The 72,089-nt window shown below is 43.9% G+C and overlaps 1 protein-coding gene and 1 long non-coding RNA gene across 4 annotated transcripts; one reads left to right on the top strand and one right to left on the bottom strand.

Moving 5' to 3' along the window:
- Positions 1-23,226: 23,226 nt before the first annotated feature.
- On the bottom strand, positions 23,227-38,400 carry TMEM19 (transmembrane protein 19). 2 transcript variants are annotated; one of them, XM_032959917.2, is made up of 7 exons: positions 38,236-38,400; positions 34,038-34,184; positions 33,135-33,245; positions 30,562-30,699; positions 28,807-29,061; positions 27,751-27,963; positions 23,227-26,586 (listed from the first exon to the last, which is right to left on the bottom strand). In XM_032959917.2, the coding sequence occupies exons 1-7, from the start codon at positions 38,294-38,296 to the stop codon at positions 26,423-26,425; spliced, it is 1,089 nt and encodes a 362-aa protein (XP_032815808.1). In that variant the 5' UTR covers positions 38,297-38,400; the 3' UTR covers positions 23,227-26,422. The 2 variants fall into 2 exon arrangements, with proteins under 2 accessions (XP_032815808.1, XP_032815809.1); XM_032959918.2 differs by having other exon boundaries at positions 38,279-38,381.
- A 22,779-nt stretch (positions 38,401-61,179) lies between these two features.
- Positions 61,180-71,056, top strand: LOC116945457 (uncharacterized). Of its 2 annotated transcripts, XR_004403331.2 has the most exons (4): positions 61,180-61,586; positions 64,101-64,189; positions 64,548-64,615; positions 65,382-71,056. It is a non-coding gene; the product is annotated as an uncharacterized LOC116945457 (long non-coding RNA). The 2 variants fall into 2 exon arrangements; XR_012945204.1 differs by having other exon boundaries at positions 64,548-71,056.
- Positions 71,057-72,089: the final 1,033 nt, after the last annotated feature.

Below are 72,089 nucleotides of genomic sequence, written 5' to 3' on the forward strand. Positions count from 1 at the left end.
GGAATCGACGAATGAAATGCACCTCACAAATGTAAATTGTTATTATGAGAAGGGAGTTCAGCATCATTGAATTGACTCTTAACATATCGGCGTGGATGCTTACGTGTGTTGAACTTCTTTTGCACTGTACATAGCCAACCGTGCCAATCCGGAGGCGCTTGTGCTGACTCGTCGTTATATTTCACAGGAAACGTTCACTACGTTTTGCATTTCAACGTGGGGGGTGTTGAAGCGGTGGCGCAGTGGCGAGCACACTGCAATGTTGAGAGCCCCAGGTCACCTGGGTTTAACTCCAGTGGCGAGCAAAATATCTGAAATGGTCTTGGGGGAAAACGCCCCGTTCGGCAACCCGCACTGACCAGCGCAATGAAGTATGGTCACACAACCCCTATGTCTGAAAGAGCATGGGGAGGCCTTCATCCAGCAGTGGAATGACAAAAGGGCTGTGCATTGTTACTGTCATTATTCATCTCAAGGGTGGCGAGTTGTGGTTTTTGCGACGCACCACGCGTTTATCAAAACAACTGCGTAGGGTTTTCGGCGCGTGTGCTGCGAAAGATCTCTTTGATGTGCGTTTGCATTATACTGCACGATGTCTTACATTTCACTCCGCGTCCTGCAAGCTGCTTCAGCGACTGAAGATCTCAATGATTCCTAAAGGCCCCCAGCGCGTGCACGGAAAAGTCGAACGCCCGTGACAAACGACGCACGGGCACGACTGGGAAACGCATCAGAGGGCTGCTGATGTTTTTTTGGCAAATGTATGGATGTGCGTTGCACGTCTCTCGCATCGCCGTACGTGGAGCCCTACAGGGCTAATCGTAGGTGCGGGTGGAAGGGACAACAAACAGAAGACAAAAGACACTTCTGATTAACGTGGATGCAAGATGCACCGTGGGCTTCGAACACAATTTCTGCACCTCTTTAGCGAATCGCCACATTGAGCACCGCTTTATGAACAGCCAATCAGTTGTTTTACCTTGCAGCGAGCATGGTCCCAGCCACGGTAATGTGGAATGTCCACAACTGGCTGAGGGCCGTCACTCGAAGCGAGAGGGCGCCGCATCGTTGTTCGTATGCGCGGAGACAACTTTGACTTTCGGCTTTGAGATCTCCACCTCAGCACCGGACCCTAATCCTCATTGTTTTCTGGCTCCTTAATCCACGAACATCCCCCACCCCGCAGTCACATGCCTGGTTTCAAAGAGCACACAGAAGTGTGATCTGCGTGCATAAGAAGCTCTCGGCGTTATTAACACCTTTTTTTTTCGTCGCAAAACCACCAGATCCTGAAGAACTGCGTTGTGGTCACATTGTGTCAAGTCACAATGAACAAATTGTGACCAGGCAGACAAGACAGCAGCGGTGAGACAAAGTGGCGACTGTATACCGGTTTCGTCCTTGTTGGGACTCATCAGTGCAATAGTCGCCAATGCTCACCGCTGCCAAGTCTGCTTCTGGGGACTTCACAGACGTCGAGACCCCACGTCTACACGATGGTGACCCATGAGCATTGCCTCATGGCAACACTAATACAATTCTGTAAATGACAAGAACGCCCATCATAACATTAGCGCAGGAAATGTGAAGCAAACCCTTTTATGCGGAGAGCTTTTCGTACAAACTTTTGCGTGTGTTGCTGAAACTTTTAGTTTTTTATTTGGGACTGCTCTGGCGTTTCTTTTTGCCATGGGTTTCCTCGTCATCTACAGACGTGATGCAGGATGCCGCTGTATGCGCACAGAGAAAGATGGTTCAATTGCGAAACACCCACTTTCCTAATTAGCTGTGAAAAGTTAATCCCCGTCCGTTTTGGAGAAAATGATTTACTTGCAGCGCTAAGCCGTGTTGGGGCTTGTAAGTAACTCGGGCAATCGTGCGACGCCACCTGACATTCGGGGACGTGGAAACGACTAAAGATGACACGTGACTGATGACTGAATCTTATGTAGCAGTGGAGATGTAATGGAGATGGGTTAAAATTAAAACCACGAAAAACGTAGATTCACGAAGACGAATGGTTCCTTGCGATGAGGCAGAACCGTGACTCACTTTATAAAAGGCCAAAGCAGCTGAAGCAATAGATGGTAACAAACATGTGAAACTGGAAATTAACCCTTTGGTACGAGAGACATATCGGATGTAAACCAATATACCAAACAATTATTAGCCACAGCCCACGTGCTCGCGGAATAAATATACAACTGCAGGCAAAGGACGTCAGTCATGTTTAATATTTGTTGAATTGCTAGGAAAACAGGGTTTCCACATTAAGACCGCATGATTGTATTTGCGCAGATTTGTTGAGTTGGAGAATGTTCAGTTTCTTGAAAAACCCACTCACGCCCATGCACTGCCCTTCTTAAGTGCTAATTAGGCGTAGAAGGTTTATCTGATTTCCCAGCATACTCTATATGATTAGAGCGAGGCATGGATCAATGCAAAGCAGCTTGTAACACAGCCATGCACTGCGAGCGTTTGACCGTCTTCCACAACGCACATGCAATTTCGGTTCGTGTGCGTTGCACGTCACCACCAACCTCGTTGCATCCAATTTCTCCATCAGAAGAAATAATATAATCAGTGGAAAATCTGGCCACGGTAATAACACATTTGGTTTGCTGAGATTTCACCCATTCTGGATAATGGGTCAAAAAACAAACCAGGATTTGCAAGATGTTCATCACATACCAGCATCGCTCTTGGAAATGTATGCTTACCTTGCTTCATTATTCTGCTACTTTTATAAGGATATACTTTTATGATAATTTAACCGATCATACTGCCTTTTAAAATGTGTAATCACACAGAGGCAGAATTGTATAATGTTTCACATTTCTAATCCGAAGGCATTACATTTTCACATTATCAGCCAAAGCCTCACTTTTTATTTAACATGTAAATCAACATGCAAATATATACTGAGTAAAAAAAATGCTTGACATAAAAACATACAATACTTTTGTAATGCTCATATATGGAATATTCCACAATGCAGGACCCTCCTGAAAATGACTCTTGCGACGTAGTGCGGTTTTCCTGGGTAAATGAGGGTAAATGAAGTGCATTTTACGAAGAGTTGAATCGCTAAAATACAAGGGCGACACAGCTGCACGTTGTTTAAACATGCAATGACGAGATCTCGCGGCTGCAGTTGCTTGTGAAGTGTTTAAGGAGTGTTGTTAGATTAAAAAAAAAATCCACATTTCCACGCATCATGCAGCTTTCAACTTTACAATCAGCTGTGTCTTAGAGCCGACACCCTAGACTTGCTTGATATTGATGATGATAAAAATATATATATAAACCGCCTGCAACGAACCGATGCATCACAAACAATAATTGGAAACCATCAACGGCGCTTGATCATCGTTGTACAATTCATTTCATTTTATCTCCATCCGTCTTATATAAACCCTTTTTTAGTTCCTGAGAATTTCAGCATCGTAGGATTAAGATGGCTAAATGTCAAGGCAATTGAATCGGCCCTTGGTAATTCCATGCAGCGTTTGACATTTAATAGGTTTAGCCCTCAAATGTGGAAAAATCGTTTATCCCTGGGCAGTAAGACAGACCTCAAGCAAAGCTCGTCCATAAAAAAAGCTTAGTGCGGTAAGCAATTTAAGTTTGGGGCAATAATGTCAACATGGATTAAAGGGCACTGTGCCGTTATTGCTATCACAACGCTCGGTGTCAATTGCATTTATTTATTTATTTCCCCTTTCCAAAAAATCCCAATTGTGCGATTGCCTCCACGTTAAGAGATGCGGAATCCATTCGGAAATCTACGTGTGTCAGAGAAGAGCCTGCAGAAGCCATTTTTCCACAGGATTCTGAAACAGTCCTTGACGTCACTTTATCTTAAACACAGAAGGGGGCACACTGTCTACACGCTCTACTATGACATTGTTTTCTCACAGCTGGGCTTTAGTCAAATTAATTGAATAAAGCAAAATGTGCATATTTTGTATAGTTATTGGTGATTGCGCTGAGACCATCAATTCGTTACACTTGAGAACGCAGGCAAATCACGGGCAGCTGCGACGATTAAACCTCAGGCGCACAATGATGCCAAATCACGCTGATCGCTGAGCCACGGAGCCACCTTGAGTCAATGAAGGATGGCGTCCTGCACTCAGAACCTGATGACCTAAATTTGATTCCCGGCCAGGGCTAACATCAGTGGCGAATTATATCTGATCCGGAACTGGGCCCTCCACGAACCTGGACTGATGGGCATGGTGAAGCATGGTCAAACCCCCATGACAGACAAGTGGGGGGGGAGGGGGGCAGCCCTTCATCGAGCAGTTAAATGACACAGGGCTATAAAACATAACTTTTAATTCACCACGGCTGTGGACCGAGCTGAACCGCGCTCGGAAGCAGCACGGGAGATGTGCATCGTAGTACACGTCCCATAAATAGAAAAACACATCGAAGAATCGGAAAACTGCAACTTGCGGTGAAGCCCCAAACCGTCAAACGCATCATCGACAAGTCGCGCCATCAGCCACGTGCACACCCTGGCGGCACCGCTGCAGTGTCTATTGCCGCCTTGGATTGGTTGAATGCCCTTAACGTTCAACTGTGACATCATCGATACAAACTGTTGCTCCCCCCCCCCCAACCCCGTGCCATGCGAAAGAAGTGAGGTACAGCGTGGGTTTTATGAACTTTGCCAATATCAGGATAGAGAGCTCTCCAAAATATGGCGGTGCACTGGCTATTACCATACTGGACATGAGAGACAAAAATGCTCCAAATATGTAGAGGGCAATCTCTTTTGTTGGTTCTGAGCTGGTGGTGGAAATTCCACATTGCCACGATAGGTAACAGTCTCTCCACAGACACAGCTACACTCTTGACTTTCCACCGCAAAAAATCCGTGCTACCACACAGAGACGATGATGATGGTTTTATAGTCAACAGTGACTTGGGAGTTTACATCACAGTCTTGTGCTCGTGAGCTCAGTGCTCTAGCAAATGCACGCCGCTGCCTGGGAACACACATTTAATGTAAGCATAAAGCACGTGGCCCTTTCATGCCGCTGACCCTTCTGAGAGCCCCTTGCATTATGGCGCGTAGTGAGATTGGCTCACCCGTGCCCTTTGCAACGAGAGAGGCAGAGAGACCAAAGTGGACTCCACCGAGCCAAAAGCTTTTTAGCAGAAGCCTAGACAATAACATCGATGTAGGCGCACTCGAACGCACGCGGCAAGATGTACACTCGGATTCATGAAGAGAAAATCTGGCGGACATAATTAAAGGCCAGCTGTGACTAAAAAAATATATATAAGTCTTGAGCAAATGTTAATGAACTAAAGTGTGCGCGGTTCCCCCCCTGTTATTATGGTACGACCACTTCACTCCGCGACGCCATTTGTATATTATACCAATACGCAGTTGTGGGATTCACCGACTGTCTAGCAGCGTTGGCGTCACACTACAGGGTAACTTAGCACGGGCCAAAATCAATTTAGAACCTGCCTTATGCACCAAAATATCAACCTCCAGGCCAAACATTTTAGGAACTCAATTGAATTAAAAATATTGTTTAAAAAATGTATTGTAAGTACAGCCTCAACTATATGCCAAATTTTACTATTCTAGCCAATCTAGAATATCTTTTAAATTACTATCAGTCAGTCATGACCATCTATATACACGAGATACACAAGCTACATTTAGATGTCCTCTACGAGACATGTGATCCCAAAGTTAATGTGTCCCCCGTGCTCAAAAGGAGTGTGGAATGGTGGCTTCCTTCTATTGGCAGTCGTGAGCCATTAGCGAAATGTCAAATTTTGTCTTTTGCCATCCATCTATCCATGATCACCACTCAAAGCTCCACACAGGTAGTATTCAATAACCTGTCGCTGTACAGCCATCTCCAGGCCACCTCCCAACCTTCACCTGGCCTGGGTCTACCCCTAGGTTGACTTGACCAAAAAACTATATATGTTTAATGCAGCATGGTTAACAACATGAGTGCTGGGGAAGCAACGGTAACGGTGCATGGTGCTGGCCAGACGACCGCTTTGACGAACCAGCCTTAATAGGTGCTCGCTAACCATAACAGTCAACAGTGCTATCCGATTTACGCCGCCTTTGGCCTTATTGATTCAAATAGGCATTGCCTGATGCTGAGTTCTGTTTGCAGCCCTGAGCCACATTCCTATAGCGGCGGCCAATTTACACGTTGGACAAATGCAATCACTGAAAGCAAAGTGGTACCTATTTTATTAACCTCGGGGGAATGATAGGCAGAGTCAACCCCCCACAGATTCACCTACTTAAACGTGCAAAGAGTTCATTGATAACACGCACTCGGAATTGCGCTCAACCCAAATAGGAAAATATATTTAATCCACGTTGTTTGTGATTTCATGAAAAAAAAACTAACTCAGTTAACCCTGGCGCAGGTTTCCGCAACTGTAGAGCTCTCGGACGTGTTTTTGGGTTGTACCGCACGTTATTCGGCACGATGTCCGACGTTTCGCCTCTTCGGCAAATGAACGAGATTTGTTCCACCGCAGCTGAAGTTCCTGAAGAAGCTCCCAGCACGTGCAGTGAAACGTCGGACATCACGCGGAACAATGAAGGGTACAACCCGAAAGCACAGAACAAATTCAGTTTGTTCATCTTTTAGTTAAATGACTGAGAAATAATCAACATTGACACATTTTGTCCCGATAACTTTGAAGACAATCTTTATCATCGGTTTGTGATTCAAAATCACCGAAAGCAACAAAATTTCCTGCCGCAGGATCATTTTGTTCTCAAGGCTGGGTTTCGACTCTACGGATGGCTTCGGCAGAGAGTTATCAACCCGCTCTGTTTTCCGTCACTGACGATATGCAGCTAATCCAGTGAGCTATGATGATGACGCAGTGAAGGGCACACGTGTGTTTAGTGTGACTCGAAGTCTTATATTACTCAACGTGAAATCATTATCACGAATTGTAATTATTTGACTTCCAAGTCGACCGAAGCAATCTTAGTTCAATTTCCTGCCGCATATTTCCCCCGGCCACACCGCCCCCGCCCCTTCCAAGATTGCATTTCAACTGCGAGAATGGCTTCCTCTGAGTCATAACCCGCTCTGTTTTCTGTCACTGACGATGCGCAGCAATCCAACGCATTAGGGTGATACAATCCGGCGACCCGAGAGACACAAGGAGGGACGATGTGGATCGATGTTTGTGGAGAGCCGAGCAGGTGACGGAAAACGAAAGCATTCGTAATGCGCGCAGTGTGACCCTGTGAATCCTGTAGGACCGACGAATGTTGGACATAGGTCGAGCCGCCGTAGGAAACGTAATGGCATTTAACTGCTAAGCAACCAATCGTGGGAACAGATGCAGTGAGTCCCTGATGTTACACATTGGGAAAAAATATCATTTGGGAAGTCAACCGCTCTAAACGATTAACATTTTACAGAAATATCAATCGACATAAATAGCTTATTTAACTTTTATATCTCTTGCATTCTTATGCTACCGTAAGCCACACAGTTACACATTTTACATTCAAGAACTTCATGGGCATTTGCCTGCATCCTCTAAGGGTGCATCTAACACTGCCGCTGGCTTGCAGTGAGCACTGCAGACGGTGGTTTTGCTTCTGCCCGTTTGTGGACCACTCCCTGAGACCTCGGCATCACTGAAATAAAACAAAGTATCTGCACCTGCTGCCGCTGTGCAGATGTTGGTGGTGGTGGTGCCATGCAGGGGAGCGGTGGCGCAGCGGTTAGCGGCACTGCGTCTACGAACCCCTGCGGCCCCAGTTCAATTCCCCTTCTCGTGGGTCAATAACCGGTGACGATTATCTGAAACCGGTCCTGGGCCTCCCCTAGGTCGACTCAGCCTCAAATGAGTACCTGGTGCGGTGTGTAGTAAACATGGCCACGAGGTCGGACGTGCTGCCGGCCACCTTAACAAAGTTCTGTTAAGGCTATATGTGGTGGTGGTAGGGAGGGGGGGGGGACTTAGTCTTGGCTGTGTAGCCAAGACTCTTTGGATCGTGCTGCGTGCTGTCTGACACGAGTGCCCGACATGTGGCCCCACGCTCTGGCACCGTTCGGTACCTCGTCTCAACACGTAAAGCAAAACGCTTTGCGACTCCTCTTGTTTCATCACGATTTTTTAAAGTTAACCCTTCTTAAGTCCTCACTGCATATATATATATTTTTTGCAGCCTCGATGAGCGATAGTTATTTCCAAGAGATTGTTCTGCGCCGCAATGACCTTTGAGAATTCTCTACTGCACACAATTAATCATTACCACGGTATGTACGTTGAACTTCTTTCGCGCCTTGGGTTGCCAACCGTGCTAATCGGAGGTGCAGGGGAAGGACAACAAACCTAACACGAAAAGCTGCACTGAAGAAATGGGTTTTGAACCTTGATTTAAAAGTGTATAGCTCCAGTGGCTTCCTCATATCCGAATGATAAGTGCAGTCCTTTGCCTATCCACCGCTGGATGAGGCCCTTGCCACCGCCCCACCCCAGGTTATTTATCCACACTTCATCCACCTCGGTCAGTGCGGGTTGAATGTGTGGAGCAGTGACATGGCAGTATTTGAATACAGCACAACAGGAGACTTACCTACGCTGCCCTCTGGCATTCACCACGCAGCCCCGCAGACTGAAACCCATAGCCTGTCACGCACGGTGGTCACTCATCCGTGGGCTCTTCAGACTCAATCCTCCTGAGCTGACGAGATCCGAGGGGACTGGGCGCATTCGGGGTGATATTTACCCGAGGCTCATCAATACGTCAACTCGACGAGCTCTTATGTGGTGCGCGTAAGACACGGATGAGAGAAAAGTCATCAGGCTCTGTAGCCCCAATTGCAAATGTTCACCTTTACCAGCGGCTGTGAATGCATTATTTTTCATTCTGCTACTGTCACATTAATCAGTAAACAATTTATGCATATTCTTGGTTCTTTCGGTAAAGTCACGTAGAAGGGAAACGATAAAATAATAAAAAAATATTAAGTTTTCACACCTGATGATGATTGCTTGTGTTGCAGTCGAAACGTCGTGAGAATTGTATTGTTTTATATTTTTATTATTTTATTGTTTCCCTTCTACGTGGTGACTTTACCGAAAGTACCAAGAATATGAATCCCCGCAGTCACGAAAAGCTTTAAATCAAAATGTATGCATAAACAAATAAAACGCATGCAGCAAAGCCATTTACCATCCCCGCATTTTAAAAACCTATTTTCAATATGCTGGAACACAAAATGTCAAATCATAAAATGGAATCCAAGGAGCACATATTGGTTTCGTATTTATAGACAAAAAAAAAATAGAAACTTTAATATTGTAATACCTGAGCGGCATTTATCAGCCCTGGCCCTCAGTGTCGTCTTTGAGAAACTGCAAAGCGCAATGTCTAACTCAGATTTTAATTACAGATTGACAGCAAACGGAAGGGGACAATATCCTGCAACTCAGCCTTGTCTGGGGCCATCATCTCAAAAAAAATGAATGCCGGTCTAAATGAAAACCACGGCCGTAAAACATTAAAGCTCTCGAGCGCCTTTCGCACAAGACTGATGCGTGTTTTCTTGACGTCATCCCGTGACGTCAGAGATGGTAGGAAACCCGATCAATTTGATATGCTGGCAAGAATAATGAACTTTTAATAGACCCTTAAGTAAAAAAAAAATTCTGGAAAAACGGGGTATCAAAGCATTATAGGTGATGTTTAAATGTTAATCTCCCCGTTTTCTATCCTCTGGTCAACGTTGATGACATGGCCGAGTGGTAGCGCGTTGATACTTGTCACAGAGGTTTGTGGTTCAAGCCCGTCGGACTGTTCCGGTTAATACTGTGACAGAATTATCCGTAAATGCAATGCCATCTGATCCACGGAGGACGATAGGAGATCCCGTGAAATTATTCGCGTGTGTCGGCTTCGCGCTCCAAATTTGCCAAATCATAAAAAAAATGTTGACTCGAAAAATGATTAACTGGGTAAAAACAAACTAACAATATCATATATATGAATACCAAATGTACTAAATTATTGCTTTCATGATTGTGTTCCCAGTTTGCTGGTTTGCAATGTGCACGCTGGTAGCCAGGCTGGTAGTAATTTCCATGCCAAATTCCAACCGCCCCCCTTCAAAACTTATTTAGCAATGACAATATAACATCGTCATATTCGTGTTTAACAGCAATGTCCGATGAGCAGTAGGCTACATAGAGTACGAAAGAAGTTCAACGTATGTCAAAGAATAAGCTCAAATGAAATATACTCCTGAGATGCCTTTCTTAAAAAAATGTACGAACACGGCTTTATTTTTACGTGACTGTGACTCAACTAATGTGTTTGAGTCGTCGCTCTTTGCTTCCTGCAGAGACGTGTGTTACGTGACATTGTGGGTGAAGGCATTGTTCCGTTGTTGCCTTTTCTTCATCCAGGTTTCATGTTACATAAGCTTAGCTTTGCACAGAAAGTTCCAATGCTCTCACGTAAACCCATGTTCTAAAGATCCATATAGCTGTCAAAAAGTCCTTATTACAGATGGACCCTTGATATTGAACAAAAATTCAAGACACGGGTCAATAAACACTGCCTTACAAGGAATTATACAACAGGCGACGTTTCCCGCAATTACCCGTCTCCATGCCACAGTGGCGAAATGTTAGCTACCTCGTGTTGTATACAGGAGGTCGTGGGTTCGATCTCGACCCTGACGCCTTCTGTTTGCGTGTTCTCTCTGTGGTCGCGTGGATTTTTCTCCCGGTCCGTCGGTTTTTTTCATCCACATTTAGAATCAACAAGCGTTTTGTGTATTTGGCTGTTATACATTTCCACGCGATAAGCCATTTCGTTGAGTCATCATTTGTGGCCAGGTCGCTTCTGAAAAAGAGCGATGTAAGCTCAGTGGGCCTATCCTGGTAAAATAAAGTAAATAGTTTTTAGCTATTGACAAATGTGCGTGTGCACCCACTGCCAACGCAGCAGCAACATCACCAAATAATGTTTGATATGGAACGGGTGTGTTTAGACTACAACATGAAAGAGATGCTTTGGAAAAGCAACAGATGAAATAAATGACACATACACGTTGCTCGGAAATAATGTCTATTTTTTTTCAATCAACATCTCATGAATCTTAGAAACGCATATAGCAGTAACATTCAGAACAAAGATGGAACAGGTTTTAAATAAGAAATATTAACAAGTTAAATTATATTTTCTGTCTCATAATGTACACAATTACATGCCATAATGCAATTTAAGCGGAACCCACTACATGCTGGCAAGCAGGTAAATGACATTAATAGAATGAGTTAAACATTATAAAACAATGTCTGCATCACTCTAAATAAAGATCTTGACTTAAAGCTTTCGTGACTGCAGGAATTCATACTCTTTGGGTCTTTCGGTAAAGTCACAAACATGTTTATTGTGTCCCCCTTTCATGGTTAGCGCAGTGGTTAGCGGTCACGCAGTGGTTAGCGCACTGTGCTACGAACGCGGCCACCTGAGTTTGATACCCAGCCAAAGCTAAGCAGCACGGCAAAGTAGTCAAAGAGCCCCTACAGCCAACACAGTGTGGAGAAGCCTTGATCCATCAGTAGATTGACAAAGGGCTGGAAAAAAAATACGCTAATGTAAAAAAACACAGTTGTACAGTCTGAATCTTGAACTTTTGATATTTGCAGCAATTTCCAAATATACATGACTTTACCGGTAGCCATTATAATGGTTTTCTTTCGTTTGGATACAAACATAAAATAAACTGCCTATTGCTGCAGGATCCTGCAGACCTTTCCATCAGCAGCAATACCGGGGGGAGGGATTTGCACGCTTCATGCGGAATGAACACGGTGCTTTTCACCTCCAGCCAAAGCAAGGGAAGACCCTGGTCCATGACCACAATTTGCCACTAATGGAAATGTGGCTTCACGTGGTTTTTCAAGGGAGCCGCTGGGATATGCACTGCTATTCTTGGAAAATATTACATCCATCTTCCTAAGGTAGTTTAGTATTTTTCACTAAAACTCAAAGACCGCGAAACAAATTGTCGTGGAACTTACCACGCAGCTTACAAACACCCAATGCTTAAATCTCGAAAGTTATTTGGAGGAAATTGACAACAGAATACTGTAAGTTTGAAACAAGATACACATTTGCGTAAAAAAGCACACAGCCTCTGCTTTGCATGTACAATAAAAAACACAACTCATCGGCATTTCCTGAAGAAATGCATTGTGGTCCTCTACTCTTAGACCACCATCGAAATACATGTGAGCGAATGTCACCCGAGTGTCAGCAGCAGTGATGCAGTGGTAGACAATTGTGGATCGGTTTTAATCCTAATTAAGACTCATGAGCAGAGTATAGTCACCAATGCTCACCGTTGCAAATTTGCCTCAGGGACTTGATACATCTATTAATCCCACATCCACATTTTGGGGACGATTAGCTTGGCGAATATCCAGTTGACTCTCATTGCATCACTGCTGCCGTCAGTCAATCACATTTGTACACATTAATATTGATGCCGATCGTAAGACAAGGGGACCACAATGCGCTTATTCAGGAAATGCAGGGGGTTTTTTTTGCACACGCACAAAAGTCTGTGTGCTTATTCCCCATTTTTTGTGTGTTTGCTCAAATATCATGATTGCACTATTATTCTCTTACCATGCAATTTTCTCATCTTTTACAGATTTGTATTTTTGTCAACAGACTACTATCAAGAAAGGTTATCTTTAATAAAGGCAATATCTAACGTTTTGGTAAATACCAATTCAATCAGCACACGTGTATTGTGACGCAGCTGGCGTGCCTAGCCTAAGATCTTTATCCATTAAAATAAATGTAATTTTTTGTCTGTCTGTCCGTCTGTCTGTGTGTGTGTGCGCACGCTTGCGAGGGATCTGGCTCTCAAACGGTGGGGTTTATGTAAAAAAAAATAGGCAGGTACCACGCCGTAAGCCCCACGGTGAGCAAGTGCTATTCCTTTTTCCCATCCTTTCAGCTTTTAAGTACTTTATTTGGCGATTTTGTGCAGTTTTCATTGATTTATTTATTAAACCATACCAACTCGCACACCTTCGCTGGGGGGGGACGGCCCCTACCAAGTGACACGCGTTCAGCGGGGGTGAGGGGGACAGTTTATTTTACGCGTTAAAAATTCAATCAACATACACGTAACGCCCAAGGTTAATTCTTCAGAGTGTGATGTTCCTCCCCACCCCGATGCGTGCAGTTACTACTATAGAGTCCGTAGATATGCATATTATAGCGCTTAGATAGTATTATTGTAGCGCGGGCGGAGGAATGGTGGGGGGTGGTAGCGGCCCAGCCCCCAGCCTGCTAAGGTGCCACCTCGGCCAGCTGACCAATCTAGGCGAGGCCGGGGGCTCTGCACACGGGACTAGGCCTCACCACGGCAATGTTAAATATAATTTTCTTGCTTCTTTCGCTAAACTCACGTTGATAGAAACCTATTATTTAAATAATCACCTTGCAACTATTACATTAATAATGTTTGTGTGCAGATAACTCATATTTCTATTGTTTCTTTCGCTAAGCTCACGTACAGAGAAACCTATTATTTTAATAATCATCTTGGAAATAATAAAATACTTTTGCTTGTGTGCTGACAACTAATATTTCTAAATTTACTTGGTCAATATTAATATATTTGTTATTGTGTCTAAGTCCTTGTGTGCGTGTGAGTCCATGTGCGTGTCTGCCACCATGTGTGTGTGTCAGTCGATGTGTGTGTTAGTCAATGTGTGTGCGTGGTGTGTGTGTACACAACTAATATTTAACAATTAGGTTACTAAAACATTTTTAAATAATGTGCGTCTAAGTCCATGTATGCGTGTGAGTCCATTAGTGTGTGCGTGAGTCGATATGTGTGTGTCAGTAATGTGTGTGTGTGTAGTCAATGTGTGTGCATGGTCTGTGTGTGTAGACAACAATTTTTTTTTACATTTTGTTCGTACATTTTCTATTATTTATGTGTGTGTCTAAGTCCAAGTGTACGTGTGAGTCTATGTGCGTGCCTACATCGATGTGTGTGTGTGAGTCGATGTGTCTGTGTGTGTAAGTCGATGTGTGTGTGTGTGAGTCTTATGTGTGTGAGAGTCGATGTGTGTATGAGTCAATATGTGTGTTTCAGTCGATGTGTGTCTTAGTCAATGTTTGTGCGTGGACCCCCCTAATGGAACATCTTCGCCGGTTAGAACATTTAGGCTAGCCTGCCTACGATCCATCCTTGGTTTAACCAGGCTGGATTGTGTGAGGAGCTCACAAATCCTTGAAAGATCTGGACAAGGTTCCATTGGTGAGCTCCTCCGGCAGGCAAGGCTGTGTTGGCTGGGTCATGTAGCCCGCATGCCCAGCCACCGCATGCCGAAACAGCTTTTGTTCGGCCGGATCGAGGGCGTTAAACGGGCGCGGCATGGGCTAGAGAAGAGATGGAGTGATGTGGTACAAGAGGACGTGGAGCTGAGTGGACTTGCCGATGACTGGTACCAGCGGTGTCAAGATCGGCCTCTGTGGAGGAGGCTCGTGAAGGACGCTACTGGGCAGTTGGAGGCAGTCACCCTCCAACAACAACGGAGGGCAGAGGAGCGACGCTCACAACAACGAGCGGAGCACCGGGTGGCTAAAGCACAGCAGGTTGGCACAGTAGGGGGCACAGGTGGTGCATCAGCCAGTCATCTCAGTCATCTTAGTCAGCCGACCCGTGCCACTTGGGTCTGCCCTGTGACCTCCTGCCAGCGGGCGTTTGACACTTCATGTGGCCTCAAGGTGCACATGGCCTGGCACAAGCGTCGTGGTGACGTCACCGCCACTTAGTGGCGAATGGCGGTTGTTGTTGTTGTGGTGGTCTGTGTGTGTAGACAACTAATATTTTAAAATTGAGTTAGTACATTTTTGTTTATATTCATGTGTGTATCTAAGTCCATGTGTGCATGTGCGTCGATGTGCGTGTCTGCGTCAATGTGTCTGTGTGTGTGAGTCGATGTGTCTGTGTGTGTGTGAGTCGATGTGTGTGTGTGTGAGTCGATGTGTGTGTGTGTGAGTCGATGTGTGTGTGTGTGAGTCGATGTGTCTGTGTGAGTTGATGTGTGTGTGCGTGAGTCGATATGTGTGTGTCAGTCGATGTGTGTGTGAGAGTTGATGTGTGTGCATAGGTCCATGTGTGTGTGTGAGTCTATGTATGTTTGTGTCTGCGTCGATGTGTGTGTGTGTGAGTCGCTGTATGTGTGTACGTCGATATGTGTGTGTAACTCCATGTGTGTGTATTTAAAGTCGGTGTGTGTGTGGAGGGGGGGGGTTGATGTGTGTAAGTAGATGTATGTGTGGGTCCATGTGTGTGTGTAAGTCGATGTGTGTGTGTGTAAGTCCATGTGTGTGTCAGTCTATGTGTGTGTGTCTGAGTCGCTGTGTGTGTGTAAGTCGATATGTCTGCGTGTCAGCCGATGTGTGTGTGTGGCTCTATGTTCATGTGAGTCGATGTGTATTTGTATGTCTATGTGGGTCAGTCGATGTGTGTGTGTAAGTCTATGTGTGTGTCTAACTCCATGTGTGTCTATCTAAAGTCGATGTCTGTGTGTGAGTCCATATGTGTGCGTGTGTCGGGCGTTGTGTGTGAGTCTATGTATGTGTGCGTGAGTCGATGTTTGTGTGTGTAAGTCAATGTGTGTGCGTGGGTCCGTGTGTCTGTGTGTCTTAGTCGATGTGTGTGTGTAAGTCCATATGCGTGTGTAGGTCGATATGTGTGTGAGTCTATGTATGTGTGTGAGTGAGTCGATGTGTGTGTGAGTCACTGTATGTGTGTACGTCGATATGTGTGTGTAACTCCATGTGTGTGTATCTAAAGTCGATGTCTGTGTGTGTGAGTCCATGTGTGTGTAAGTCGATGTGTTTGTGTGTTTGGATCAATGTCTGTAAGTGTGTGTAAGTCGATGTGTGTTTCTGTCTTTTTCACCCAGGCAACGTCGGGTACTTCCTGCTAGTCCATTATAAAGCACGTTTGTGTACAGTATTTCTGTGCATATGCACTTTTTGCTAATTTGAATACGGGGCTACAGACCATGCCTCACCACGGTACACGGGCAACACGTCACTCTGCAAGGGCTCAAAATGAACACACCTGCTTTTGATGCCGAGAGCACAAAGTTGAATACAATTGGGTGGAAGGGGAATTTGAGGTTCCACGAATGGAAGGGAATTGTCCCTTTCTTGTTCGTTTCATTCACAAGGTGACAATGCCGATGTAAATGCATCAATGCTATTGGACTGATAAGGCTATATCGCGCTATGTTACTAAACGTTGCTAAATAGCATCCATTGGTACCTATTGTTTGTGGAATGTGTCAACAGCAAATCCGACATTATCCTCTCCATTTACATTAATGCCTTCATTTCTGTCAAATAATTTTCAGAAAACTAGAACTGTCACTGAATAACATTGGCGATTGCATTATTTTCTTGCCTAATTCTCCATCTGCTATGTATTTTGAAATTCCCTTTTCTTGCAATCCCCTTTAAGCCGTTTCATCCTTTTATTTTTTTTTCAGATTTGTTTTTCATTACGGCCTTAGTTTGCGAAAACTCGTTCGACTGCATGAATTTCCACCAAGTCAAATGTGTATTCGTAATCTACAAAGGGCGGACAATGACATTGGGGTGCCACGGTGGTGAGATGTTAACTACCTCGCCTGGTATACAGGTCGTGGGTTCAAACCTGACCCCGACGCCCGTATACATGGAGTTTGCGTGTTCTCCCCGTGGTCGCGTGGATTTTTTTTCAGGACCTCTGGTTTTTCCCTCCACATTGAGAATCCACACGCGTTTAAAGTATTTGGCTGATATATTTCCACATAAGCCACTCACCGTTGTGCTATCATTTGTGGCCAGGTCACTTCTGAAAAAGATCTACATAGCTCAGTGGGCCTTACCTGCCAAATGTATTTGTTATTCATCCATCTTTTCCAAAATCTGATGATAGTTATGTGGTAAAAATGATAGAAACTCCTCTTCTAAATCACATCGTTGGTTGGCCTCAGGTATGTTCATTATTCTGTACTCAATTATGTTCGTGAATTATTTGTATAAATGTGGTAGTAGGCGCTTGGGTCCTGTACTTTATCAGTTCAGGTGACTCTCTATTCGAATAGAATGAATGGAGGCATTATTCCACAGTTGAGAAACTTCATTTCTGAGCATATCATCAAATAGATTTCCATTGTTCCAGCAGCTGGTGCTGGTTCTATGATTGTTTAGTTATGAATTTTGTATCAAAAAATGTAACATTAATGGAAAAAAATAAACTAAAACTGAAAAGTGCGCCCAGGACAGGGAGATGCATTATTGGAATTACTCTACATTGAGACTCAGAAAGAAAACCCCACGGATTACAAAACATCTGCTGATAAAATACATCATTCTGCTAAGAAAGCTAGGTGAGCTTGGGCAGGTCAAGCCGAATGAGGTGACAGCCAACGGACTGAAAGCATATGGGTGGACGTCTACCACATAGATGTAACGATGAATCAGCTGCTGTGCAAATACAAGGTGGATTTCTGCATCGTGAGGGATGGTGACAACTTAGGGAGGTCTTCATCCAGCAGCAGACTGATCATATGATGATGATGATGATAATAATATACAGGACAGTATTTTAGAAATATAAAATCCAATTATGGGATATGACATCCTGGGAAAGACTCCAAAACCTTGCATGCCCTCTGTTGATGTCTATGGGCATTGCATCGTGTGGCTATTTAGCAGGCTTATGGAAAGAGGAAGCAAAGCGATCCCATGCAGCCATGCTGGCATTTCGACATTTTATTTTAAGAATGTTAATTAATATTTGTTTTTGTTTCCAAAAACAAGTCAGCTTTTAAAATGTAAACGATGAAGAGAAAGTATTGTGCAAATAAATGCCCCTTTAAAAATATGCTCATTACAATTTTAATTGCTCGGCTGATGGAGAGTCGGGGGCCGTCCATAAATGACGTCACGCGATTTTGGCCGATTTTTGACTCCCCCCCCCTCGTCACACGGCGTCACGAAAAGTCAAAACCCCCTCAAAAATGACGTCACAAAGCTCTGCCCCCCTCCCCAAACCATATTTCCATTTTGAAAATAAAACATGCTTAAAATCACTTTAAACTATTGTCATTGTAGTGCGTATTTAAGTGGCGCTGCACTCTGATGTTATAGGAGAAAACATTTATTAAAAAAGGAGGCGTTGGAAAGCTGAAATTTAGCATAAAATTCACTTGGAAATATTCAGTATCTAACTAAAACTGCAGATGTTCAGAATACTTTATTGAAATTCTCTTATAATTATAAAGTTTAAAGTATTTAAAAATACTTTAAACTTTGTAGTAGAACGAAGCAAAATGGAGAGTACAATTATAACAATCACATATTCATTTCACAGAATGAAAAGCCCTGGTAGAATCATTAGAATCAAAATGTTTAATAACAATCATTCAAAAAAATTACAAAATGTATGCTTCTCCATTCTCCCATGGAGAAGAAAAATGCTCCTTCATGGAATAAATAAAAGGTGACCTTAGTAAATTGAAATAATCAAACAGTTAATAATGAAAATGTATAAAAAATAGTGTTGTTATAACAATTCTATTTCGTTATTTAAAGTTGCGCATTTTGATGTGACGTCACATTTCTCACCCCCCCCTCCCCTTCCTCGTCACACATCGTCACAAATGTCTGACCCCCCCTCCCCCCCTAGGTGCGTGACGTCATTTACGGACGGCCCCTAGGAAATAACTTTCGAAAACAGATATCTTGTCAAGTGAAATCAGTTTGACATGTATGAATTCGTCTGCGAGCGACTAGGCTATTCGAACAAGAAATGCAAGCAGACAGGCAGAAATACATCGTTGTGCATTGAAAGCTGAAGCTATAGCTCGAACGCCAAAGGCAATCAATCCGTCTGGCTAAAATACTACAAAAGGTAAAATTGTTGCTGTGGCCATACAAACAGTCCAGCACAAACTCATTTTGGAAGAATTCACGTGTATGGAAAATAAAGTTTACCGAGGATAAATAGCGTTCTCACATACGCTGTACGTATATTTTACAGTACATTATAAAATTTATCTTCTGTACCTGTCACAAGGGAGAGAAAAAAATAACAATGTCTGTCCAATCTGTTATCTTAAAAGAACATACTCTTACAATGTGAAACACTTTGTTGCGCTGAAGGTGGAGATGGAAGAGCCTTCTGTCGTTCAGGGAAATTGCTTGCGCTGTGTGGCTTGGTGCACGACAAAGTCCCAAAAAAAAGTATTTCGTCAAACTTTTTCGGATGGGAAATTTTTAAACGAGCTCAACATGTTTGCAAACATTATTCGTGTTGGGAGGTGAGCTCTGTTTGCACATCCACCAAGCTACAATCACAAGTGTTCTCGAAATGTGCAGCTGCCCGAGTTAACTTACACGGTGTCTCATAAGTCTGGAATCATAGGAAAAAGAATACAATCCGGGCCCTTCACCTGATGAAGGCCACTTGTGTTGTGGCCGAAACGTCGTGATTTTTTGTTATTTTATTTTTACCTACGTGACTTTACCGAATAGAACCAAAGAGTATGGATCCTTGCAGTCACGAAAGCTTTAAATCTAGAAAAGAATACAAAAAGGCAATAACGCTTTTATTCACAGCACGTGCTCAATGTGTCCACCATTGTTCCTGACACACAACTCCAATGGTTGTGTCATCGTCGGTGGATCTCCTCGAATGTTCACCGTGTGGTTTATTTCGTATGGATCGTGTTTCCCTAAACTTTGCAGCAAGTTTGCTAACAGAGCTCTATGTTATTGGCTCGCGGCCTTAATGCAGTCTGTTAAGTTCAACAGCGACCTCCCCCCGTCTCCGATTTCCTACGAGTAGAAATGATCTGCACTCGTTCTTCCTTACTCAGATACATCTTGGGTCTTCAGAAACCCAACAAAATATGAATTCGTTATTTTTCCCTATGATTCCAGACTTATGGGACACCCTGTATTAATTCATCATCAGCCATGATCTATGCATTGCGGGATGAAGACCTCCAGAAGGCCTCGCCATCTGTCACGGTCACGCGTTGCAACTATCCATCTACCTGCTGCACACAAAACTAATTTCATTATTGCATCTCTGCTGTTGAGGTCCTCTCAGAAATGTTCTCTCCTTTTGTTGGCACTCCGTTATTAGTCTTGAACACCAACCACCAACCATCATCCATTCCAGTGACGAGTCTTGCCCAAGTCTACTTCTCTAAAGTCAATGTGTCAAAGCTGTGCGTGCTCTATAATCCACGTGGGTTCTCTCTGTCATTTCCGTGCTTTAGACTGCGTTTTATTTTCTTTGTCAATGTTTCCAATCCACACATCTTTGGTAAAACGACACTAATCGAGAACTTTCAAACTTGAGGAATTACAGGTCTATTAACCTCGTTTCGCACATATACATAGTTCATGGAGATAACTGGGAAAGAATGCCAAATGCTGCAAACTTAAGTTTAAACTATTAAATTATCTGCACTTTTGATTTAAAGCTTTCGTGACTGCAGTAATTCATATTCTTAGTTTTTTCGGTAAAGTCACGTTGAAGAGAAACAACAAAATAACAAAATATATATAAAACAATAAAAAAATTCTCACGACGTTTCGACCATAACTCAAAACGTCGTGAGAATTTTTTATTGTTTTATATATATTTTGTTATTTTGTTGTTTCTCTTCAACGTGACTTTACCGAAAAAACTAAGAATATGAATTATCTGCACTTGTTTCATCAAAGTGAAATATTATTGCTTCTCTTTCAACAGATGAGATTTGCACATTATTGAGCCATCACAATCATGGCCCAGTGTACCGACATGGTGTAGGCTGGCAAGGCCCAAGGCTGACACCACCACCACCCTCTCCTCTTATCTGGACAGATCTGCCCAAGAAGAAAACTTTTAACTCGGAACAGTTCTGCAAGGAAATTTGCCTGCTCGGCCTATGGTTTTTTGACAATTTACGTGACCCATATGACCACACCCAACCAATCTTGTGCTGCTGCACATACATTGTGCAAAATCGTCACGATTGAACAAAATTACGAGTCACAAGATAATATATACAACCTTTCATAATAAAGGTTTTTTCGTTAGATCGCGTTATTTATATGTCGTAACCCTCCACCACCCGACACGGCCAATCAGCAAAATAAAGTGTCACGTTGAAAAAAGACAATTAGTTCACTACTTTACCTTACTTACTCAGTGGTTGTTGTTGTTGTTGTTTGACTTGCATCCCACTGGGATTTTTGCACACAGCGTTGGTGTACGGTGCTTTTTTCTGGGATATTTTTGCTGTTTTTTCCTGGATTTTCTGTTTGCACAGTCACACAGTCACTTTAAGATGTTTTCTTGTTCATGTTTTTGTTTTTTGTTTGTTGCGGTTGCACCCGATTCAAGAGCCGAATGGCTCACAGGGCTATACCAAATAAATTCAACTGTAATAAATGAAGCAACATTTATAACAAAAACATGGTCGTACGCAAAATCACTGCAATACATTAACAAAATTTCACTACAGCTTGGGACTATGGTTTTAACGTGTGCAGATGTATGTACAACACACACAATGAAGCGTACCCCACAACATTGTGTTCATTCAGGACACCGAATTATTATTTCAGAAGTGAGACCTGTAACTTTTGTATTTAAATGTCAAGGTTTCCTATTTTGTGCTATAACCACTGTATATGTACTAAGCCAACATCAACTTGTTGCACGATTTCTGCCGACGTATCATTCGATGGCCAGTGGAAACCGTGCTGGCCTGGTGCTTACACACGCGGTGGCGCCAAGGTGGCGAAATGTTAACTCCCTCGCCTGATATGCAGGAGAACGTGGGTTCAATCCCAGTTAGCGTGCTACGCTACGAACCTGGCGACCCAGGTTCAATTCCCGCTCCCAGCCAACACCAGTGACGATTATCTGAACCGGTTCTGGGCCTCCCCTAGGTCGACTCAGCCTCAAATGAGTACCTGGTGCAATGTGTAAACATCGCCACTGAGGAGACAAAGGCGGCCAGGCGTGGTGCTGGCCAACCATCCCCTCGTGTAACGTTCTGGCATTCATAGGTGCTCACTAACAGCACTTGTCCCTACAGTCAAAGGCTATACGGGGGGAATCTTTGATCCCGACCCAAACGCATGTATATTTTGAATTTGCAGGTCTCACATCCCGTGGTCGTGTGGATTATTCTCCGGGTCCTCCGGTTTTTCCCTCCACATTTAGAATCAACATGCGTTTAAAGTATTTGGCTCCTATACATTTCCACATAAGCCACTTAATTGAGCTATCATTTGTGGCCAGGTCGCTTCTGAAAAAGAGCTGTATAGCTCAGTGGGCCTTACGTGGTCAAATAAAAAAAAAGTGGCTGGGCTCAAGAATAGGCATTTCCATGGAAACTCTACGGAGTCAAATCGATGATCCCATGAAGGCCTCAGGTCCCTGGACTCACGTATTGATCTGTGCCACACACCAAGCTGGGTCCACGATAGATCCAGTCGCAGGGACGGTGCTGAAGTGAGGTACGTGCTTCCACGTCACACTGGGGGTTCAACTTACCAACTGCGTCTGTGTTAACGGCACATTTGGAAAACGTTATAACAGGAAAAATCGTGAACATACGTTTGTTCCCGCAAGTATTTAATTCGCAATAATGTTACCTTCTCGGCAGCAAAACGATATGTCACACTAAATAACATTTTGGAGAAGTGTGCAACATCACCATGGTTAAAAAGCCTTATACGGTGCATTATCGCTGCCTTTTATTGCCAAGAATTAGGCTACCTGCCTGAGCTCAGAGCCTCGTGGCTGATGACGCATTGGGACTACAGACCGAGGCCCTGGTTCTATTTCAGGGTCACAACTTGACCCCTTCCTAGCAGGCTGGCAAGTGCCCAAATGCCAGTGATCATGGAAAGATAAACATGGAGCATCTGCCTCCTTGACGTGAACTGCTGGGCATGTGAAAAAGAGTTTCATAGCTCATCCGATTTCTCTAGGATAGATATTCTGATCCTGGTTCTGAACTGGTTCTGAATTGGTGCAAATTTACCATGGTAAAATGTGCCAATCACAAATAAAATAAACTGCCTTTAAAGCATTTGCAACTCATTTTAATAGGCATCTCGATTCAAATAAACAAAGTCAATTCTTTTTTTTAATCAGTGCAGTTTATTTTTATTCAAACATAACATTTTTCGTCAAGACATTCATCGAAGTAGCCGTCTCCAGTTTTTACGTAAAAGCATATTTACTTAAGATTGACAAGCAACTGTAAAATCAATGTGCGTGGTTTCTGCATCCATGTGGCCAAATAAAACAAGTCCAACGTTTAATAATATGGCTTTGAGCAAATGCACACAAGCATAAAAAAGTGAGACCGTGCACAATCCTCTTGTGAACAAATAAAAAAAAACATTTGAAATCGGTATGGGGCACAACGTGCTCAAAATTTGGTGCATGACCCAGTTCAAGATTAAGTGAACGCACCGTGTGTATGTGCAGCAGAGTGCAAAAAGAAACGGTTACAGCCTCGTTACGACACTGGTAGACTGTAATATGCATCAGCCACGGCATGAACAAGAGGCGCGGTGTACTTTGTAGAGCTTGATAAGATTAATCTTTAACGGTCACATTGTGCCCCAATAATTTTTTCCCCATTCAAAACGATTTAAATCCCAGCCATATGCAATATGGGAAAAAAAATCACTTCAAATGGTTAACAAGAATGCGGCCTAATGCATGAAACAAAGAAAGTATGCCGGGAGAGGTTCCAACTAAGAGAACAAGGTCAAGCAAGTGAACTCTAACCAACATCATTTGATTCAGAAGAAAATGCCCCTTTATTGTCGTGAGGAATACGTTTTCAAGAGAAAATGACAATTATCTTCTATATGCATTGTCGGCCTTTGCCATGCCCTGAAAAGCACAAGGGGGCCCCGGTCGCTCAATAAAATGCACCTCTAGCAGTCCACGACGCACCATGCATACTCCCTCAGGGAAACCCTGCAAGGCATTCGATGATAATGCCCTGACGATAATCAACGTAATTTTGAGCAAGCCTAAAAAAAAACTGTGATTAAGCCTGAAAATAGGAATTATGTTGGTCTCTACCAAATAACATTTGCAATAATGTGTAAATCCAAGTACAAAAAAACTATTGCATTTCTGCATAGTGCATGTAAATGCAATTCAAGTATATTAAAACAACTTTATATCAATGTGCAAACCAGACTCAAAGTCCAAAGAAACGTATTGCCTAACTGTTTAAACAGCAATTTTTGATAAACACTTTCATATATTTACTTGCTGCAAATGCAGCAACTCTATTTAATGCACACGAAGAGAGAAATAACATCCTTTCCTGTGCACCCAAAGCAAAATTAACTCGACTTCAATATAAACACTTTGCTACTCAATAACAATATTCTGCGGTTGCCATGAACTTATTTTAGCCATGGGGAGCAGCGGCGGCGATTGGCGCACTGCAGCATTAACCCGGCGACCGGACGGCAGAAGGCCTTCATCATTCAGCAGTGGATTGGCAAAGGGCTGTCCGTTATTTTATCCACGTTGTGAATGGTGGCACTCATGGGAAGAACTTAAGTTCCGTGAGAAATTCGGATTACACGCAAGAGCTAAAGCAAATGTATCACTGAGATGAAAGATAAAGCATCTTTACTACTGGAGGGAAAAAAATCAGTTAGATTGTCAAGGCCAAATAGGTAAGAATTAGTGTTCAACGAGGAATATATATATACGACATTGCTGTTCCCTCTATACCTCGTCAATATTGTTTAGATATGTCAACTGCATTTATACGTGAAAACAGATATTTCTGCCCCCATCAATCATAATAGTTTCGTGATAAATTACATGAATTACTTTAGATTCAGACCTAAGTCTTAAAGCCCTCCCAGAGCTCCGTAACCAATCACCAACAACTCAAGGATATCTAACAGCGGCCAACATCCTCAGTATTGTACAGACCTTGTTCCCCAAGCTTGACTTTCTCCTATACAAGCTATTCTGCAAAGAGATGGCTCACTCAAAATATTTACCAAATAGCTGCACGACCATGGCCTTATTATTTTTTTAAGGTCAAGGATACATGCAGTAAAACTAAGTAAATGCAAAAAGTGTTAGAGGTGGCAGTGGTAGATGACATTTGCCTCACTTAAAATGGAATGGTAAGTTGGTAAGGAAATCATTAAGTGCCGTACACCATGGAGTGCGAATCGGAGGAGAGGTGTTTCGGAGGCAGCAGTTAGAAAAAAGTAACCTACAATGGCTTGCGGTCGGAACTGGCCCATCTGCCATGCATGAGATTCACGCGTAAGAACCATACCTGGCAATGGCCATTTACAATCAGCTGATGTGTAATGTACAAGAAATGGCCCTCCAGGAAATATTAAGCCATGATAACGTTTCAGAATTTCCACATCACTATACGAAAACAAAGGAAAACATGTTCCCAATTGTATGCTGTGAAAAATGTATAAATATAAAGTGGCATCTACCTTAATTCAAATCGCAAGTTGTCTCTGGAATAGTGTGGCTGAGCTGCTGTAAAGACACCAATTTATTGTTGACTAAGGTTTTTTTTGTCATAAAGAATTTAGGTCCAAATGCTGACATGCGTACTGTAGTGAAAACTGAAGTTGACAGAGTGGTCTTTAAAAAAGATAAATCACACACAAGGTCATGTCAGCTCTGGAGGGAAATCTGTCGGTACCACGCTGCTGAAAAGCACCATATAAATGGAATTATTAGTTATTATTAGGCAAAACATTACAGATCCCTAAAAAAATGGTATTGTAAGGGGCATTTGCAATGTTGAAAAACATAAGCTTTAAAAAGCTGCACCTACCATGTATCAGGAGTATTTCAATACTCCATCAGTATATGCTTATAATATAACAGGTACATTGACACTAAAGCATATAATTGAAACTCTATATAGTGTGAGCAGTTCCATTGGCTTCCAATTCAATATTTTTTACAACCAATCCTGCAAATGCAGTTACTTATTTATGCCAAATTCACTTTAAATGTCTGTTAATCCACCCCTCTCTACTTGAGAGTATCTATAACCAAATGGTTTGACTTGGTACAACGGGTAGTCAACCACTGGCAAAGGCCACAAACTTGACTTAGAATTGTACTAAGATATGCAAGGTACAAATCATCGAGACTTCTAACACAAAATCACAATGCGATTGGTACACATTTTAATTGACTAGCAATAGGTTGGTGCAGCTATTTTGTAAGCATCTTCATCCTGCTGACTGCATACCCCTCGCACCGTTACGGTCCTTCAAGTGTTCGTCACGCCAACGGATAGTTTAGCGACGGGGCCAGAATGCCCACGCAAATCCTGGGAACATGACAGCAACTATAACAGCAGAAATGAGGTTCACACCATTGTTGTCCAAGATTGGCCTTCCAGAGATGTGCTTGGTTTGTGTTGACGGCACATTGACCACGACACCGCGGTGCTCATCGTATCCTGCACAGACACGTACACACGTTTTAAAAATCGATTTTAAAATCGGTTACACTGTCACAACTCGATAAGTTTTGATCACACGTCACAAAGCTTGAAAGGGTGATCGTCGTAAGCCTCTGTTGCATACGAGTCGATGCGTAACACTTAAAAGTAGGGCAGAGAGGAGACGTGGATAAAGCAAGGCAGCAAAAGAACTGGAGGAAATAAATGAATTCACAGACAGCAGAGACACTTTGCAGAAGAAAGTTTGTTGCATTTGTATACTTTTATGGCGTTAAAATATTTTGTAAAACCACGAAGAAACGTCTTGGTTATGATGTGCAAGTGCACACACAAATATGCACTACACAAACACCATCATCACCTTTAATAACACATCTTTGCTAAAATAGTGGCATAGCAGCTAAAAAGCACAAACACTACCAAGGTGAAAAACCATGACCTCTCCAAACTACACTTCAAAGACTGGCCCCCATGTCAATACCATCCCAGCTACGTACAAGGTGATGAGATCAACACCTCCCCCTCTTTGGCAAAGGCTGAAAAGAGAAAAGTATAAAAGGCTTTCCTGGTGAGTCACAGGAGCATCTACGTCTTTGCAAGCTGCGCCAAACAATGTATTCACCTTCAGCAGTGCAAGCTCCTTTGGTCAAAGCACTTTGAGATCCACTGCCACTCTTTTTATCTTTTAACCCATTTGATTCTGACTGTGCCATCGCTGTCATACGAGACAAAGCATCCATTTAAATGTCTCAAAGAGCAGTGCAACCATTTGTGTTGTAGACCATAGAAGCGGATATCACAAAGCTACCTCTGAAATTCTTTCAAGTGAGCTTTCGTCCGCACAATGGTGGACACTTTCACACGAGCTGGAATTTTGCCAAATTGAGGAACCAAATTCAGTATTTTTGAGTAGTCACTGGTTACCAAGGTGAGACCATAAAATCACCACACTTGAGAACCCAGTTTAATCATAGGCAGCCAGCCAGTTTAATTACAGCCGGAATCCTAAATTCGAACCCAAGATCTCAGCGGAGCCAGCTCAGCGCTCTGAACTCCGAGCCATTCGGCCGCCTCCGAGATGCACTACCGCTCGTCAAAGTAAACTGTGCACGGCTACGGGGAGGACAGTAAGGGAGCCCTCGACTGGAAACGCACACCTACCTGAGTACTGCATGGAGGCACCGAGATACGAGTCGATCAGGGATCCCAGGAGACCGGCCACACCACCGTACACGATGAGCGGCCACTGGGAGGGCACGCGGTCGAGCTCCCGCGAGCTCAAGGCAGAGAGCGTCACAAAGAAGGCAAGCCCCACCAACAGTCCACCGCACAGGCTGGCGAGCAGCCCCACCACTGTCACACCGCCGTTGGTGCCTGCGTGGGGAAGGTGCACGGTCATCACGTGGATGCAGCCATTGTACATGTACAGCCCTTTTATCCATTCACTGCTGGGCGAGGGCTATATGCGTGTAAAACTTCTTTCGCACCTTACGTAGCCAACCTTGCTCGTCGGAGGCGCAGCCTATTTAACACTGTGCAAGTCGCGGCGGTTGTGACCACGTTTCATCACGCTGGTCAGTGCAGGTTGGCGATGGAGGTGCCCAAGACCAGTTGAAATAGAACTCGCCACCGATGTTAGCCGTTGCCAGGAATCGAACTCGCCACTGTGTTGCAACCACTGTGCTGCTGCTCGATCAATTACAAAGTCCAAACATTTATGTGGTGTGGGTTGCTGGAGAGGCGGGGAAGCGGTGACGTTGACGCAGAGTACAGAACTTGCCATACTAAAGAACAAGATGTACACAGGTACTAGCAAAAAGGGGACAGTATATCATGGTGTACATTGGGCTGAGGTGGGCAGCAGTGGGCAGAGTGCAATAAAATACATTTCTGTACTTCTATGCTCTGACATTCATGCTCCTTCCCATCACCAAATCGCACTGATCAGCGTGATGAATCACAGTCAAATAACCCCATAAGTCACGTGGACTAGAAAAGCCCTCATCCAGCAGTGGATTGAGAAAAGGGCTGTAAATAAAATATAATTATAGCATTGGACAATGAACCTCAACAAGTAGAAAAGACTTGCAATCGACTGATACAGAACTGAATTCACAACCGAGCCGGGTCTGACATGGGGCATTAGGAGTCCTGTACAGTTACTGGTAAATATAGTCGACCAGTCACTTGGAAAGGGGTTGTGGACCCGGCACTCACCAGGGGGCACCTTGCAGCCCGTGGTGACAAGGCGCGGCGACGAGCGAGCCAGAATCGGCCCCACTTCGGAGGCCCACGTATCGCCGCAGCTGCACGCGAGGGCCCCCAGGAGTGCCAGGCAGAGCCACGAGGCAGAGTAGTGCGACGAGAAGTCAATGGGCAGCTGCCCGGGCCCCACCTCGATCACATAAAGCAGCGCCAGTTCGGTGGGAACGCCGCCGTTGCAGAACACCTGAACCCAGTTGCGCTGTCCGCCTGTAGAGGAACAGCAGCGTAGGCATGTGGTTGCACGTGCGCACAAAAAGACAAAGATTTCCCCCTGCGTAGGCTTTATAGACTGTTGGGGGCAAAACAATGTTAGCTAGCACCTATTGGGGCCGATGTGGCAAAATATACTATTTTGATTTATTTTACCAGATAAGGCCCACCGAGCTTTACATTATAGCTCTTTTCAGAAGCGACCTGGCCACAAATAATGGCTCAAAGTGGCTTATCATGTGGACATTTATAGCAGCCAAATACTGAAAATGTGGAGGGAAAAACTAGACCCGGAGAAAAATCCACGCAACCACAGGGAGAGAGACATACAAACTCCAAATATACAGCAGGCACCAGGGTCGGGATCGAACCGACGACCTCCTGTATACCAAGAGAGGTAGTTAACATCTTGCCAACATGGCACCCCTCACCACCAGATCTTGTAGTCACACCACCACAAGATGTCCTAAAAACACTATCCTTGGCTACTCATGCTCAAGGGGCTGTAACAGAAAGAAATACACACGGCAACAAAGGTTTGTGCAGCATTCGCTCAAATAATTACCCCGACGGATGTGTCTGCGAGTTGTATAATTGAAGAGCATGCAAATGTGTTTTTACTTCTTCCAACTCACAGCAAGATATAGTATCTGAATGGCAAATAAAAAATGTCCAAGCTGTATAACAAGCCAATGAAATTCCCGTTATGAATGCTTGCGATTTTTAAAGCGATGTTTTATTACCATCTGCTGCCAAGTTCGCACTATTAGGCAAGGAGCAATGCACTGAGAAATCTGTGAATTAACTTGCCTATGCCATATTAAATTAGCATTGATTGTAAAAAGGAGTGGAGACAAAACTGCTTTAGACCGCAAAGGACAATTGCAGTCTGCATGATTTGATGGTCAACCTCATGCAGTTAAAAGCTGACATTTAACACTGCGGTTCCCAAAGTCTGGCAAGTAAAATGAAACAGGAACAGACTTTGCTTGCGGCACAGTAGGTATTGTCCCGTCACAAAGGGCAAGAAAAGTGCCGGGTATTTTTGTTTAGGAAAATCTCTGCAGCTAAAATGTACACAGCTGGTTCATGCAACCCCAGTAATGTTATGGCAATGAATGTGCCAAAGTCTATAACAATCATTTAACCGCGTCTTCTGTAATTAATAACATTTACTCTCTGTAAACCAGAACAAAGATTTATCTTGAGGTTACTGCGGTTCCTATGCCCCAGAGAATCAGCGGAGTGCCCTGTAACATGTTTTAACATTCTGCAAGCAAAGCCACAAATCATTTGCTGTTTGTACACTGGTAGTGCAGCTTATTGGCCACATATGCCAAAGGGGATTTCTTTAGACCCGCTAGGGATCACTGATTCTGAATTGAGTCTTGGAAGAGCCCTGTCACGGGTAACTGCATATGTTTGTCACCGTTCTAAGTTTAGCCTTTAGAGACAACAGCTACAGTTTTATTTGCTCCATTAACTAAGCGTACTCACCTTCTCTATACTCAGGATCCAGCCGTTTCTTTATCTCACCCTTCCACTTAGTGAGCCATGAGGAGGTCATATAAAACACCAGCATTGATGCAAAGAAGCAGTAGTTTGAAGATGTTAACACAAACCCGACAATCAGTGCTGTGGACAAGAGACACCAATTTAAAGAGTATTCTGAACAACAACAAAAAGTCTCGAAAAGGCATTACTATGCATCAAATTCAGCATTTGAAAATATTTTTTCAAAATACATGCAAACGGTATGCATAGATGATTCATTGTACGTTTAGGTTAATAGTGTGAACAAAATATTACAAGTGATACAAAGCAAATGAGGAAGACAAAATACAGTAAAAATGAACCATAGAGATATCTATTCTTCATTAAAATCACGACCCTGAATAATGACAAATGTATTTATTTCTCATCCGATTAAAAAATAATTTGCATACTAGACGGTGAATAAGCAGCTAACAATTTATATTCAGATATTATATTTGCCTCATCTTGGGATGAAATAATGTTGATAATTGACTAGAAAAGCAATTCCATTAAGCATTACCCACCAAACAAAACACATAAGAAAAACATTCCCCCTTGGGTATAAATTACTGCTTCGTGAACTGTAGAAAATTCTTAATTTATTCTCTTCATTCAAAATAATTATTGTGCTACCTTATCTGTGGTGCACGAAATTAAAGCAGCTTTTCAAAAATGCATTTTAATGTGCTCACTAAACTCAGAACGCAGCTGCAAATTAGTAGCTGCATGACCATAATCATGAAACAAGAATGCGGTAGCATCCATTTTCCCTGCAGCAGATCATCAATTGACATTTTCATGAATTTCAAATTACAATTCGTCTCGCATAATGAATTGCCGGCTTACAAAACCCAAGCCTTGGTTTGCAGACTGCTAGATCACGCCATAGGTTGGGGGAGCTAACACAGCCACAGGTTGGGGGGCTAACACAGCCACATCGACCATGCCGAGTAGTTTGGTTCAACTGTATCGCATAATGAATTGCCGGCTAACAAAACCCAAGCCTTGGTTTGCAGACTGCTAGATCACGCCATAGGTTGGGGGGAGCTAACACAGCCACAGGTTGGGGGGCTAACACAGCCACATCGACCATGCCGAGTAGTTTGGTTCAACTGTATTGATTGTGACTGACAAACAATCTGTTTTCCGGCGGCATAAGCTGAAAAGGTGAATTGGTTGAGAGGCACTGCCCTCTAGGGGAAAACTCTACCTAAGGAGATGCAATTATTTTAGGAAAGCCAGAATGGGATACATTTTGGCATTTCTATCCAAGTTGTAGAGCTACTCTGACAACTGTCACTGCGTATTTCAGTTGGTTTATATTTCAATTCGTTTGCTGTCAGCAGAAAAACACACTTGGGCACATGAAAAAGTATTTTTAGATTTCATGCTGCTTGCAGATCCTAAGAAAATATATTTTTAAAAGTGTAAAAATAAAAATTGTTTGATGATTCATAATTTTTTTTGTAAGATTGCAAAAGGAAAATGCCAATGTGACGCCCTCCTCCAGCTGACACAGACAAAAAAAAGTATATTCAAGTGCCAATAGTAAATTGGCATGTTTGTTCATGTGACTTTATATATATTACTGTCGGGTGGAGGAGGATGTACGACAAAGAGGTGGCATTGTACTCGGATAAAGAGACCCGATCCAAAAATATATTATAAGTTACAAAAATTGCATTCATGCTTTCACTAAAATAAAAGTTAACATTTCATGAAAATTATACAATTATTGCACAATACGATTCAAAGCATGCATTTCATCTGAAAAAAATATGAAAGCGAAACAGATCACCACTAAAAACGTAACACAATTAATTGCATTTTTTATATTTTTTTATTTTAATTTATTTCTAACTACGTAACTTTACCGAAAGAACCAAAGAGTATGGATTCCTGCAGTCACGAAAGCATCACCACAATTAAGGAAATACCTTTTTAGGAAAACTATTAAACAGCAAAGATTTAAAAAATAACTGTCAATTAAAACTTCATCACGAAACAAATGGGCTAACCGATTCGCAAACAAACGTAAAGCATAAACACTACAGTAAAGAGCATATTTTCAATCATCGCAAGAATGAGTGTTTTTTTTATTAACACAACTTTGCCACCACTCAGCCCCTCTCTCCACCTTCCCCACAAACGCAAGGTAACACACAGAGGCAGGTGTATGTTTCGATATCATTGGGTGGATTTTTTCTATACATCATGACCCGCATGCATTTTGTTCGAAATATAGCAAAAATAATCAAACACACCATTTTCACGTGTGAGGGATACGTTATGAAAGGTGGTGTTTTTTTTATTTTCTGCAAATCCAGCTGAATGTACAACTGTATTGTATTCCAGTTGTAAATTCAGCTGCATTCACGATACACTTACAATTGCCGATGGGAATAAAATGAAGCCAGAGAGAGAAAATGCACGAATGCAAAAAGTGACAGGTTTTCAATGGGTCATACTCAATGTGTCACAATATCCGTTTCCACTCTGGTATTTCAGTGCCGACAAGACACAGTGCAGTTTACCTGCCATGGCCCCGCTTCGATCCAGACTTTTCTTTTGCAGCCCTCGGTAAGTGATGAATAATGGGATGACCACAGACAGCAACCAGCGCCAGGGAGACACAGTCAAAGTTCCTGCGTCACAGTTCAGTGAAGTTAACACGCTGAGGCACCCCAAATGCCGTTTCAATTATTAAAAAGTGTGCAGCATGTTGTCACTGGAATATTAAGAATTACGATTACACACTAAGAACATTTTTCAGACGTGTTTAATATTCTGCTATCAGGTGCATTGCATGTGGAAGATAAAGGGGACAGAAAATGTTGCATTCACTATCAAATTAATCATTTCAGGTCCTTTGAATTCACTCTTTATTGGAATTGCAAAATACACAACCAGATTATAGCGATATACACATGGTCATTATTATGAAAAATACTGGTGGGAAAATGTTAATTAACTCGCATTATTACATTACACACAGGAGCAGAAAATGTAAAAAAATATATTGGAAAAAAAACCCTACAATATCTACAGGTTCTACTCATTAATTACGTGAGAAAATATATATTCCAGAAAATTGTGAAACATAACAATTAAGTGGTATAAGGAATAATAAATTGAACACATTTTAATACGGTGCACACCAAGGTTTATAAAATAACCTCTGTTCTGCAATTTCATTATTTTTGCCAATTGTGTATCCTACTACTGAAAAGGTGGATTAATTTAATTCTTAACAAGCCATTCCAAATGTCTCTGTTGGCAACAAACTCAAGGAGCCAAATAACAAAATGCAACAAACCCAAAGCATATTTTTTTACTGAAAGCAGCAAAAAAGGTGTAGTTCTCTGGTTTATAGCAACAAAATATTGACGTTGAACAATCCCTATGTCCAGTTATAAAGGCCAAAGCCCATTCCTTACCATAGTGATAGTTGAGCATGAGTGAGAAAACCCAGAAGGTGAGGGATATGGAGATGAGGGAGCACAAGATGACCACGTTAAACATCATGATCAACAGCTCGATCCACGTCTCCTGATGCAGCAACCATGCGCTCTTGAGCTCAAAACCTGTATGCAAGAAACACATTAAATGGGCAATAAAATACCAAATAAATGTTGTTTTTAAACCTGCAAGGCTATTACTTGCAATTATACACCACCTTCTTGGTTCTTTCGGTAAAGTCACGTAGAAGGGAAATAATAAAATAATAAAAATTTTACATAATAAAAAATAAAATTCTCACGACGTTTCGGCCACAACACAAGCAGCCGTCTTCAGGTGAAGAAACAGAACTGTCGGAAAGACAGCGTTCCAATGAACACTGCTAAGCTTGGCAGCATCTTTTAAGCTGGGTGGGAGGAGCAGAGCGCCTTGACAAAGGAGTTTACATATCAACAGAAGAATTGGAGAATATATTGAGTACATTGATGTAGTTTATATTTAGTTCTTTCACATCGGTTTATTGTATGATAGGTGGGTAGTTGTAGTTCTTTAGCATCAATATACTAAATGCCTCTGTTGATATGTAAACTGACTATAACATAGCTACTTCCGTGACCAGTTACATGCTAATTCCTCACATTAACATCATGCTAATCTCCCAGTTACATGCTAATTTCTGACTTTAACATCCTGCTAATCTAGCACATTAACTTAGCTACTTCAATGCTAAATTATTCTGTTGATATGTAAACTCCTTTGTCAAGGCGCTCTGCTCCTCCCACCCAGCTTAAAATATGCTGCCAAGCTTAGCAGTGTTCATTGGAGCGCTGTCTTTCCGACAGTTCTGTTTCTTTACCTGAAGACGGCTGCTTGTGTTGTGGCGGAAAAGTCGTGAGAATTTTATTTGTAATTGTTTTATTTTATTATTGTATTATTTCCCTTCTACGTGACTTTACCGAAAGAACCAAGAAGATGAATCCATGCAGTCACGCAAGCTTGCAATCTAAATTATACACCACGTAACATTCTACCGCAAAAGAATGTGTTCAGCCTGCACACTTTAATGTTGATGCCGTGTGTGCATTGTACATCTTTGCATGTTCATAAATGAACTTTGTAAACAAACATATGTGGTACTGCAACAGAGTTATCCGACAATCATTCATTATATCTGGATAGTGGATCCCTACATGTTGGTTAATTTGTCTCATACCATTATACCCTAGTGGGTTTCCACCAAATTGCTGCATCCCAGCATCTACATGTTTGCAAGTACAGAAGATCAATATATACAGCCCTTTGTGAATCCACTGCTGGATGATGGATTCCCCATGCTGTGTGGGTCAAGAGGGTTGTTTGAACATACTTCCCCACGCTGGTCAGTGCAAGTTTGTCAAGGGGGGCAGGTCCAGGAATCAGTTCAGTTATAACGTGCCAGACCTTGCACTTAGGTCACCGAGTTAAAAATACACTAATCCACTGAATTCACTCATGTAATGCTCTAATTACTGTTAACAATGCACCACCAATACCACTACAGTATGTTTACACTTATTACCCTTCATAAATCCACCGCTGGATGAAAGTAATGCGTTATGATCAGTCCAGTATTAGGCAGTCTATCACCAAAACACCCACAATGTACCCAATCTCATAATAATTTAGAAAGTTTAAGGTTTAGCTTTGATAGCACTTGGATGGGCGACCACCATTGCATGAAAGTTGTTATAGGCTTTAGACCGTGGTGCTGCAATTCTGGACAGAAGGCTGAGCAGAAGGATCCAATTGCTGTACGTTACTTTCTATACTCCATCTGGTTCCCATCTTCTCACCGACCACCGTCGTGTTATATGGTCTGATAATCTTCACGACTTTCACGAACGTCAGCGCCACATAGCGGTTTCAAGAATACACAGCATAAAATAAAGGTCTAAAACGTCATATTGACTAAAGGCGTGGACTTGTGTATTGTGGGGCTCAGGAAGTGGGTGGGGGGGGCAGTACTCTTGATTGGGGGCCATCATACCAAAAACGTTGTGAAGCACTGCATTAAATCATAGCTCGTAGCGTTCGGCAAAGTTATATCAATTCCGTGCGATGTGAGATTCCTGAAATGCCCTCTGAAATCTCACCTGAAAAGTGACACTTGATACCAGCACACAAGTGTATGTTATTGCGGGCAGACTGTGTTTTTTTTAAGATAGAAATACAACTAAAAAAACAGCACATCTCTACGGTGCTGCTCATCTGTTTCCACTTTGCAGTGTTGAGGCAGAGGTGTGTTTCCACATTACTATGCTGGGGTTGAGTACATCCCTTGGACTCCAAAGATGAAGTCCTTAATGGAAACTCTTTAAATCAATCATGTGTTGTAATGTATTCAGCTGTGAATACATTCCAGTACAACATACAAATACGCTGTGAATACATTCCAGCACAATATTACTTGACAGTGGTTTACAATGAATTTATGTTGCAGCTTGAAGACCACACTATACTTATGTACATTCAACAAATATGTATCGTTAAAATAACGTTTATGGGGTATGCACGAACATAACTTTTAAAATATAAAAAAGGAGACATTGCAAAAGATATGTTAAGAGAATGTTGGGGGTCTGACACGCAGTCTCAAATTTTTGTTATATACTCCAATACAATTCTACTATAAACTACCTAACATTAACCTATAATTTAACATGTATTACACGACATAACATCGCTGTACAACAATTAAAATGCTCTATCCAGTAAATCAACTTGAGAATTTGTCCACGTGACAACTTGCGAGTATTTAAAGAATTGCCATTATACCTGCAGGACGATCCAACCCAATAATGAAGTATTGTCAAACTAATTGTTGGTCGTCAAAGCCTTATTATAATCTTTATTTTTCAATTACGCCAAAATCATCGTTTTCCGCGGTCATGTATGGCACAAAAAAGTGTGGGTTCGTCTCACATACAGACAGGTAACAAAAGTTCCAACATTGTCATCGAGAATTCTAGATATGACTTTTACTCCTTCACGCTCCGGGCTGACGCACAAACATAAACCTTTTTACCTAGTATTTGGTAACTAATCGTACCTTTTTTAAAAACTGGTAATCGCAAATCAACTAACATTTTATTCTCATCAAGCTCCGAGGTTATTAGGCGCAGTCTCCAACCCTTATTAAACCTCTTTGGCCTCTAACCATGAGCTATGAAGAAGGACCATTGCCCAAAACGTTGCCCATTATATACTGCATATTTTCTCCCCCATTTTAAGGCCACCCACAGTGGTGTCATTCACGAATGTGGCGTTGTTAATTGTACCACTGCCACCGCAACATCACCAAATACATGTGTTTAATTCGCTTAAGAGAGCCAACACCCAGAACCACGCGTGACGCCTGCAGCTACCGCTTTATAAAGTATCGCAACTGTACGCAAATTTCGTCGTGATTTACAATAAACAAAAGTTATTAAACTAGGGACACTGGGCTAAAACTAGGCTAAGGCGGTGTTTTTCTGTATGCCCCTCCCCCCACTAACCCAGTGGTGGAAATTCCACATTACTATGACGGGGGTGAATTAATTCCGCTAACAAGTGGTTCCTTATTTTATCGACCCCCGCAAAAGGGACGGCGGCTGCCCCGCGTGTCGATCTCCAGTAAATAAAACTCTAAGTTAAACGTCATTAATGCAATAAAAAGAACCACGCTACAACTTTAATTACCGTCCACTCTTCAAGGACCCACGTTTCGTTTTACGATAACAGCAGAGCGCTCGACGCGCACCAACTCGCAATTTAGTCTGGAGAGTCAACAGTAACACGTTTGTTTATTGTAGTATTGTTGCCATACTCTTGGTTTCTTTCGGTAAAGTCACGTAGGTATAAAATAAAATAAATTAAACCACGACGTTTCGGGCGCACACACAAGCGTCCGTCCCACCTGATGACGCCTGGGGAACGGACGCTTGCGTGCGCGCCCGAAACGTCGTGGTTTAATTTATTTTTTGTATTTTATACCTACGTGACTTTACCGAAAGAAGCAAAGAGTATTGATCCCTTCAGTCACGAAAACTTCAAATCTAGTATTGTTGCTATCTGTGCGTGCAGACGGAACGGGGCATGTGCACTCCCTCCCCCACCCCCCAACAACAACAGCAGCAACAACAACAAAAGCCTCACGATGCGTCGCATGCAGAGAGGAACTTTCGCCCGACAATCTCACGGCGACGAAGCTGTCCATGTCGACGGGCGGCGCGGCGGCCGCGAACAAACCCGCCCGAGTCTCCTCGCGGCCATTTCAACGCGCCAGCCCGAGAGACGCATTTAGTTTCAATCCGCAGTCCGGATGCGCGTCGCCGATGATACGGCGCCTCCGATTGGTCAACGGCGGCGGGGCGGTTCCCTCGTCCGCCAATGGCGAGCGCCAACGCGCACGCTGTCGCCTAAGCGTCGTGGGATATTTGAACTCGGTTTTGAGGCGACATTTTTTGGCGCGGTTCTTAGGGTTCAATAAATGAACCCTGCACCTTGCACAGGAATCAAACCTTGACGTTTTGGTTTTAATTCGGGGGTGGGGGTCGGTTTAGTGATTCTGTGGCAATCTCAATAGCTTACCAAAGCAAACGCAGGCGAACACTTGTGATTTTGTGGCAATCGGTGGACACCAACCAGGGCTTTTAGAGCCACGCGCTGCTATAAATGTTCCTCTATTTCGAGAAACATGATTCATATTCTTTGGTTCTTTCGGTAAAGTCACGTAGATAGAACCCACCCCTACCCTCTCTGCTATTACATTTACTTGCAAATTTCATCCCCGCCCACTTACACTTGGGTTGTACCCACCATAAACGTATACAACCTCTGGTTGCAGTAACTATCTCGCTACATGTCATCCTCAGCTGTATTGTTTCACCTGAAGACGATGGCTTGTGTTGCTATCGAAACGTCGTGATTTCTTAGTTGTTATTTTTGTTTCTACCTACGTGACTTTACCGAAAGAACCGTAGAGTATGAATTCCTCTAGTCACGAAAAACTTCAAATTAGGATTCATTTTCCATGGGTTTAGAGAGACATGAAAATAATTCACTGGGTTATTAGTGTGCAAAAAAATAATAGGTTTGAGGGTTTAATACATCCAGGAGATTTTCCTTGGGCTCTCAGCAAAACTGTAAAACAATAGTATTTTTTTAAATATATATTTACACAAAGGATCATATCAAAGCAGTCTCACGGTGATTTTAAAATTGTATTGGGTATTTGAACGACATTATTTCTAGGCTTCATTGCACATGTTTAAGAGCTCAAACATACATCCCAGCCACGGTGAAAAATCAACTTGAGTTGAGTTGATATAATCAAATGCTCTCATCTGCCCGATAAACCACTTTATTATAATATATGTTGATAAGTCTCAATGATCATAGTGATGACGTGTATTTTGGTGACGATGAATATATTAAGAACATGACGGTGATGTATTTTATGTTGATGACTTTGGTATTGACAGCTGTGATGATGATGATGGTGTTGATGATACCTCGGGTGATGATTCCAGTGATGTTCCATGAATAGGAGGAACCCAGGATGAATATCAGCATCCACTAAATTTGTGGTATTATTTTATGGGATAATAAGGAAAAGAGGAGGAATGTGGACATAGGCAACACATTCATTTTATTATAATTTATCTGTAAATTTGACCTGAACAGATATGATCCACATGTGATCTCCTGGGCCAATGTCATTCACCTGTCAATCAGCACAGAAAAGTAACCTAGAAATTACAGCAAAACAGTACTGTATATGAACGTATTGGCGTTACACTGGTGCTTGAAAAAAAAGCAAAATTTTCACAATCATTACTTATTTTTCCACGATTGCGGGATGCGATAAAATCAGTTATCGCGATGTCGAAGCAGTCGGAAGAGGAATGCCAGTTCAAATTGTGTTTCTTTTAGACTCGTTTATGAGGACCGTCCGTATTCTATTCACCACATGTATCAACGTATGATTCTGTAACACATTCCTGTGGAGGGAGCTGGTAGGAACGTGGGTTGCTCGGTCAATGGCCAGGGTTAACGGCGGCACGTGGTGCATTCCGCAAATATGCCCGACTGTGAGGGCGAGCACAAGCCGGCGTGAGTAGGTTAAGCGTTGAGTTTTATAAGGGCACCACGGGGTGACCAGCCCCTCCCCACCCAGCCCCACCCCTCCCACCCCCCACCCAGCCCCACCCTCCCCACCCAGCCCCTCCCCACCCAGCCCCTCCCCACCCTTCCCTCCCCACCCAGCCCCTCCCCACCCAGCCCCTCCCCTCCCAGCCCCTTCCCACCCTCCCCTCCCCACCCTCCCCTCTCCACCGAGCCCCACACCTCCCATTTTTGGATGCACGACGGACGGACGGACACAATAATCCCCTGTGGGCTGGTGTAACCAGGAGGTTCCTACCAGTATAACAAATGATGCTGGATTGTCCTGATTTGTAGCATTGGGCCCATCAAGCACAGTAAAAGCAATCACGCGATGTGTGTCTTGGTGGATTATGGGCTATACATTAAAGAAACGTGGTGTCACCTATGGGTGTCAAGGGGCAGAGCGGAAATGCAAAGATGAATAGTGTTTCAGTGGAGAAACAGCAGTAGGGCAGTGGGATGCAACGTTGGGTTTGGAGGCTCCAGCAATAATAAAGCAGAGAGTAAGCAAATAAACATCTATGTGCCAAATGACAAGAACGAGATCAGGGACCTCGAGCGAAGGTGGTGAGAAAGACGTTTACGAGAAAGGGGAGTCGATGTTAGCAGGATTGGGACACTCGATGCGGGCAACATCAGAATTAGAATATTCATTCATACTGGAGGAATCCGATGAGCTATAATTATCTTTTTTCACAGATGCCACCCGTTAGCTGCCCACCTGCTCATCCTGCTCTCTGCTTCGCCAAAATGTGACGTTGCCACTGTTAGATGCGGCCCAACTTTAACAATCGACGGTGACGCCAGCAGGGGGCACCAGAAGTTGGAGGAACGAGTGACATGGGCAAAATATATGCAGCCACGTGTAAAATAATGGGCTCTGCTGCAACGGATTCTCCGGGGCCAATGACATGCAGGTTTGGCTCCAATGTCATATCGAATTGCCGGTGCACCATTCGAAGGGGCGAATGCCTGGCAGGAAGGTGCTGAGTTGGTACAGGGTACTGAATTTTGTTGATATGGCCAGATTTCCCGGCAAAATAGACGAATCATGACCAATGTCTTCATTGTTTTTTTGTATAAATATAGTTTATTGATGATTAATGATGTTCATTAGCTGTTAGTATTACTCTTTTTCTCTTTTGTGTTAAAGGTATGCATAGTAACCCTCTACATATTCGGTGGCTCGGGCTCAGATGATGACCCGAATTCCAGATTTAAAGAATTCGAGGAGCAGAAGCAAGCTCTTGGTATTACCACACCATACCAAGGTGGACATGGAACACAGCAATGTATTTAGTACTGTCATTTCTGTAATTTTATATTTTATATGATTTATATTTAGTTCAAATTCAACATGAATACCAACATTCACTTGCAAGATTTCAGCACTGGATTTATTACTCTGTAATTTAATATATTTTGAAATATATATGATTTATACTTGGATCACATTCAACATGATTCAATTGCCAGATGTCAACAATGTCTCTGATACCCACAATTAAAGTATTTTGGCTCAAGCTCCCACTGCGGAGTCCCACCTGGAGTTGACAATCACGAACGATGATGTTGGGCCTCTGCATGGTTCTCTTGAGACCGAGAAGCATATGTGCCAAGATGACAACCATTATATTGCCATTGTAAATCATTCAAATATAAATTACATATTAGCAAGGGTTTGGGGTTTTTTTTCCATACCTAACATTCACAAGTAGGAGCAGTGGTGCGTGCATACATTATATGGTACAGAGCTTAACAATGCTGTCCCTACTGCTGTAACATTAACCATGGGAATGTCAGTTCATGCCCCTTCTTAGACCTTTGCATTGCGTCATTATGACACAGTGCCTGGAAATGTGCAAACATAAAAATACATAGATACTGTACAGGACGAAACGGTTGCTACATTTGCACCTTCCTCTCCTTACATATTTTGCAAAAGAGATTTATTGCACTATTGGATTGCAATATTATTGGGCATATGTGCCCGGCTTTTTCACATTTGCATATAATTTTTCTCTAAATTGTGAAATACTTCTATTTACCGTTCTCTAATATAGAGGGTTTCACCCAATTGTGTTTTTTTTGTTAAATAATTTCAAGTACAAAGCCAATCAAAGCCATAACCCTCTACCACCTGACAAAACAAACAGAATCAAGTTGTCACGTGTGATGAAACGTGGCAATGGATTCTGATTTTCAGCATAACGGCATTGTTGAAAAACAACGTTTGAACGGCGTTACGTGTGAAGTTTGGCTGGGGGTTACATCCAGCACCACCTGGTGTCATCAAGGCCTCACCTCTCGCGTAACGGTCGCACTCCTTTAAAGTGAGATCGTCTCGGTGCGCTTCATCTCATGGCATTACCACGGATGGCATTGGGGTGGGGGTTGTTGTTAATGGTATGCAATGACGCATCAATTCACTGATTAATCTGCACTCACTCTCCCGATAATGCATTGTAATGTGTGTGTGTGAGATACGGTAATTGATTAGATTTACTTATGATTTACATTAAACATTGCATTAGTATATGCCACTATTGCATTCAGGCCGATGAAACACATGAGGCACAACAAACAATACATTTAAACAAACACAATATGAATGAGAAAGTAAAAATTAGACAGCAAAGAATGTATCTTTGAATTGGATTGTGACCCCAAATTGTAGAATTTCGCCAAATCGCCAAGAGGAGCGAATAATGAATCAAATGCCTAATGACGATGCCCAACTCCTTGATATTTTCTCTCACCTAATAATCACAGCATTCTCTTGATTCAGCAGTGTAACATTGTATTAGTTAATGTACATTCAAAACACAGTTCATAATATCTCTCAACAGCGTTTTACAGAAACCCTTTGGTCTGACAAAAAATATACTTTATTAGATTCAAGCCAGCGATTCTGGCCAGACGTTACCAATCACATTCCAGGTGCTTAATATTTGGTATTGTCGGTGTATTGCTAGCATCTGTTCAGCTTTAGTGGCTTCCCATATTGTTTCCACGTGTGTTGGTGAATTAAGATTGATTAGGCTGCTACTACCAATAAGCAGAAATAGCAACAACCACACCAGGGACGACAACAATGGAGTGCCCACTTCTAATGAACACTGGTATATGATGAAACAATAAAACGTAGTTTTGTATACAATACTATCGCCTTGCCAAAGGTTAATTTGAATGAAAACTAATGGGCAAATCTATTGATCGATTGTGGATGTACATTTCAAACACTTGAAATATATGAGCAATCATTAATATAATAATGAAGTTATTTTTGTTCTTTACTTGTGCGTCGTATTTCAACCAATTAGGACTGTAATTTAGATATAAATCATTTGTCCTTGACCTTTCTTGATAAGAAAAAATGTTTAAATAGAATTCCATGGTGTTGGACATTTTCTTGTTGTATTCCTGCTGGGATTCTGATTGTGCATTCAGTTTTCTGTACGCTTCACAAAGGACTTATCTATCCAATTATATAGGTAATTGATGTTTACTAAATATCGATTTAAGTACCTGACTAATCGGATAACATGAAAATAGTAATTACAAATTTCTAACGTCCATTCCCATTTATACCGCTTTGGAAAAAGGGCAATTTTTTATATATATTTTTAAGGCAGTGTTATTAACGAATGTGTAGAATGTGTATTTGTTTGTTAATTGTGCTTGCTCATGCACCACTGCCAATGCAGCAACATCAAACATTTGTATTATATCTCATTATGATGATTTAAACATTGTATCTTAAGGTTGTCTAATTCATGGGACTGCCCTAAGAGCGGTACTACAGAGCAACTGGTCCCCTCCATAGGAATGTGGAATGTACACCAACGGCTCAGCATCGCAAATGGATGAGAGTAATGCCCCGCCTTTGAGCAGGGCACCACATGGCTTTTTACTTGTTCTTTTTATTATTACAGTGACACCACGTGCGTACATGCACAACCCTTTGTCAATCCACTGCTGGATGAGGGTCTCTCCAGGCTACGCAGGTCTTGGGACTTAATTGAACATACTTCACCACACTGATCAGTGTGGGTTTGGTGAAGATAGGGAGCAGAAAGGTTCGAGGACGATAAAGTACAACAATGAATGCCGTTGCACTGCCCTCTGCTGACAACATAGCCCCGAGGCCTATAGCACCTGAGAGTGCCCGATTTTGTGAGATATTGGCAGCTCAATAAGCAGGCTTGAACCTGAACAGGTGCTTGGATTGGTGGCCACGATGCATAAAACATCAAAGCAATACCGGTACATGACTTCAACATTTCCAGTTGACTGAATAGAATGTAGAGTTGAATAGGATATGCACTTCGACATGGTGGGTCATGATGTGGCACTAAAGCTGCTGGTCTCGTGGGAACCACATCGGCAATGTTGTAGTCTTTTGGAACTGAGTCTGAGCCACGGAACGAGCAAATTTCCACTCCGTACTCCAAGTTTGCCCCGTGCTCAAACGAACAACATCGCCTCTCACCAGTTCTGAGTCAGTGGTGGAAATTCCACATACCTCTGGTGTCAACCAGTCTGTCACGAGAAGTAGAAAAAAACACAGTTGCTCTTTTCCACCAAGTTGTACTCATTTTAGCAACCCTTGAGGGATGATGGATTTAGTGAACCGTGGCTGTGAATGTGGGATTTGAACTTTCCGAGAGCCTGTTGGTCGAGCAATTGAGCTTTGCCCTGACAACACGTCGAAGCAAGAGTCACAACCAATTAACTTAAAATCGTTGCTATGACATTTAAAAGTCATTGACCTGAAATCTTCAAAGTATAAATGGAGGCGTCAGCCATGGCCGTATCTCACATCTCGAGTGGTACACTCTGTCCTCTGGGACCTTTGAAGCGAACATTTATGCTCGCCTCTGGGTGCACCTTACGTGGGAGCTTGATGCACACATTTTTTAAAACAAATACAATGTTCATCGTCTTCTAGGTCTTTTTAAAATGTCCTACTTGTCCCTGACATTCCTCATTGCTAAAACTGGTTGAAAATGCACCCTCCCTTAAGCCTCCTGTCTCTTCAATCCCTTGCAAATGACTTACGGGTATTGCTTTTGGACTCTGATGACTTATCTGTCCCGGGCTGATCCCCCTCCCACACAAAAAAAGAGAGGAGGCAAAAGAAATCTCTGTTTGCATTCCAGAGGGCTTTTTCTTTTCCTTCTCTCCTTTTTCTTTTAGGCCAAATGGCCCTCTCCCCTTTCTCCTAAGAATTAGGCAGCTGTTGACACAGCAACAACAAAAAAAAGTTCAGGAATAAACAGAAGAGGGCACCCCTCACATAAATCCTTTAAAGGCGCTCTATAGTTACCAGGTTAAAAAAAAAAGATATGCGACGGGTGAAGATTTTAATTCCCTATTCTCATAGAATCTCACAGAGCCTGCATGTAACTGATTTGGTGGATTATTGCCCTGTTTTTTAGATGAACTGCCAGCTCAAATATCCTATACAAGCTCGGTCGTAATATTGTCAAGCAAATAATCTGTGCACTGCGCTATGAATCTGGCAACCTGAGTTCGATTCCAGGCCATGGCTAACATCAGTAGCGAGTGATATTTGAACTGCTCATCTGCCCGCCCTTCACAAACCAGCACCCGCGGTGGCGAGATGTTAACTACCTCGCCTTGTATGCAGGAAGTCGTGGGTTCGATCCCGATCCTGACGCCTGTATATTTGGAGTTGGGATGTTCTGCCCGTGTTCTGCCCGTGTTCTGCCCGTGTTCACGTGGATTTTTCTCCAGGTCCTCCGTGTAACGGGGCTGCGTATAGAATATTTGGCTGCTATAAATATCCACGGGATAAGCCACTTCGTTGAGCTATCATTTGTGGCCAGGTCACTTCTGAAACAAGAGCTATATAGCTCGGTAGGCCTTACCTGGTAAATTAAAAATATATATTGTGCCACGTCGGCCCTAATAGGTGCTAGCTAACATTGTTTTGCCCCCAACAGTCTATAAAGCCTACGCAGGGGGAAATCTTTGTCTTTTTGTGCGCACGTGCAACCACATGCCTACGCTGCTGTTCCTCTGCAGGCGGACAGCGCAACTGGGTTCAGGTGTTCTGCAACGGCGGCGTTCCCACCGAACTGGCGCTGCTTTATGTGATCGAGGTGGGCCCCGGCAGCTGCCCATTGACTTCTCGTCGCACTACTCTGCCTCGTGGCTCTGCCTGGCACTCCTGGGGCCCTCGCGTGCAGCTGCGGCGATACGTGGGCCTCCGAAGTGGGGCCGATTCTGGCTCGCTCGTCGCTGGGCCTTGTCACCCCCGTGATTGGCACAACATAAGGGAATGACTTCTTCCAGCAAGGGGTTTGATAGGGGGATTATTTTTTAAAGCCATCTATGGATGAGTGCTCCTGCTTGCAAGCGCTTCACTGCCATATTTTGAGTTTTCGGCAAATTGATGTCTTTGAGACGTAGACAATAAGTTCGTCGTTTCCAAAATACACCACCAGAGGGCACTGTTAAGTGGCATTTATATTCCAGGGAAAAGCCAACGTCTGCGATCTCCTTTCAGGATTGTCTTGTATTTTAACGTTTGGGTGACCCGGTGCGCGGTATGTGAAGAAAATAATCGCGACAATTATTTATTTTCCCGCAATTCGCAACCGCGCTCAGAAAATATTGCGGGGTGGCGGTGCGTCAAAATCAGTTCTCTTGATGTCGAAGCAGTGGGAAGACGAATGTTACGAGGGGCTGAACACGAAGCTTCGCAGTCTGTTGCCGTATAGCAAGCACCCAGCCTGATGACGTTTGGCTCCGTGATCCAAAGGCAGATTTGACTCCTCGTTCCCTAGCCTTGGTCGGACGGTTTATCGATTCATTTCGTGGCGGACGGTGGCATAAAAAGATTATGACTTGTGGTGTCACCGCACGCACGTTCGAATGGGAAAGCAGCTGCTGAATCGAAGGCAACTTCTGATGGAGAGTCTGCGGCTCACTCAAGGGCGACAGCGACGTCGTGGGACTATTTTATGAGGACCGGCGTGCCATGCTGCACCGGTGTACTGCCAATATGTCCATTTGGTGGATGGAATACGTGTTTTGCTCAATGCGGGAGACACATCTTGAGTACCCAGGGGGAAAAAACCACCCTTCATACAGAATCCGAATCTTTATTTAGAATGGAAGAATCCGATGGGCTATGCAGCTCTATTTCAGAGATCTCCAGTCGGGGTGGGTCAGAAAGTTACAACAACAACAACAAAGAATACAAAAACACGATAGGAGTGCAAAGTATAGGAGAGCTAAGCAAGTCACTAAATTTATGATGAATAATTGAACACACCATTTAAGTACAAATGGCATATGTACATACGAGGGATACGACTCGAGCGTTTCACACTGATGGGTTCACGTGATTTGTTGCGTCATCACGGTGTCTCTAGTCCATTGATAAATGGATTTTCTTGCATATTTAAGAAAATAAGCATCTGGCCTTTAAAATACAGGCACACTCGGAGGATGCTATGGATATCATGGGAGGACAGGGCAAGGAATTTGAATGTTCAGAATGGAACGTGTAGATGCACACACTCTCTGCGTGACAAATTAAACAAAGGTGAAGAAGAGCTGTGACAAAGTAACGTTAAAAAAATGTAATTCTACAAGGGTGTACATCCATCACAAAGGATAAAGAAGTTTCCCACATCGTCAATGCCTTCCCTTACAGTGGATATGTTAACTTCAGAAAACAAACACATCATCAATACATGGAAAAACTTTGAGATCATGGAAAAAACCTGAAGAGGAATGGTGAGATGGAAATTTAGTAATCCATAGGTGTTGGTGTTTATGATTTTAGTCATGCGTATTCGAGTTTTGTTAAAATACGCGTATTTCTATACATGCGTAAAATGTCTAAATTGATAGTTCCCGTTCACTTCAAATGCAGTGATAGGAAACCCAAAACAACACTTGCCGATAATTCCAAACCGACTTGGCCATAAGTTATATCTGTCACACACCTCGGCATACGCACGTGTGACACTTCAAAGGGAGACCACAAAAAAATTCCATTTGAATCCATTAACCTACATCACTTTCCACATACCGAAAGTTTATTGGTGTGACTATGGGAGCGAGAGAGAAGAAAAAAACACAATGCTTGCTTTCAACATTTCAATGTGTTTTACATTAGCTTGTTTTGTACAGGTTTTTTTTTGCTTCGATGAAAGCACGTTACCTGCAATTTCAAAAAGAAATTTCTTGTTTGATAAGTTAAGACCCTCGGGCGAGAAGGGGGAAAAAAAAGCCGTGAAACGTGCACTTAAACATTTTTTTGTTCACCAGCAGTTGTTTTTTTTTTTGGGGCTCGGCTTGTTTTAACACAACCTCGTGTTCAGGAATACGACAAATACGATACATTGCACGCTGGGCACGTAGCTGGAAACAGTCGTCACACACAACGCTCACGAAATATCACAAGTCTCGTGCGTTCGAAAACGATCCAAGTGACAGCATCGGTACCAAATTGTATTTCACACCCTGCCACCAACCTCCTTCGGGGTCTAGGAGGCTGTGAAATAGCAGTGCTTACTGAGGATCATCATATTTTGTTCACCCGCATCTCGAACATTTCCAAACGGAGAACCTCATAGCTCAGCGGGAGGGTTGCTGTTACACACCAGAGTATCGCGTTGGTCTTAGCTTCCAACTGAGTACCGAGATTATTCTAGATCATACCAGAGCTCCGCGAGTGGTAATCGAGCATCTTCGTCAATGCAGATCGATTTTAATACACATGTGGCTATTATGGTGCACACAGTGGGCTGTTCTTATAATTATGAATGTCATGTACACATTGAGGTGCAATGCTCAATTTCGTGAATGACCTCAAGTAACATTAACGAGGGAATCAAGTGAAATGTTGAACCAGTGGCGTGATTCACACGGGTACACAATCAGGCCACACAGCAACACCCCTTGAACATATCCTTACTCTAAAAATATATTCATCACTCTACACTGTTAACCTTTAAAATACAGTACGGTTCTTTCAGACATATATAAGATGATTTGTTTTGCCTTCTTAGCAATAAGTGTGCCTGGAGAGATGAACACAACAAATGTACTTTGTAGTGTTCGTGATCCGGGGGTTGGAGTTTGGCTCGGCCCAAAGAGCTCTGGGTGTAACCCAAGCCTGGCTACGACTTGAAAGGAGCCAGACTCGGATCGCCTATGGGGCCGGTCCCATTTGCAGTCATTCGCGTGGCTGTTTCGTGTGTGCGCGTGTGTGTGTGTGTGCGCGCGTGTTTTTTTTTAATGTTCTTCCACAGCGCGCAGTGCTGCTGGAAAAAAAGGACTTCGTAGTGCACGGCACAGCTTGTCCTGAGCTACCCCTTTAAATGTCCCCACCCCCTGCAGCCACACCTTGAAGGGGGGCGAACACACGACGATGGGGGGGGGGGGTCAGGGGGGTACGGACACGGATTGAGTGCAAAAATAGATCCTCCCCCTCCGACCTTCCCGTGCTCGCTATCCTATATCAGAGACGGCTCCCTCGGCCACAATTGGTTACTTTGCAAAAAAGTGCCCGCAGAGTGCATTGTTTTTAAAAGGGGAGGGATGGGGGGGGGCGTTTCTGTAATTTGTGCCTGCGGTGGTAAACATAAATGAAATGTGTCAGCGTCCAATGAAAATGTGTGATCCGAAACGCAGCTGCCATGATCCTAAACCCGTTCGTTACGAGCCACCCTCGATATTCCAATCGCCGACACTGGCTGCAAATGCAATCCCGGATCAATTTCAAGATCGTATATTCCCCCCGTCTTCAAGATCCTCTGAGGACTCAATCTCGATTACCTTTCGTCTACCTCAACTTCTCCATAAAACCGAGGCTTTTTGTCGAAGTCCCTAGTAGTCAACCTTCGCTCAGCGGAAAGTCGGTGAGCCCTTTCATCTGTAACTCCCTTCCCTCTGCCCTCCGTGCTGTCGACTCCCTGCCCTTAGTTCTAGTCCAGGCTCAATGCATTTTGTTTCCTCACCTCTGCCTTCAGATATTAGGAAGCCAATGGAGATATGCATCTCTATTGAAAACTAATATTTTTTGGCACTGCTTTTTTTGTGTTGAGTTTGTAATCCTTCCCCCTCACCTCCAATGAGCGGGGTTGGCTACGTACGGCGCGAAAGCAGTTCAACATACGTACTGGCCATGACCAAACTGCGTTCTCTCCACAAAGCACGTTTCTGTACAGCGACTTGAGATACGGTGAGGGAAAAAAGTATTTGATCCCCTTCTGCGTTTGTACGTTTGCCCATTGACAAATAAATGATCAGTTTATAATATTAATGGTAGGTTTATTTGAACATTGAGAGAATAACAACAACAAAATCCAGAAAAACGCATGTCAAAACTGTTATAAATTGATTGGCATTTTAATGAGGGAAATAAGTATTTCACCCCTCTGCAAAACATGACTTAGTACTTGGTGGCAAAACCCTTGTTGGCAATCACAGAGGTCAGACGTTTCTTGTAGTTGGCCACCAGGTTTGCACACATCTCAGGAGGGATTTTGTCCCACTCCTCTTTGCAGATCTTCTCCAAGTCATTAAGTTTTCGAGGCTGACGTTTGGCAACTCGAACCTTCAGCTCCCTCCACAGATTTTCTATGGGATTAAGGTCTGGAGACTGGCTAGGCCACTCCAGGACCTTAATGTGCTTCTTCTTGAGCCACTCCTTTGTTGCCTTGGCCGTGTGTTTTGGGTCATTGTTATGCTGGAATACCCATCCACGACCCATTTTCAATGCCCTGGCTGAGGGAAGGAGGTTCTCACCCAAGATTTGACGGTACATTGCCCCGTCCATCGTCCCTTTGATGCGGTGAAGTTGTCCTGTCCCCTTAGCAGAAAAAAACACCCCCAAAGCATAATGTTTCCACCTCCATGTTTGACGGTGGGGATGGTGTTCTTGGGGTCATAGGCAGCATTCCTCCTCCTCCAAACACGGCGAGTTGAGTTGATGCCAAAGAGCTCCATTTTGGTCTCATCTGACCACAACACTTTCACCCAGTTGTCCTCTGAATCATTCAGAAGTTCATTGGCAAATTTCAGACGGGCATTTATACGTGCTTTCTTGAGCAGGGGGACCTTGCAGGCGCTGCAGGATTTCAGTCCTTCACGGCGTAGTGTGTTACCAATTGTTTTCTTGGTGACTATGGTCCCAGCTGCCTTGAGATCATTTATAAGATCCTCCCGTGTATTTCTGGGCTGATTCATCACCGTTCTCATGATCATTGCAACTCCACGAGATGAGATATTGCATGGAGCCCCAGGCCAAGGGAGATTGGCAGTTCTTTTGTGTTTCTTCCATTTGCGAATAATCGCACCAACTGTTGTCACCTTCTCACTAAGCTGCTTGGCAATGGTCTTGTAGCCCATTTCAGCCTTGTGTAGGTCTACAATCTTGTCCCTGACATCCTTGGAGAGCTCTTTGGTCTTGGCCATGGTGGAGAGTTTTGAATCTGATTGATTGATTGCTTCTGTGGACAGGTGTCTTTTATACAGGTAACAAGCTGAGATTAGGAGCACTCCCTTTAAGAGTGTGCTCCTAATCTCAGCTCGTTACCTGTATAAAAGAGACCTGGGAGCCAGAAATCTTTTTGATTGAGAGGGGGTCAAATACTTATTTCCCTCATTAAAATGAAAATCAATTTATAACATTTTTGATATGCGTTTTTCTGGATTTTGTTGTTGTTATTCTGTCTCTCACGGTTAAAATAAACCTACCATTAAAATAATAGACTGATCATTTATTTGTCAGTGGGCAAACGTACAATATCAGCAGGGGATCAAATACTTTTTTCCCTCACTGTAGGCTTGTATTTAAACGCTAAGCAAATCCCAATTGCGTTATGCTTGCTCATTATTCTTCATCGGCACATAGGTTTGTCCCAATGGTTGTTATGTGTTTTGTGAGCTTCTGGAACATTTTCAACAAGTTGCAATTGTCATTGTTTCAAGCAATCTCTATTTTTCTTTCAGCAAAATAGTTTTCACCCTATGTATTATTAGACCGTATACGTATCGTTTCATAAATTGTTAGCCGCTACAAGCTGAAAAGGATGATTCTGTTTTCTAAAGGATACATAAAAATATCGAGCAATAATTTTTGAAACATAACATTATCATGTGAGCTACGACCACACACTCGACGTGTCAAACAAAATCAGCATCTGCAATAAAAAACCTTTTTTTCCACTATTTTTTAAAGTAACTTTTGCTCCTCTTTTCCCCCAATTGTATTCTGAACGCGTCACATCACGAGACGTCGCGTTCGTTTAGATCAAACAGCCACGTGCAGCCCATCTTTGTAAGCCAGTGGTTCTTCTTCTTAACCTGGGGTGCACGCTGCATCCCCTGGGGGTGCGAGATGCCCTTTCTGGCGGTGCGAGACATGGCCAAATGTTTTTAGAAGGTAAATGATGAAAACACAAATTAAGCACGGCCAAGTAAGTACAACTACTTTGTTTAATCAAACGCTATGTATTTATTAACATTATACTTTTTTTACGATTGAGAACCAAAGGGGTGCAAGGCTTCAGTAAAGATTAAGAACCACTGTTGTAAGCGAACGGCGCATTGAAGCGGATATGACAGAACTACCTCTGAGCTCTGAGATCCGTGCAGCAGGGGGCAGTACATTCCAGCCCGCCCTGCTTCAGACTGTACTGGGTTTTTTTTCACACGAACGTCAAAGTATTTACTGTAACCTCGAAGCTGAAATGTATCCATTATTTAATGCAAAACCCAAATGTTTCAAAGCAGTCGTCGGTGACGGGGCTGAGACCAGCAACTCGCTGCGTTCGATAACTCAGTTCAACCCAAGGCGGCTGGCTGCCCGGATTGGAGCCCAAACAGCCCCAATAGTCCCACTCACTAAGCGCTATGACCCCCCCTTCCCCGCACTGGGCCATCCGGCCACCTTATGTTTAATATCTAGGTATAAAGGAATGTTTTTTTAGAGGGATTTTTTTTTTTACAAAAAAAACAGAAATTGAAATCAACGCTGAGTAAATGGTCTGTAAACATCTTTTAAGGTTTTGCCAGTGCTCCGTATGTCCAGAAAGTTAAGAGAACCAATGGGTGTAGTGCATCCATGCATTGGCCGCCACTAGGAGGCATTGCAAGTACATTATTGCGGCATTAAAAAAAAATATACAGGGGAGTGTTTTTTTTATCCATACGACTACAGAATGAGATGGATCATTATAATCAACACATGTTTAACAAGCACTGAAAAGTGTTCAAAAGAGACAGAGAGAGAGAGCGACGCATTCAGTAGAGATCTTACACCGATTAAGGAAATCAGTCAAACTGTTAACATCAGTCAAACTTGTAAATAACAGCAAGTGGGGCTTGGGCAGGCATAATGACGGAGTGGAAGCCAACGAATGGAACGCACACAAGAGTACATCCACTGAGGAGCTGGAATGCAGATTATCACATCACAGCATCGCGAGAGGTTGCGGCTTGCGGAGGACATTCATACAGCAGTGGATTGACCTTGGATTAGGATAATGACTGTAGAACTATCCATGTATTTTCAATATGACAATTGGCAAAGCACGGAATATTTGTCACATAGTTGAGTTGTAGTCAGATGCAACCACATTAAGGGTTATATGTTTTTACAATGCGGTAGTTCGAAGTCGCATAAACAATTACGTTTCGCTTAGCTGAAGATGCATGAATGCGCATGCTTTGGTTAACATGCTGCCTGTATTACAATTGTGTGGTGAAAGCTAAAGGTGCTGCCCTGCAAATTATTTCTCACGCCACCGATGGCGGAAGGGGCCTCCACTAGAGGGAGCTCTTGGGAGCCCCTCCTGGTATGGTACTTGGCCTACTCTTCCACACAGGCCAGACGCCTTGAAAGAGGTGGGAACTACCCACGCTTTACCCTTCACAACACGCTACGTGCCGATCGACAAACTGTGCTGAACCCATTAACACTGCTGGGTGGACAGAGGCAGGGGGGAGGGGGATTTAAAAAGCTTGCGCTGTTGATTTAACTACCGCGCCAGGAGATTGAATTGAACCGTCGACCCCTGGATTGAAAGTCCAGTTTGTTCACCATTACACCACTGTGGCAGCATCTCCCATTGCAAAACAGTGTCTCTTATTACAGAGACTCCTCTACTTACGAATATTCGACTTAAGAACGTTCAGACATACTAACAAACCTGTCCGTATGTCATGTAGATGTCACATGAATAACCAGTGGAATCTACATCTACAGGAGATTGTACAACTTTTCAAGCCATTCCCCGTGTTTAGTGTCACATGCCGTGCAACATGTTTGGAATCGACAGGAGTAAAGTTGGACTCACAAACAAATCTACTTACGAACAGACCTCTGGAACCTAACTCGTTCGTAAATAGAGGAGTACCTGTATTGCATCACGATGTTACGTAAAATACTTCATAGTGGTTATATATACTGTAAGAACTAGAAATGCACGGTCTATAATGCTGGTTTCACTGTACACTTTTGGCATTTTCAAAGTGTGCATTCACGTTATACTTACTTTCAGTATAATTTTCATGAGCTCGAAAAAGCTGATCCACCCATACTTTATACCACCTTAGACTAACACGACCTGAAGACTGCGAGTCCAGTGTGTGCGCTATCACCACATCGTGACAGATCCATCACATGTACTTTTTAGGGTCGATCATGAGTTTATTTGAAAAATTCTTACTTCTTTTTTTATCAAGTTTGTTTAATCTGTATCTTGTTTTTTTTTTCTGTCCAGTTTGTTCCATCTCATCTATTCCATTTGCCTAAACGACTGTAACCAAAAAACATAATTTGCATAAGATTTTAATAAATCATAAATAATAAATTTCCATACACAATAATATAAATATATCGTGAGCATAAGGAGATTATATTTATTGACGTATAGCTGCAGAGCTGGTATATATAATTTTCCAAAGTTGAGTTTGTAGAAAATATGTTGCAAGACGTCGTCCATTTCAAAATGCCATTACTGTGTGTGCCGGCTTTGTTATTAAAGTGTTGCTCCAGGTCAGGCCGAGTGAAATATGATGGCACCAGGGGACAGGACACAGTTGACCCGTGCACAGTCAAGGGAAGCCACGGTGGATACAATGCCCTCCCAAGGCCTTGCAAAAATTAACTTGCTCCCACCAGGCTGGCAAACAGCACTAGGCCCAACACACATTCCAAATGCGGCGGTTCACCGTTCACCTCGCACTGTGCATTGTACCAAAGTCAAGAAACCTAATCCCGTCGGTGTGCCTTAGTTTGGTTCTCTGAGCCTGCGGCATTTCCACTGAATCCTAAGAGTCTTGAGAGCAATGCTTGTGTGCATGCGTGATACGAAAAGGGTGCTTTATCATACTCTTGGTTCACGCATCCGTGAGGTTATCACGAGATTGTGTACAACTTTATTGGCACGGTACGTGAAAATGCTGACATTCACATAAACAACATTTAATATTTTTTTCAAAATAAATAGCGGACTGTAGATTTACTGCTGCGTTGCGACTCCAACACCACACGATGGTTTAGCTTTCCTTCATGTAAGATTACCTACCGTAAATATATTGTTTGTAAATAGAAGATACTGCAGCGCTGTCATGAAATAATTGCATTAAACACATTTGGCAAGCTCTGCTGAGAGTTAAGGCTATACATTTCTGGCTTCCATTGCTCTCACGGGAAGTGTTCAAAATTAAAAGCCAACGCTTTTTCACTCCACACACACACACACTGCAATTGATCGGACAGGATTTTCATAACTATCGTTCAGGGAAAGGAAAAATAATAGTGGAGCCTGCCATTTCCTTTACCCGTTTGAGAAAAACACGGTCCTGCAAAATAACACCAACCCCCCCCCCCCCCAAATGGCTTGAATAAACAAATATTGTTTGGCTGCAGATGTTTGGGCTAAAGAGAGGCCCCTTCTTTGTGGGTTCGCGAGTTAGCCAGGTTTCAGTCAATGCTTTATTTTTACAGGCCGAGTTTGGATGTTCAACAAGAGTGACCTTCCTGTCTCCGCTTATACAATTAAAGTAAATGAAGACCAAAAGCTTGATTTAGCTCATTTAGCGGACTGCATTTGCCCCCATTACGGAGGCAGAGTTATACACAAAATAATAAAACTCCTGCCCAAGTTATGCACGCTGCAGAGACAGTCTACTACGTATCTGGGCCCTGCAGACGCACAGAAAAACCGAGCTTAGCTACGGGTCAGACTGAGACAAAGTGGATCAGGTTTCCATGCTAAGTCTCAGTGCATATGGGTCCTCATAAATCATTATATAAATACCGCTAGCTCTGTAGCATTTCAAACAGCTCACATTTTCAAGAAGCTACCGGGGAAATTGAAACAGTGCTTTGCCCGCTGAAGCTGTCCTGACTATTTGGCTCACGTCTACAAGCCATCAGCATTAACAGCGGATAATCAGCACACAACCTAAGCGTAACACGTTTTTTTGGTCAAAACAATAAACTAGGGCTTTGGAAACTGCCCACCAACGTGGCCATTTGTAGTGAATTAACTGAATGTGTGTCAGCAAAATATATTTTTTAAAAAGTTAAAACATAGGTATTGAGTAACTGAAATTGCTCACTCGATCAATCAATGTCCTTTATTTAAACGTGTGAGATCCCGCTGAGATTCAATATTTCTCAAATTAACAATATGCACTGCAGTCGTACATAACTCAAGCCAGTGTTGCACTGAGTGGTTCTGACATCGCACTCTTCTGAAGAAGCAAAAAAACACTGAAATACAAAGCCATCAGTAGAAGAACCGTATTTATTTTGTTATTTACACTTTTGTACTCTGTTTTGAGAATGACCCCAATAAACCATAAAGGCTTTCGCCGATCATTGCAGCTTTCATTCCTTCTGGAAAGTTCCTTTGCTGCAGCTTTGATGGCACGCAAGGGCATATCAATTTAAAGCTTTCGTGACTGCAATGATTCATCTTCTTTGGTTCTTTCGGTAAAGTCACGTAGAATGAGAATAAAATAATAATTTTATCAATTTATTATTTTATTCTCATTCTACGTGACTTTACCGAAAGAACCAAAGAAGAAGGGCATATCAGTTTGCAATTTCTTGTTCACATCTATGAAAATATAAACTATTTTTATTTTACAATGTAAGGCCCACTGAGCTTTATATCTCTTTTTCAGACGCGACCTAGCCACAAATGTCAAGTTCAACGAAGAGGTTTATCATGTGGACATTTTTTGTGTAGCAGTCAAATACTCTAAACGCATGTTTCTATAAATGTGTGGGTTGAAACCGGAGAACCGGAAGAAAAAGCCACGCGACCACGGAGAAAGAGCCATAAAAACTGCAAATATAAAGCAGGTGTCACGGTCGGAATCGTACCTGCGACCTCCTGTATACCAGGCGAGGTAGTTCACATCTCGCCACCGTGGCACCCACTCTACTGCAGGCAGAACGGGGTCTCCGTTAGAGGGAGCTTTGGGAGCCCCTCTCGCGTCTAGACGGTATTTGGCTGACAAGTCCACGCTGACAATTTGACAAAGGTGGGGGGAGTACCCCCACACTTTACTCCACCACATGCCACCTACCTGGTCGGCTAACTCAGGGATCGGCAACCAAAATAACAAGAAGAGCCATTTTTGCCTAATTTGGTAAGCAAAATTTAAATATTTCAAGAGCCGCTAATGCATGTGCATACGAGACGATGGTCCTTAATAAACAACTGTCACGAGGCAATCCTTAAAGAGCCGCATGCGGCTCCGCAGTCGCGGGTTTGCCTACCCCTGGGCTAACTGTTGTACCCATTTATACTGCTGGGTGGACAGAGGCCCTGGGGGGGGGGGGGGGGGGGATTTATGAGAACCTTGCCCCATTATTTGAACTGCCGTGCCAGAAGATGGAATCGAACCAAAACCGGAGACCTCTGGATTGCAAGGATCCCCAGTAACATGGAAACAAAACGTCACTAATTGTTGAACGTTACAGACAATAACGATGACTTGTTAATTCTCGTGTGTACATGCCAACACACACAGGTATGCTATATTTTGCAAAACGTTTTGCCGTGTGCATTTCGCACCATGGAATGCGGCCACGGCTGACAGCTCTTCAGCTCAGCAGACATGCGATGGGATAGATGCAAAGTATCAGAAAGTGACAAAACAAAGACTCTATCGCAAGTGGAAAGTTGCCAGGACAAGAGACCCGACTGTATCTGCTGTAGACTGAACAAATATGCCTGTGACATGTGTATTCAAGCATAGATCCAGGCATTTTTTGTCACTGCGCCAGACTAAACAGTGACTGCATGCCCTGCATTCAGCCAATCATTGCTGTGACCTTTGGTGCCGAGCAAGTGGCTAAGTTGAGAACGCGATGGCATTTAATGCATTGATGCCACCTTTATGCTGCATTGGGTTCTGGCGTTTCGATACTCGGTGCCCTATTCCCTTCAGAATTACTTCCAGTGGCCATGACCGTGTTCTCCAGATTATACAACGCTCTGAAAGTAAGACGCACCCTCCAAACTTGTGCCCGGTGTCAAACTGAGCTGCACAAATCTAGCCTCGCACACGCAATCGCACACCTACCAGATTGCAAGATGCACGCGCAATTGTTGCTTTCAAATACAGGGGGCGGGAACAAAAGTGCATCTTATAATCCTGAGAGTACGGTATTTAGAATTCTGGGAAGGCATTCTCGATGCAAAGGCTTTGTTAATACGAAGGCTTGAAAACGGACCGAGATTCTGCGTTGTTGTTGCTGCTGCATGAATTGTGTCAAAAGAGGAAAAAAAACGAACGCGCCTTCACCTGTTTTGAATTCGACACACTGCAGCTGCAATATCTGCCAATATGACTGTCTGCTTCTCATTACTGCACTTAACTCCCTCGCTTTGTCCTGGCCAATAACACAGAGTCCTGTTTGTTCCTTGAGCGAATTAAACGGGCGTAAGACCGGTGTGCCAAACAATCTAGTTTCATTTCGGTACTTGGAGGAACGGTCGTTGAAGCGCGATATGTCTATAAAAGAAGAATTAAAAGAGAACGACACAAAGGGAGAATTGTTTACCCCACGACCGGGATCAGTCACCGTGGAGCTGTGGTGTCTGAGCGTGGCAGCAGCGACGCTCTCGGAGGAGCCCGACAGTGACTTTGATCAGTGTCTCGGGGAGCTCAGGGAAGAGTCATTTGCCTGCAGAAATAATAAAATCAAGTTGCTTGGCTACGCACGGTGCGAAAGAAGTTCAACATACATGCATACGTTGAAAAATATATAACATGATTTTGTTTGTGTAAATGTACTCCTGCCCTACCAGTGAACACAAAGACAAAGATGCCCCGTATAGCCTTAATATACTTTTTGGGCAAGTGCTGTAAAAAAAAAGTACCTATGAAGGCCGGCACTGCACACGAGGGGGTGGGTGTCTAGCACCACCCCCGACCGCCTTTGTCTCTCCAGTGGTCATGTTTAAACGCCACAACAGGTACTCGTTTGAGGCTGAGTCGACCTAGGAGACGCCCAGTTCAGAAAATCGCCACTGGTGTTGGCCGTGAGCGGGAATCGAACTCGGGTCGCCGGGTTCATAGCGCAGCGTAGCGCTAGCCACTGCGCTACCGCTCCCCAAACAACAACAACCGTCATTCGCCACGAAATAGCAGCGACGTTACCGCGGCGCCTGTGCCAGGCTAGGTGCACGTTAAGGCCACGTGAAGTGTCGAACGCCCGCTAGCAGGAAGTCACGGGACAGACCCAGCAGGTGCCATGGGGCGACTGACTGAGATGACTGGCAGATGCACCACCCGTGCCCCCGACTGTGCCAACTTGCTGCGTCGCTCCTCTGCCCTCCGAAATCACGGAGAACAACCCAGAGCCCAGGCCTACTGATGGTATAATATTGCCTTGAACAGGCCAAGAAAGGCAGAGATGTAGGTCCTATTTGAATTCCTTACACCTCTGCTGTAGCAGACGGACAGAGAATCTGGCATCTGTGCAAGGCCGCCCTGGCCTGAAACCGCAGTGGGGCTCTGTAAGCCACTGCTCATCGTGCCTGGCAAGGGGATGTTGAATAATCCTTGCCAGGACCTTTCCAGGCACCCTGAGGAGGGAGGTGCCCCCGTAGTTGTTACAAACTGTGCAGTCCCCCCTCTTAAAGAGGGGGACCACCAGGGCAATCGTGCGGAACCTTTTTCCATTGGTCCAGACTGTTATTATGATGTCATGTAAGACAGTCTGCACACTAACGCCACCCTCCCTCAGCACTTCGCTTGGGAGATCATCTCTGCCCGGTGCTTGTCCTGGTCTAAGACTCTGGATCGCCTTCTGTACATCCTCAGCAGATGGCACTTCAACCATCTCCCCAGGAAGATAAAGAACCCCCCGTATAGCCTGAACTGTCTGTTGGGGCAAGTGCTGTTAGCGAGTAGCACCTATGAAGGCCGGCACGGCACACGAGGGGGTGGGTGGCCAGCACCACGCCCGGCCGCCTTTGTCTCCCTGGTGGCGATGTTTTACACAACGCACCAGGTACTCATTTGGGGAAGCCCAGTTCAGATATTCGTCACCGATGCTGGCCGTGAGCGGGAATCGAACTCGGATCGCCGGGTTTGGGGCCGTCCATAAATGACGTCACGCACCTAGGGGGGGGTTAGACATTTGTGACGATGTGTGAGTTGGGGTGGGGTTGTGAAAAGTGACGTCACGTAAAAATGCGCAACTTTAAATAAATATAGACAACACGTTCAACATCAGAGTGCAGCGCCACATTAAATACGCACTACAGTGACAATAGTTTAAAACGATTTGAAGCATGTTTTATTTGGGGGGGGGGGGGGCAGAGCTTTGTGACGTGACGTCATATATTAGGGGGGGGTCTGACTTTTTGTGACGCCGTGTGACGAGAGGGGGGGGGGGAGGTCAAAAATCGTCAAAAATCGGAGGACGTCATGGAGCGCTGTGCGCTAACCACTACACTACCGCTCCCCACAGCCAGCTCCCCCACACAAAAACACTGACCTTTGGGAGAGGTGTTGTGCAACTCCCCTCTACAAACACGTGTCGCTGTCAGCCCGGTGTAACAGGGGGCAACACTTCCAGCACGCGGCAGTCTCCTGCTGCTGCTGCTGGAGTCGTCGTGGCCTGTCACGGCGCTCGCGTGCCTCGAGAGGCCCCGTTGCCTGCTTCGATCGCGTGGCACCAACAGACGACGCTCGTGCCGACCGACTGCGAGATGGCGACAGGCGATTGTGACACCCCCCCCCCCGCCCCCCACCGGAGCTTCCTACCTGCTGGAGCCAGAGAAGGAAGCTCGGAAGCTCCGCTTGGACAGGTGACTGCAAAGTGACAATGCTTGTTTTCTTTCTGTCATTCGCAAAGGTCACGTCTCTCACGAGTCGTATGCGAACGAGCGAGAACTCCTCCCTCCTGAGCTCCGCGTGCCCACATTTTTGTTTTTGCTTTTGTTGTCCTTTCAAAGAGAACCGCCGTCACCCCCCCCCCTACCCCCCCCCCCCCCCATGAAAAATGTTGCTGATCCGCTGGTGGGGTTCTGCAATATGACAATACACCAGCACACAGATTGCGGAAGGTCACAACGCGGCTATTCAACAACGAGACTTGCAAATGATTGTCCCTGCCGCGCCACCCTCGCTCGGTGTGGGCTCGCTTGACCCGAAGCAACGCTTATTTTATTTTGTATTCCTCCCCCCCCCCCCCTGGCCCCGAGCTTCCTGCATGTCAAGTCTCTGCTGCTGGAAAGATGTCTGTGTTTTTGAGCAAAGCAGAGGAAATTAAAGTGGCAGCGATGAGGGGGGGGGGGGGGGGGGCTTGAAAAGAGATTGCAATAAAATGAAAAGCCTGCGAGAAAAAGCTGCCAGATGGATTTTTTTTTACTTACAAAAGGATGGCATTTTCAAGCCCACGTACAAAAATGTGAAATTGTACGCATTTTATTTTCGTGTACGCACTGCAAAATACACGCACTGCAGTTACATTCGTGCGCAGCCTATCGTGCACGTGGAACACACCATTGTGTATAACGCACAGTGCAATCAATGCTGGTAAGCTGAATGTGTAAGCTGAATGTGTCTACTGAACATCTGTGAAACTACTGGACATCTGTGAAAAAGAGCTGTATAGCTCATCGGATTCCTCCGCTATAAATATATATTCTGATTCTGAATGGTTTATTCGTGTGGGTGGAGAGGTGGGCGGAGGTGGTTCACGCAACATGCTACGATTCCGGCCACATGGGTTTGATTCTCAGCCACGGCTTGCGCGACAACTAAACCAGTTCTGGGCCACCCATCACCAATCTGTAGCGACCAGCGTGGTGATGTATTATCTAACGACGCCAATATCGACATGGCTTGGGGAACCCTTTATGCACCATAGATTGACAAAGGGAAAAAAATTGCTATTTTAATGACAGAAGTTTAGAATATTATACCAATCGATCAAAAAGGCAAATACGTTACTTTCCACACTCAAACGAGCCATGCACAGGTGACTACATTCCACATTCCAAGTGGCATGGGCCAGTGCGTCCATTGAGAGAATACTATGGACTCTCATTTCAGTGATACTCTCTTTTATTAAGCTCAGAGGGATGATGGGCGAAGTTAACCATACCCTGAACAGCGCTGCAGTTTGTCAACGCACTCTCATCTGTGATAAAGGAGCAGTAACTACTGCTATTAGAGATGGGTTGAAGTCTGTTTATTTTACCTCTACAGCATATATTTTTACCACATGTAAGGAAATTATATGATTTATGATTATTAATACAGTCTGTTCAGTTGATACAAATGCAGTTCGTGTGTTTGGAATATCCTATCCTGTGGTGTAGTCTAATTTCGGTCCAGAACTTCAAGCAGGAATTTGTATTTTTTTACATAGTGTAATACTACACATACGGAAATGCAGTAAATGTTTTTTTTTCACCAGGGCAAGTGCTAGAGTTTAACTTGTGAAACAACACCTGTGCAAACAGCATTGCGGGTTTGAAGTCTCTCCTGTTCAACGGATGTTTTACGGTGCAAAAAATGTACCCTGGTCAAAGCGGTTGCTGGGTAGTTCTAGAAATGTTCCATTTTAACAAAGCCGGTAGCATTTGTACAACCAATTTCCTCCAGTCACATGTCTGCAGCCCACATCGCTGCTGAAGCTTACACAATAGCGGGGGGATAAAGAGGAGACTGCAAAGCTGTACTTTTAAACGCTGACGTCCATGTACTATTTGTCAGTTCGTAGGTAGACGAAATAACCTCGTTCTATATGCCCTCCGACTACACCAGGCCATTACGTTTGAGAAAAATAGCGTCACTAATTCACAATCATAAACACGTGAAAATAATGCTTTATACGCATTGGCGTTTGAAAGTAGATGCCCTCAGTTAGGAGGCAATGCATGTCAGGGGTTAGGGTCAGGGGTTAGGGTTGAACAGAGAAAGCACGCTTTTTTTCTCTCTCCTTTGTCCCGTCCCGTTCTGCCGTGTTACATCAGGGCTGTGATCGTGCCCACTGACGCCTACACAGTTGCCCTGTTCAACGTTAAACACTGAAAAATAAGCCACTCTGGCAAGTGTTGATTTTTCCAAAAAAATGTCCTTGTAAACAGATGAAACACGTGCCGCAAAGGGCCTTTGTCAGAATAAAAATGTGATCGCTGTACAGAAGTTATTTTACCAATCCATTACTCGGCTTCTTTTTTTAAATACCTTTAAACATAATTACCGGCTGTTACTCTATCATTTGAGCACCGCTTTGTACGAGAGTTCTGCACTAAGTAAGGCTTTCACGGTTGTGCTGAGTGGCCCTGTGTTTATGCGTTTTCTGGTTGTAGCACTACGCGTTGTTCAGCATCATGTTCGACGTTTCGCTCCTCGTGCTGGCACCTTCTTCAGGAACTGTGATCGTGCAATGCAACACGCGGTACGACCAGAAAACACATCTGAGTACAGCAGCCACTGTTTGGTATTTAACATTTATCTACGAAAGGAGGCATTCACACACACACACATAGTAACATCATACACACGTGTAAACATCAGCGTGTTATTTTGCGTCGCCTTCGGTATGTGTTGTGCAATGTCTCCAAATTGAGTACACTGCAACAACAATGTACCAGACATATAATGACAACAAATGCATACTTACACAGTATTTCTTAACATGCTTCAGCATATGCCAATTCCAAACGTGTTGCGAAGCTTAATGCGCACGTGTGTTTTGACAGTGGCGTGTAGTCCTGTCTCGCGAAAGATAAGCGTACGAACTGATTGTGTTCCAGGCATCCGGCCAGAACCGGCGAATAACAAAAAGCATAGGAAGATCCAACTGATTAAGGGACGAGACACGGTAAGTGCATGCATAATACGTGGAAGGACGTGGAACGAACACGCATTGACAAACACAGCAATCAAAACCCGCAAAGGCACCAAAGGAGGTGGATGAAAAATGCATCAATAGGTAAAAAAAAGTGGGCCCTTTGAAGGTTTGGCAGATTTTGAAGGGACAATTGTGTGCTTGAAGGCGAATCGCCTAGAAGGGCTATCTAATAATTGACCTATTGGGGAAGTGAATTGAAACTGCCAAGTTGGACATTTGTCCATTTGAACTCTGTGATTGTGGGGCTTGCATCTTTAATGACACTCCCTGCAGGGCCATGCTTTATTTAAGCCGCCCGTAATCCCACGAAACATTACTGAAGGAAGAAAGAAACAAGTAGGCTTGATAAAATATATATATATAAGGCCACTGGCCCCGCTTGCAAGCGTATTATTGGGTGATAGGAAAAAAATTCCACCCCATCCCCCCATCGCATTCTGAAGGCTACTCCCCCCCCCCCCCCATCTTACCTGATCGTGCAGGTAAGATACGATCTAATAGACACACACAGTAGTAGTAGTAGTCGTGGTAGTTGCATACATCACAACAAAATGAACACGAACGTCGGTGGCACAAGTCAAGGACGCCCTACTCAGGTCACATGTTTGACTATTAAGGATCGGGGTTTTTTTTGTTTATTTAGAGTTGCTTCGAGGTTAGTTCTCTTGTGTGTGCTTTAATGGTAAAAAAAATAAAATCTGATTTGTATTTATTAAGCGGCGCATTTTATCCGTAGATCCCAACGCGCCACCACCGTGTATGGAAACTCAGGATATCAACAGACGCAACTAAACTAACTATAACTAACTTGACTAAATACTTAAACCAGCAGGGTGAGTGGAAAGCACTAGCGGGGGTTTAAAGGGCCAGTTTAGAGAGGTGAGTTTTCAGGACAAGACTGAAACATATCGAACGATTCTCATTTGTCTGATTAGCAAAGGCAAAGCGTTACAAAACATGTCTCTGTGCATTCTCTGTCACCCAATTTGATTGATGTTATATTATTATTTTTATAATTTTTGTTAAAAATAACAGCTGTACGTGCTAAAATTAATGTGGATAATTACACAGAGAGAGATATTTTAGAAAAAAATACAGTGACACCATTTTAACGTGATGCTTTTTAGTTGAATATTGACATAGCATGCAAAACACTGATCAAAAAACTAAATTACGTGACTAATTTAAGTAAACAAAATATTGTTTTTGTTCATTTGCAACTTCCAAAAGTAAAGGAATCAAGTTACTGTAGAATTTGTATTGATGTTTTATAGATACATGCCTTATAACAGGTGCTTAATATGGTCTCCCCACACCCCAATCCCACAAACCTGTGTTCGTATATAACCTCCGATTGGCACGGTTGGCTAGGTACGGTGCGAAAAAGGTTCAACATGCATAACACGTTAACAGGAAAAGGTGCAGCCCTGCAATCTATTGCTCACGCCACTGCTGGTGGAAGCCCCGCCATGAGAAGCAGCTGCAGAGAGCCTCTCTAGAGAATATTTATCCTATTCTTCCATGCCGACCAGACATTTTGCAAGAGGTGTGAGTATCCACACTTTACACCCACCTATCGCGACCTGCCAATTGACCAACCGTGGTGTCGCCTTTGTTTCAACTGCTGCGCTGGGAGATCAAACGAGCGAGTGTCGTGTGCGAACCATTACACCACAGCGTGATCCTGTGCTCATATGCAATACGTCAGTGATTCTTCACAACACATGGAAATGTACAAGAACATGTAGAGCATGTGGCTGGTTGCATAGATTGGCAATCGGGCTTACTTTCTGAACCAGAATATGCAGGTGCATACCTTTAGCCCTGCGGAACAGGATCAACATTCATATTCTGCAGGACAGGGTGGTTCATGTGGCTTGTGACCCCCCATTTAATTATCTAAAACTTAATATTGTCGGGTAGTGGAGGGTTACGACACATTTATAAATAACGCGATCTAACCCAAAAACCTTTATTATGAATTAATATTGTTTTTTTGTATACCGATGGGTGTGAAAACAGAAATTTAAATAAGCAAAGGGAAAAAACGTAAGGGGTCATTAAATTGGGGGGTCACAGGACATCTGGACTACCCTGGAGAAGGAGAATTTAAATGACCCTGTGACTGAACTCACAAGTGTAAACTATGGTGTGTGTCATCGAACATGTCCCTTATTCAACTATGATTGCATTGGCTTCTGGAAAACAATCACCCAGATATCGCCAGATCTCCGAATCTGCGGTGTCCAAGCCTGGATACCCCCTGCATGGTTAACCAACATAGTATTCTTGATTATTTCGGTAAAGTCACGTAGAAGGGAAACAATAAAATAATAAAAACATAAAAATACAATTCTCATGACGTTTCGACTGCTGTGGTTTTCACACCTGATAATGATTGCTTGTGTTGCAGTCGAAACGTCGTGAGAATTTTATTGTTTTATATTTTTATTATTTTATTGTTTCCTTTCTACGTGACTTTACCGAAAGAACCAAGAATATGAATCCCTGCAGTCACGAAAGCTTCAAATCAAAATTTAACCAACATAGTGTTTAGTTTGCTCTCCTTCCCCCACACATCCGATTAGCAGGGTTGACTACACGTGCGGTGCAACACAAGTTAAACGTACACAAACACACTACGTACGAACAGGTAGTTACAGTCTGCAGGACTAGCGGTGGGCAGCAGTGCAGCAAAACCCCACCCGTTGTACTGTCTCGTACCACTGTTCCACCACGCCTTCACCAACCCGCGCTGATCAGCACGGTGAGGTCTCGTCAAATAGTGATGCCCTAAATCCAGCAGCGGTGTGACAAAGGCGCTTTATGCGCACGCATCAGTGGTGCCGTGGAAAGGCAGACCGCCACCTTGGAGTGGTGCAAATCCACGACACTGGCTCAGGGTCACCCAGCTGGGGGTGAGTGCCTCCGTTTCTTTGGCACCGCAGTGGCGAGATGTTAACTCCCTCGCCTGGTATACAGGAAGTCGTGGCTTAAATCCCGAACCCGACCCTGACACCTGCTGTAGATTTTGAGTTTGCGTGTCTCTCTCCCCCGTGGTAGCATGGATTTTTTTTCTCCGGGTCCTCCGGTTTTTCCCACCATATTTAGAAACACGCGTTTATAGAGTATTTGGCTGCTTTAAATTAGCAGACGATGATAAGCCACTTTTGTTGAGCTATCATTTGTGGCAAGGTCGCTTCTGAAAAAGAGCTACATAGCTCAGCGGGGCCTTACCTGGTTAAATAAAAAATAGTTCAGTTTAAGTTTTATTTCAGCTGGGCACACTAGCTACAAAAAATAAATAGTTGCTGCTTGTACAGACGACTTGGTCTCATGATGGGAAAAAAGATACTGAAACTTAATGGGATAGCCCTCAGATATGTTTTCTTGGGTTGCGCCGCGTGCTGTTCGGCACCATGTCCGACGTTTCGCTCAACGTTTTGGGAGTTTCTTCAGGAAATTGAATCGGGGCTATAAAGCACAACCGCGAAAACTTACGTAGGACCATAACTCAGTAGTTCCCTGGCTCCTATTCACAAATAAAATGAATTGGACGATGCATTATTAGGCGGTCGCACGATTCACTATTTCAAGCTAAATAAGGCCACTTCGTTCAATGGGTCACCCGTGAACCCTGAAAGTCGTGTGTGATAAGAGTTCACGACCAGCGAGTGCGGCCACTTTTACGTTCATTCATCACTTCCCCACCCCCACGCTCCCCCAACCTCAAAAAAAAAACTCCTCTGAGCTTTTTTTTGTCAATGGTGGGTGATGACACGTGACTCCATTGTCTGCTTTCCTTTTGTCGCCCGCCGTCGAGACCGGTAAAAAAAATGTTCCTGTGAAGAACACAAAAACAAAAACCTCGAGCACGCAACGCGCAAAGCCTTTCAATGGCAAAGGTTGCCGCATGGCTGGCCCGCGACCACTAGTGATGACCGAATATTAGGGGGCCGTCCATAATGACGTCACGCGATTTTGGACGATTTTTGCCCCCCCTCCTCCTCCCCCCTCGTCACACGGCGTCACAAAAAGTCAGACCCCCCCCCCTCAAATATGACGTCACAAAGCTCTGCCCCCCCCTCCCCCCAAAACCATATTTCCATTTTGAAAATAAAACATGCTTCAAATCGCTTTAATGTGGCGCTGCACTCTGATGTTGTAGGAGAAAACATTTATATATTTAAAAAAAAGTAAATTTAATTAAGTAGAACGTGTTGTCTATATTTATTTAAAGTTGCGCATTTTGATGTGACGTCACATTTTTCAAACCCCCCCACCGTCACAAATGTCTGACCCCCCCCCCCCAAAGGTGCTTGACGTCATTTATGGACGGCCCCTTAAACTATCAAGCACATTTTTATTATTTTACCACGTAAGGCTCACTGAGCTGTATCGCTGTTTTTTTTTTCTAGAAGCGACCTGGCCATCCCAAATGATAGCTCGACAAAGTGACTTGTCGTCGTGTGGACATTTATAGACAGCCGAATACTCGAAACGCAAGTTTCTGGATGTGGAGGAGGGGGGTGAGGTGGGGGAACCGGAGGACCCGGAGAAAAAAATCCACGCAACCATGGGTATAGAACATGCAAACTTAAAATACAGCGGGTGACAGGTTCGGGATCGAACCCACGACCTCCTGCATACCAGGCGAGGTAGTTAACATCCCGCTACGAATATCAATCTTTCACACAGCTCAGGTGCCCCCACCAATCCCCACCAGAAACGGTATTCAATAACCGTCTTAAGACCGCAAAGACGGAGAGAAAACAGCGTATTGTAGCGCAGCACGTTGCATTTTAATGTTTACACGTTGGATAAAGAGTTAAGTTAAAGGGTGACACTTGTGCGAAAGGTTCAGCCCCGGCATTACTTCCTCATTTCCCTGCATCTTCGATGAGCACGGTTGGCTACGTACGGTGTGATCATTGATGTGATAGGCGTTCAACACACATCCCTACAAGCAGAAGAGCCTCCACCAGCCTATCTAGAGGATAGGAGGTATACTCTAGAGTCTAGACAGACTTCTTGAAAGATGTGGAGTACCCACGCTTTACCCTACCACATGAGACTTGGCGATCAACTGACTTGCATAAAGAGATACATACAAATAAAATATAAATGTGTTGTGTTTAGTCATATTTAACTTAAAGCATCTCCCTGCTCACACAATCGGTGAACCTGAAGCCAGTTTGATGGACACTCCACATTTCCACGACGGGCGCCGTTCTCGTCACCCGATGATGGAGACTCTCCACGGTGTTTATGGAGACTCGGGCTCGTGACAGGCAGCGGATCCATCGCCTAAAGTTTTGTAAAACTTCCCTCCTGGCAAGCAGTTGCACGCACGTCTCGTTGTCGGGCGTGAAGATGTCAACAAATGAGTGTGGCTTCGGGCGCGTGCGTCGGCGGCTGTATCGTGGACTGCGGCTCTGTGCGGGTGCCATCATGAGAACGTCGCCTTTAGTTTCTCGAGCCTGACAAAGAAAAACGAAGATACCCATTGTGCGTGAGCGTGCATTCGTGCTAGCTCGCAAACAGCTGCTGTGGATGTCCACGCGATCGGCCACCTTCGTTGAGATATCATTTGCGGCCAGGTCGCTCTCTGAAAAAGAAGCGAATGGCTCAGTGAGCCTTACCTATTAAGATAAAAACGTGGTTTAGTTTTATTTGTATATGTATTGTTTTAAGTAATTTGTTTACTTTGCCTATAATTTGCACTCCTATCGTGTTTTTGTATGATTTGTTGTTGTAACGTTCTGATCTGCACCCTACTGGACATCTGTGAAAAAGAGCTTTATAGCTCATCGGATTCCTCCGGTATTAATACAGATTCGGAGGATGTAAAAACATCCACTCATCATTGACGCTGTTTATAAGAAAACAGTTGGGGGGGGGGGGGTTGTGTTGACCCTGCACAGATCGGTGGCGAGTTGGAGAGTCCGGGAGAATAAATACGAACACACACCAGCCGCGTGTACGTTCATTATTTTTAGGGGCATTTGGTTATTCCCCCCCACCCCCCTCTATTTAAGTGTAATGACAAAAGAGCCTGCATGCGGTGTGAGTGGACTAGTGGCCACGAGAGGTAATGACAGGGGAGTCAGTTGTGAGTGTGAAGGGACTGGTGGCCACGGGAGGTAATGAAAGGGGAGTCAGTTGTGAGTGCGAAGGGACTGGTGGCCACGGGAGGTAATGCCAGGGGAGTCAGCTGTGAGTGCGAAGGGACTGGTGGCTACAGGAGGTAATGACAGGGGAGTCAGCTGTGAGTGTGAAGGGACTGGTGGCCATGGGAGGTAATGAAAGGGGAAGTCAGTTGTGAGTGCGAAGGGACTGGTGGCCACGAGAGGTAATGACAGGGGAGTCAGTTGTGAGTGCGAAGGGACTGGTGGCCACGGGAGGTAATGACAGGGGAGTCAGTTGTGAGTGCGAAGGGACTGGTGGCCACGGGAGGTAATGACAGTGGAGTCAGTTCTGAATGCGAAGGGACTGGTGGCCACGGGAGGTGATGTCAGGGGAGTCAGTTCTGAATGCGAAGGGACTGGTGGCCACGGGAGGTAATGACAGGGGAGTCAGTTCTGAATGCGAAGGGACTGGTGGCCATGGGAGGTAATGACAGGGAGTCAGCTGTGAGTGTGAAGGGACTGGTGGCCACGGGAGGTAATGACAGGGGAGTCAGTTGTGAGTGCGAAGGGACTGGTGGCCACGGGAGGTAATGACAGGGGAGTCAGTTGTGAGTGCGAAGGGACTGGTGGCTACGGGAATGTTCGAGAAGGGATCGTGGTCAGGTGACGGTAGAGGACGGTGGAGTCTGCCGGTGGAGCGAGCGTCCAGAGTCAGCGAGAAAGATCGAGAAGGGGGGCGTGGCCTCGTGTCGGTATATAAGGGGGAGATGCGCGGGAGACTCGGAGCTGTTGCAGTGGGGATCTCCGCCGATGTCAAGTGAACGTGTCTTCAATAAAGTGCCATCTCAAGAGAAGAGTGTCTAGTCGTCATTACATAAGCAACACACGTTATGGGGGTCGCAGGCCCACTCCCACTTCATGTCTCCCCCTTCCTAATAACTGGCCCAGTTGCGTCGTGAATATACCATCCGAATGATGTATCATGGGACCTATTTGCTAGTATCAAAGTATGAAAAATATTAATAGGTTTTACCCTTTCTGACAATACACCAGGTGTTAAGATGTTCAAACACTAACTAGATAGCTTTTGCAAGGAATTAAGTCTGCATTAACCACACACAGTACTTGTGGTGAACATGCAAACAAACTCTGATAGTCTACGCATTGTCTTTGAAACTGATTGGCCTACACCAGAAACAGCTTTCTTGACAGCCTCGTCTCATCGGTATGAGACCAGAGAACAACGCCAAAAGGCGAACAGTAGAAAAACAATGAGCTTTTATATCGAAGGACCTTTTTTTGTCAGTACCAAAAAT

Source organism: Petromyzon marinus, chromosome 24, assembly GCF_048934315.1.
Source record: "Petromyzon marinus isolate PM22_M1 ecotype Great Lakes invasive population chromosome 24, UKy_Petmar_22M1.pri1.0, whole genome shotgun sequence".
NCBI lineage: Eukaryota > Metazoa > Chordata > Hyperoartia > Petromyzontiformes > Petromyzontidae > Petromyzon > Petromyzon marinus.

Coding starts and splice junctions, on each gene's coding strand:
- TMEM19 (XM_032959917.2), bottom strand. CDS start 38,296: ATGGACAGCTTCGTCGCCGTGAGATTGTCGGGCGAAAGTTCCTCTCTG. Junction 27,964..28,806: donor GGGCTGCAAGGTGCCCCCTG/GTGAGTGCCGGG, acceptor TTCCCCACGCAG/GCACCAACGGCGGTGTGACA. Junction 26,587..27,750: donor TGCCTCCATGCAGTACTCAG/GTAGGTGTGCGT, acceptor GTGTCTGTGCAG/GATACGATGAGCACCGCGGT.